At 53.4% G+C, this 64,643-nt stretch overlaps 1 protein-coding gene across 1 annotated transcript; it reads right to left on the bottom strand.

Moving 5' to 3' along the window:
- Positions 1–4,228: 4,228 nt before the first annotated feature.
- On the bottom strand, positions 4,229–38,259 carry LOC110259135 (diacylglycerol O-acyltransferase 2-like). The gene is given in 11 exon segments (XM_021082452.1): positions 4,229–4,557; positions 6,787–6,819; positions 6,822–6,988; positions 7,791–7,965; positions 8,538–8,558; positions 8,561–8,686; positions 8,689–8,740; positions 15,539–15,609; positions 15,983–16,090; positions 21,713–21,841; positions 38,007–38,259. Coding segments are annotated over 11 exon segments (1,077 nt in total). The 5' UTR covers positions 38,047–38,259; the 3' UTR covers positions 4,229–4,402.
- Between the last annotated feature and the right edge of the window lie 26,384 nt (positions 38,260–64,643).

The following is a 64,643-nucleotide window of genomic DNA, read 5'->3' as shown; positions in this document are numbered from 1 at the left end:
AGATGAAAATACACAAACCAAAACTCTCGAGCAGTTAAACGGTGAAAAATAGCTTGAAAAAGCATTTACAAGGAAGAGAAATAGGATTATACAAAAGAAGTATGGAAAATATATGGAGTAGAAGTTTCTTATAAAAATTGTGGTTGAAGCCAAGAGGTGGGGGAAATTCTTATTTTTCTCTTCCTAGCAATCACATTATAACCTGTTCAATGAGAATTTCTTCCACTCTCTCAGAAGTATTAGAAAGAAGAGTCAGATTTGCAGCCCACCCCATATAAAGAAAAGTGAAATGTTCTACTGATGAAAAGACCAGACTTGGGGAGTTCCCTTCGTGGCTCAGTGGTTAACGAACCCGACTAGTATCCATGAGGACACGGGTTCAGTCCAAGGCCTTGCTCAGTGGGTTGAGGATCCAGCATTGCCGTGAGCTCTGGTGTAGGTCACAGACGTGGCTTGGACCCTGCGTGGCTGTGGCTGTGGTGTAGGCCAGCAGCTAAAGTTCTGATTTGATCTCTAGCCTGAGAACTTCCATATGCTGCGGGTACAGCCCTAAAAAGATAAAAGACAAAAAAAAAAAAGGAGACCAAACTCTGCCATCCACTGGCACAAGTCCAAGTCCTCTAATACATCGAAGGCCACTGTTTGTATGAGTTTAAGCCATAAACTGGCTGGCTTAAAACAACAGAAATGCATCCTCTCACAGGCCTGGAGGCCGGAAGTCCAAAGTCAAGGTTTTGCAAAGGCAACACTCTCTCAGAGACTCTTTTTTTCTTTTTTTAGGCCCGAACCCCACAGCATATGGAGGTTCCCAGGCTAGGGTCCAGTCGGAGCTGCAGCTGCTGGCCTATACCACAGCCACAGCAATGCAGGATCCAAGCCATGTCTGCGACCTACACCACAGCTCCTTAACTCACTGAGTGAGGGCAGGGAGCAAACCCACAACCTCATGGATACTAGTTGGATTCGTTACTGCTGAGTCACGATGGGAACTCCTGGATGAATGCTTTTTATTTATATATCTTATACTTAGATGCCTATCACCCCAGGAATACGGTTAGTCCCATCTGCAGATGAGGATGCTGAGGCTCTGAGAGGTTAAGTGACATGATCAGGGCAGGGTCACAGGCTGGATCCCATACTCCTTAGCAGGTGTTATTAGGGGTGAAAGAGGGCATGGTTTGAGAGGCTACCATCTAAGCAGCAGCAGCAGCAGCAGCAGCAGCAGCTATTGGAGTGGGGCAGGGATCTGGGGAGAGAGAAGAGCCCACCAGGACTGGAGGCTGGTTCTGCTGATGGGTGTGGCAGGGACATCTAGAACCTAGGCAGGGAATATAAAGGAGGCAAAGGCTTTCTTTTTAAATCTTTTTAGGGCCATACCTGTGGCATATGGAGGTTCCCAGGCTAGGGTCTAATCCGAGCTGCAGCCGCCGGCCTATACCAACAGCCACAGCAACGCCACATCTGACCTGTGTCCACAACCTACACCACAGCTCATGGCAATGCCAGATCCCTAACCCACTGGCTGGGGATCGAACCCTCAACCTCATGGTTCCTAGTTGGATTCATTAACCACGTGAGCTAACTAGGGGAACCCTGCAAAGGCCTTTTAAAGGTGAGTGCTTTAGATTTCTACACCTAAGAAAGGGGACAATCAATTTGGAATTCCCTCATTCCCTGCCGAGAGGAGGAATTTAGTAAATGTTGATTTGCTGAGTGATTAGAAGCAAATCCATCCAGCCACTCTAAGCAAAATTCCCAGATTAGGAGGAATTGTTCATGATGAATATTGAATTTCTTTTCCTTTCTTTTTTTTGCTTTTTTTTTTTTTTTTTTTTTTTTTTGCTTTTTAGGGCTACGCCTGTGGCACATGGAAATTCCCAGGCTAGGGGTTGCATCGGAGCTGCAGCTGATGCGCAGCCACGGCAAACACAGGAGCTGAGCAACATTTTCGACCTATAGCACCGCTACACAACACCACAACACTAACAAAGCATGGATGAACCCCGTCTCATGGATACTAGTCAGGTCATCACCGTGAGCTCAGCGGGAACCCTAATACTGAATTCTGCCAGCCTGAGCTTTGGGAGTCTTGATTTTATTTATCTTAGGGCGAGTAGCTAGATTAGGTCAAATGTGAAAAGAAAGTTGGGAAGCTTGGGCTTTGCTTCAGAACTATCCTCAGTCCCTCGGGCCATCTTGGAACAACAAGCAGAATTGTGGAATTGACCTTCAGGCTGAGAAGGCAGCCCCATTTCCAGGGTCCAAGGCAGAGAGCCTTCTGGAAAAGGAGGTTCCAGTTCCCTCTCCCAAGGTAACGACTCTCAACCGAAGGCCATGTTCATAGCATTTCCTAGAGTTCTCCACACACGGCTTAGAGCGGGGGCTGGCCTCTGCTCTGCACAGGTGGCTGCTAGACAGAGACCTGAGGTGTCTGCAAAGGCTCGGTTTTAGGAGCCAAACCTCCCTCCTCACCACCCTCTTCCACCTGCCTCCCCTCCCCCCCCAGCCTCGGAGATAAGAAATCTGTGGCTAATCGAGGCCTTCCTATAAAATGGAATAGCAGAGTTGGTAGATGAACAATTGGTGGATATGCAGGGCTGACCATGTCCTGCCCTGGGTGAGGTGCCCCTCCAAGATTTAAGGCCTGGTCCCGGTGGCTGTTCTTAGGCAGAGAGGGTGGAGTTCCCTGGTGCACAGTAAGTGTTTAATCTTCACAAAATTCATGCAGAGGATAATGGCCTCTTGGTGGGTAGGGCGGCCCTAGGTTGGGGCCAGGATCAGCCTGGAGCGGAAAGCCTAGAGTCCCGCCTAGCCTTGGCCTGGGGCTGGGGTGGGGCTGAAACGCATCACAAACAGGCCTTGCCTCCAGCCTAAAGGAAACGTCTGTCCTCTGACCTGAGCTCTGCAGCCAGAGACCGGAGACCTGCCAGGAGCTACAGAATCCAGCCTCCGAGGGCCCCCCAGGGGCCCTCCTCTCTCTGCCCTGCCCTCCTCCCCACCTAAAAACTCCAGAGAAGCTGCCTCCCTCCCTTCCTAGGGAAGCCCCAGCACAGACCTCTCTACTGCCACCTCGTGGTGGTTCAAATCAGTCAGCACATGCTCTGCTCTGCTGCACCTTCCTGGCAACTTCCAGCCATCCCAGCTCAGGTTGGGACTCCGGCTCCGTGAGGCACCCCAGGCTGGATTAAGGGGCCTCTCTGTCACAGTCCTGACCATCCTGCATATCCTCCGTCTTTCCAACATTTATTTCTGCTCCCTAGTGTCAGTGGCAAGAGGCAGATGCAGCCCCAGTGACAACTCACAGAGGACTCTCGTTTTCATTTATTCATATTTAGGAATATACAAAATCTGACACAGTGAAGGATCTCATCAAGAGAACAAAGGACACACAGGGGACCAGGGTTCCCCACTCCGGCCCCATACCCTCAGAGAGGCACAAATACACGAGCCTGAGGCTTGGGTTCAGGAATCTTCTGTTCTGGAAGCGGTCTGCAGGTCAGAGGAGCAGGTCCCTCTCCAAAGAGGACATGGGACCCTTCTCCACATCCACACTTTGGGGGGTGTGGGTTAAGCCGAGGCCACTGGGAAGTACTTGATTTAGGCCAAGGCGGGGTCGGTGCCACGTCCAGGGTCATCAGCCCCCCGAGGAAAACCAGTCACTCCAAGCAGAGCGTGGTGGGGCTGCATCATCCAAGAGGTGGTTGCTCTGGACAGCCCTGTTCCCCAGCGCGGGCTCGCTGCCCCTCCATCCCGCTCTGGAGGCCAGTCCAGGCTCAGATTTGAAAGACTGGACGTGTGGGGGCTGGCAGAGAGGAGATCGAAGCTGGAATATTCCAGATGCTCCTCCCTGCGCTCCTCAGACACCTGTGCCCCCTGAGCCTTCCCCTTGGCAAGAGGGACTAGTCATGCCATCCGGTGTGGGCAGCTGGGAATAGAGGTGTGTGTATGACAAGTGGCTTCTGCCCCTCACCCCCCAGGGGGCAAAGGGCAAATGATCTCATTGGCCTGAGTCCCTTAAGCCTGTCCTTCCCCAGGACGTGGGCTGGGGGTAGGGGGTTGTGTGGGTTTTGTTTGTTTTTGAGGATGCAGTTTTCTCTGTACTCCTGGGAAGGGGAGGAGGGGGGTTGGCTGAGAAACCACAAAGGCCCAGCTGTGTCAGCCGCCACCCAGAAAAGGACCAATGTGAAGAAAGAGTGACTTTGTCCTTCTTAAAAAAGACCTAACATGGTAATGGTTTAACAAAATTATTATAATTTCTTTTAAATAACCCACAGACACCCAGGACGCTTCCAAATTTACAGCACAAAAAGCACTCGAGATCTTGGTAGAAAATGATTTGCAGCCGATTCCTCCCAGAAGCTGGCCCCTGCGGACGGACAGATGGGCGGACGGACGGACGGGCTCAGTTCACCTCCAGGACCTCGGTCTCCGGGAGGCCGAACTTGGTCTTGTGCTGGTTGAAGAGCTTCACCAGCGCCTCCGTGTACATGGCATGGTAGAGGTCAATGTCCTGCTGGGTCGGGTGCTCCAGCTTCGGGATGGTGATGGGTTCACCCACTGCAGAGACGGGGCAGAGGACTCGAGTCAGTGCCGTCGGCCCGCCCTGCCCGGGCATCCACTGTGTGGCTGATGGCAGCGACCCTGCGCTAGGTGCCAACCGCGTGCCAGGAACTGGGCTGGGTGTGCTCCATCTGGGCTTGTCCCTTTTACAGATGAGAAGCCCAGGTGGACGGGAAGGGACCCGCCCAAGGTCACATACCCACTTAAGCAGCAGCGGGGAGCAGGTCACGGCTCTGCTTTGGCCCTGCTCTGGGCGAGGGACCCCGCCTCTCTGAACCTCAGTGTCCTCAACCTACCACATGGAGACCCTCCTCCGAGGGCTTTGCTGAGGGGTCTGTGAAAGAACGGGACATGCCTGGAGCAGTGTGCTAAGGGCAGGAGAAAGAGGAGACGAGGGCGCATAAATCCGCGGGTAATTTCATTTTCCTGTCTTCTTCTTTTTTTTCATTTTCTTATCTTGCTTGCTCTCCACACCCAGCTCATCCCTAAGTCCCATCAATACTGCTTCTGAAATTTCTCCCAAGTTCACGCACGTCTCTTCCATCTCCACTGCCATTCCCTTGGCCCAAGCCACCGGCCACCGCAAAAGACTCTGGACTGATCTTGTGGCTTCCATTTGCCCCTTCTAACCCATTTTCTTTTCCTTTCCCCTGCGGCCTATGGCGCTCCCAGGCCAGGGATCAGATCCGAGCTGCAGTTGTGACCTACGCCACGGCTATAGCAATGCTGGATCCTTTAACCCACTGTGCCGGGCCGGGGATCAAACTGCGTCCTGGTGCCGCAATGGGAATTCCTTTTTTTTTTTTTTTTTTTTTTTTTGGCTGTGCTCTCGGCATGCAGAAGTTCCTGAGTCAGAGATCAAACCCACACCATAGCATGACAGTGCCAAATCCTTAACCCACCAGGCCACCAGGGAACTCCAAATCCATTTTCTATTCAGCAGCCCCAGGGATCACTCTAAAATGTAGCCTGGGAGTTCCCGTGTGGTGCAGCAGAAATGAATCTGACTAGGAACCACGAGATTGTGGGTTCGATCCCTGGCCTCGCTCAGTGGGTTAAGGATCCGGCATTGCCATGAGCTGTGGTGTAGGTCACAGACACGGCTCGGATCTGACATTGCTGTGGCTGTGGCGTAGGCCGGCAGCAACAGCTCCGATTGGACTCCCAGCCTGGGAACCTCCACACGCCGTAGGTGCGGCCCTAAGAAGCAAATAAAAATAAAATAAAAATAAATAAAAATAAAATAAATAAATAAATAAAATGTAAGCCTGAATCTCCCCTCCCGCAAGCCCTCAGATCGTTTTGCATCCTTAAGGCGAAGAACAAACTCCTTCACACTGTCCACCAAACCGTGTCCCTCTCCAGCCACCCTGCTGCCCCACTGATGTTAGACCTGGGGTGGATTTGTGTACAGCGAGAGTCAAAGGGGAGTCTGGGTCACGTGACCTCAAAGGCAGGATGTTGATCTCTCTGGAAAAACTACACAGCAAAACATCTGGCCCTGAAAATAACTCCAAGTATCTCTCTGAGCTTTGGCCCAGAGTCCACGGTGTGCGGCCTCCAGGCGCTTGTGTGATCTCTGGCTTGTGAACCATTAACAGACAGACAGACACAGGCACACACACACACACACACACACACACACACCCACCCCTACAACAGATCATTCCTTGGGATCCTCTAAATTGTCTCATATGGACCGAAAACAACACGGCAGAGGGCAAAAAGCAGAGTTTTTGGCTCCGCATCTCACAGGCTTCTGTTCTCGTCCTAGATTTGCTTCTGCTCCTTAAACATCTATGCAGTCCTGCTGGGGGAACTTCGTTCAGGCTATTGTTTCGGACGAAATCTCGCTTCCTCCCACTTGTGCTGGATAAGTCCTGTTTGGCTATCCGTGTAAGCGCGCCCTCCTCGCTGGGGTCCCCCACGGCCTTTCAGAGCCCCCACACGTCCTCCTCACACCCCCTGCGGCCCTGGGCTGTCACAGGGTCTTCCTGAGAGACTCTGCGAACACGGACCTGCCTCGTCCTGCTTCTCATCTGGCACAGCCCAGCTCCTGGTCTCGGGACCCCCCCCCCCCCACCAATCGGTCCCCCCCGGCGAACACGTCCTCGGGACTTAGAGCACGGACCTCAGAGCCAGGGGTGTGGATGTGAACTCTCGCTCTGCCGCTAAACTCGCTTGCACCCTAGTTCAGGGTCTGTGGCGGGTGGTGGGGGGACTCACCGACAGTGGTGATGGGCTTGGAGTAGGGCATGAGCCCCAGGTGTCAGAGGAGAAGAGGCCTCGGCCGTGGAAGATGCAGGGGGCGAAGCCAATGTACTTCTGGAACTTCTTCTGGACCCATCGGCCCCAGGAGCCCTCCTCAAAGATCACCTGCTGGTACACCTCGTTCTCCCCGAAGGAGTAGGTGGGAACCAGGTCGGCTCTGGAAGGGAGAGGCCGGGCTCTGTTGTGGCCCACTCCCCGGCTTCAGCTGCTCCTGGCAGCACGGAGGCCCCAGACACTGGCCAAACTCCCCGGGAGACCCCAAACCACATGTCCCTCACTGCCAGATGGGGACAGGCCTCTGCCCCCTGTCTGTGACCGGAGAGCATGTTGGAGCTTTACAATGTAGCCCTGAGGGGGCCCCTGGCCTCACTTGGTTATCTCGAGTGATGGGGGTGGGGGGGAATGGCATCCTTGCAGGATTTGCAGGAAAATTAAAAGGGGCCCTAGAAGTAACTGTGCTTTGTCCAATGAAATGTGCCAACCAGGAGGCTACACAGAATGTGCCTCTGGATTTCTAGAAAAAAGGTCACAGAAATCCAAGCTGCTCAGCTCCTGCCTGTCCTCAGGGTCACCCCCTCCAGGAAGCCTTCCCTGGTATCTCCAGCCATCCAGCCTCCTTCTTGGCCTTCTGCTCTCTCGGCAGCATGATACACTTTGGCCCTGGAGCCCAGGCCTGCATCCGGGCCTGGCTCTTAGCCCGCCCGCAAGGGCCCACAAGACACAGGCTGCATCTTTGCCGGCTCAGCTGCCCAGCCTACACTTGGGCAACTCGCGGGTACCTCTGGGCTCCAACTTCCCCTTTCCCACAGGATGTCGGAAATCTCTTCTCGGCCTGCCTGGGGCCGGGGGCCTGGGGTCTGGGGCCTGCCTCCAGGAGACAAGGAGCTGCCGCCCTGGCCTGCGCGGAGCTCAGGTTGGAGGGTCTGGGCGCCGCATGCGCGGGGCATGGGGGCACTCACCCGTGGCGCAGGGCCAGTTTCACGAAACCCTTGCGGTTGCGCAGGGTGACTGCGTTCTTGCCGGGCATGGAGCTCAGGGACTCGGCTGCACCACCCACCACGATGATGATGGCATTGCCACTCCCATTCTTTGAAAGCAGGTAGTCTATGGTGTCCCGGTTCACAGGGCAGATGCCTGGAGGGGAGAGAGAGGGCGATAGCCTCAGGGCTGCACGCACTAGCGCAGGCTGCTGTGCTCCCCCCACCCCCACACACTGTCAAGTCTACTCAGAGCCCTAGACTTGGGGCCCAGACCCAACCCAGCCACTTAGAGGTCTGGCCCGAGCAAGCCAGTCCTTTCCCGGAGCCTCAGTTTACTTCTCTGTGAAATGGGGACAATGACACATGGTTGCTGAGGGAACGCATGCATTCGGCAAACACCCCCTGAGGTCCTAACTCCGCCAGGCAGGGGAATCCCAGTGAGTCGGGCTGATGGGGACCACAGGGGGTTGGAAAGTGGGAAACCGGACCAAATGATCGGACTGTGGGCAGGGCAACACGGAGACTGGGGATGCCCAGAAGTGGGCTTGGAGAAGGCTTCCTAGGGAAGATGCCATCCTAGTTGAATCCCACAGAGCCCCCGATCCTGCTCAGCCATGACCCCCTGTGCCTGCGGCAGTCCGCATCTCCCAACACGGGACCAGCCACCGGGGCGCGGAGGGTTGGCTTCCCGGCGAATGGAGAGGCCCGGGTAGCGGGGGTTCTCACCTCCAGACATCAGGTACTCCGCAGCACGGGCATCCGGAAGTTGCCGGCCAGCGTAGCCAGGTAGGGCTTTATGCCAGGGAACTTCTTGCTCACTTCGGTGGCCTCCGTGCTGAAGTTGCAGAAGGCCCCCAGGCCCATGATGCCGTGGGGTGGTACCCAAAGATGTAGTTCCGGGTGGTGAGCAGGTTGTGTGTCTTCACCAGCTGCAGGGAGACCTTGGGTCAGAGGAAACCGGCCAGGAGAGGGGCACTGGGGCACACCCAGGGTAGGGAGGGACTGGGCTGCCCTCTCCCTGGGACCTTCTGCCCGAGCACTGCAGTGACTCTCCCACCCTGACCTGAGACGCTCATCAACGCGGCCACGGTGCCAGATCCTTGGCGGTCGCTACTTGGACTGCGAACCTCTGGGAAGCAGATGGGAAACTTTCTCCCTCGTTCCCCTTATTTCTTCAGCCCAAACACAACAGGTCTTTTTTTTTTTTTTTCCTAGCACGTGTAGGTTCCCAGGGGTTGAATTGGAGCTACAGCTGCTGGCCACAGCCACAGCCACAGCGACTTGGGATCTGAGCCGCGTCTGTGACCTACATCACAGCTCATAGCAATGCTGGACCCTTAACCCACCAAGCAAGGCCAGGGATCGAACCTGTGTCCCCAAGGATGCTAGTCAGATTTGTTACCCCCAAGCCACGACGGGAACTCCCCAGGACCTCAAATTGTACTCCCCCAGCCTCCTGCATTCCCTGCTCTAGGCTGGCCCCATACCCTCCCCACAGTCAGCATGATTGCTCTAAAACCCCAGTGCAAACGCTGTCACTCTCGGATAAAGAGGGATGTCTGGCTTCCATCGGGGGTAAAGTCCAGGTCCCTTATTTTGGCAAGAGAAGGGACAGTGGAGCCAGCCTGAATGGAAACTTCCTTCCAGGCAGCTCAGGCTCTGAGGCAGGAAGGACAAGGACAAGCCACAGCCCTGGTGCCAGCCACAGTGGGGGCAGGGGAGGTCAGCTGTGCAGCTGGGGCAGCTGACCAGTGGTGCTATCAACAAAGCTATCCCGGGATGCTCTAAAGGATGATTGGCTTTCTCGGGGCCCACCCCCTGCCCGGGGCGGGCGGCTTGGAGGGCGGAGGGGACGGTGCAAGGTTTCTGTAAGTCCTGAGCCATAAGGGGCACCTGCCCAGCGTCCTAGGGAACAGTCGGGGTGGAGGGGACTAAGAGGGTTGGAATTATAATAATAACTCATTATCATTATAACGAATAATCAGAGATGTTTTTAAATACAGGAAAGTCAGAAGAAAAGCAAAGGCACCTGTTGCTCCTCCAGCCAGAAAAACCTTTCTGACGTGTGGAGGTTTGTTCCCTACTCAAATAGACATGTTTTATTTTTTATTTTTTTTGGGGGGGGGTGTGCCCGTGGCATGCATAAGTTCTCGGGCCTGGGATTGAACCTGAGCCACAGTAGTGACGACGCTGAATCCTTAACCACTAGACCACCAGGGAGCTCCCAACACATGTTCTCTTGTAAAAACCACAGGCCTGAGGTCCTATGGTTGATATGATTTTTATATAATTACCTCCCGAGCATACCATAGCTGTTCTTCTGTATCAAAATCCCTCAGGAACGTGTCTGCTCACGCCTATGCCACATGGAACTGTAATCAAACCCTGACTGCTGGGCCTTCCAAAAGCTTCCAAAATTTCCCTCGGAAATAACACTTCCACAAATACCTTATTTTTGTCCTCCTGTCTACTTGTTTTCTTTCTTTTTTTAAAGTGTTTTGTTTTTTTTTTTTTTCCATGATAGCTGGTGCTTGTTTTCTTGAGACAAAGTTCCAGAAATACAATTCCAGGGTCAAAGGGTATGACCGTTTTGGTCTGGTGGGCCGCCCTGCCTCTGGAGAGGCGGCACTGATGACATCCCACCTGCAGGGCTTCTGTGTGCCCACCGCCCCACATTGGTGCCAGCTGCAAGCAGAGCCCCCAGCTGGCGGCGGCACAGTGTCAGGGAGCCTGGATTTTCTGTGACTCTAGATTTGAGAACCTTGCTCCCAGCTGAGGGAAGGGGCCGGGTGCTGGTAGCTGGCCTCGGGGAAGCTGAAATCTGAATCTTCAGGTGATGAAGTCCAGAAGGGAATGGAAGTGGGGGCGGCTGGCCCCGCTCCCAGCTCTGCACCTGCCAGCGTGGCGCAAGCAAGAGCCCTGAGTTATAGCCCAGGGCTCAGGATGTCAGTTTTCTTTCTCCCTCTTTGCCTTGGGCGAGTAGATTAAAGCTGCTCAAAACCCCCACCCATCTTTAGCTGCCCAATCCATCAGCAGGGAACAGCAGCAGCTGAATCCCTGGCTGGTGGGGTGGAGGGTGGGGGCAGCCAGGTTTGTTTTTTTGTTTGTTTGTTTGTTTTGTCTTTTGTGTTTTTTGGTTTTTGCCTTTTGTGTTTTTAGGGCTGCACCTGCAGCATATGGAGGTTCCCAGGCTAGGGGTCGAATTGGAGCTGTAGCTGCTGGCCTACACCACAGCTACAGCAACACAAGATCTGAGCCACGTCTATGACCTACACCACAGCTCAAGGCAATGCCGGATCCTTAACCCACTGAGCAAGGCCAGGGATTGAACCCGCATCCTCATGGATGCTAGTCAGGTTCATTAACCACTGAGCCACGATGGAAACTCCAGCCAGGGGGTCTTAAAGGGAGCCCAGCTTTTATATGAGCTATGCAGGGTGGTGGGTGGGAGGTCTTCTGCCCACCACATGAGTGCTTGGGGAAGCCAGGATTAGAAAGCCCCGGCACCAGGTTCCCTGGAGGAGGAAGGCGCTGGGGGAGGAGCTGAGGCAGCCAGCACCGTGCTGGAGACATGCTCTTCCGCTGATGGCTGGGCCAGAGAGCCCAGGGCACAGAATGGACTGGAAGAGCCCTGATCTGGGCCATTCCTTTGCTTGCAAGGTAGAGACTGGCCTAGAGAAAGGAGTTGTTGCTGCCACCCTGGAGGTCACAGTGAGTCAATGTCTACCTCTAGGTGAGGCCACCCAGCGGTGCTTCTTCCTGGGCCTGGGACATGGATGTGCCACCCGGCAGAACCCTAGCTGGCTCTTTAAAATCCTTTCTCCCCATCTTGCAAGCCTCTATCCGCTGAGACTTTTGGTTAAAGGAGGTGCCCTGGGGCACAGCGAGTTGAGGGCCCTGGTACAGCACCCAGAAAAGTGCAGGCATCTGACACAGCTTGGATCTGTCTGCATGTCTCCTCCTCCTGGGCGGACAGCGTGTCGACTCTGGAGGAGGGGGAAGAACACTGCTGATGGACACTCTGTGGACACCCCCGCTCTCATGTCCCCGACTGCTTCCCGTGGCAGAGCCTGAGTGCCAGGCTGATGTGAACTGGGACAAAGTCCTGGCAAGCCACCCTCACGCCCTGCCTCCCAGGGCAGGCCAGGTGCTCAGAGAACCTTGGCCCAGCCGGGCAGCCTGCAGAAAACTCAGAACCAGGGAGACGCAGAGATGCGCCGAAGCTTATACAGCGGGCAGCAGGTGTGGCAGCAGAGGGACGAAGGATGAGGATACGGCCCTGGAGCAGACAGCCTTGGCTCCTTTTCTTTTTTGCTTTTTCGGGTCCGCACCCGCAGCAGATGGAGGTTCCCAGGCTAGGGGTCCCATCGGAGCTGTAGCAGCCACAGCAATGCCAGATCTGAGCCGCGTCTGCAACTACACAGCAGCTCACAGCAATGCCAGATACTTAACCCACTGAGTGGGGCCAGGGATTGAACCTGCCTCCTCATGGATACTAGTCGGGTTCATCATTGCTGAGCCACAGCGGGAACTCCAAGCCTCGGTTTCTCTGCCAGCCCTGCTACTGACTTGCTTTGGGATCTTGGGATGGACCCTCCTCCCGGGCCATCTGTGAAATGAGGCAGATGGACAGACAGATGACTCGAAGCTCAGAGAGCCTTTTCTGGTCTCTTCTCCAAAGATGTTACCCATCCCTCGGGAGAGGTGACCTGGGCCCTGTCCACTCCTCGTCCAGGTAGCCGGTGGCCCCGCTGGCTGCTGTGAACGCATGAGCCCCAGCCCTGCTGGGAGATGGGGTGCCCTCCAGGCCAGCTGAGCTGCTCTGGTGCCAAAGAGCAAGGAGCCCCCAAAAAGGGAGTGGGGAGGCATGGGTGGTGGCTGCCGTTAGAGATCATTACGCAACCTCTGGCAAGAGGCCGGGAAAGGGGCTGGGACCTGAGGGTCACCCAGACTCCACAGAGCATCAGACCTAACGTCAGGTCACCCTCCCCGCACAAAAGAGGAGCCCAAAGCCCGAGGGGCAGGGGCCTGGCCAAGGGCACCCGTAGGTGAGAGCAGAGCCCAGGTTAAGGCTCGGTGCCGCAGCCCGCCTCAGGCTCGGCTTGGCTGTGGTCCGGGTGCCCGGGGACCAGCTCACCTGGGTCCCGTGGCTCCCCACAGACGTCTCGGAACAGAGGTGAGATAAGCGACATGGGGTTTTGTTTTGGTTCTTTGGAAAGGGCAGAGAGCAGTGGGGAAGGGCGCCTGTCTGTCTCAGCTCTGACCAGCGTCATCGAGTCATCCCAACCATGAAGGAGGGAGCCACTGGTCTCGAGGAGGCTCCTGAGGGGCAGGTGAGGAACCAGCAGGAAGACCAGAGCCCATGCGTCCTCGCATCCATCTGTAAGTTTCCCACTTTTGGTCACGTGAACAGCTCCATTTCCCGGAGGAGGGGGAATGAGGTTGGATGAGCCTGAGAAAGCAGGCTGGTGGCCCCACAGGCAGAGAGTGACAGCATCTAGCAGGATCCTTTAGATGGTGAGGCCACCTGACGGTGGGGACCAGGGCTGACGCTTGTGCGTCCCCAGCAGAGCCCAGCAGGGCAAGGGGAGCAACGGTGCGGGTCCGTGACCAGAGTGACAGGGCGGAACCTCAGCCCAGGCCTCCAACAGCGAAGCAGAGGCAGGGAGACCCACGAAGTGGGGCTCAAAGCGATGGGGAAACCTGGGGTTACATCCCTCCCAGGGGAACAGGCAACAGGAATCCAATGGGGAAGAATCCTGGGCCTGGAGTCTAGTACCGGCACTGGCTTGGAGTCGCTGTGCAACCCAGACCAGTCCCTGCCCCTCTCTGGCACTCGGTTTCCTCATCTCCAAAATGAGAGGGCCAGGTCCTGTGGTGCAACATCCTCCCAGCAACAGCCTTGGATCCTCTGCAGCCAGAGAGCCGGGGTCATGAAAAGGAAGGAGCAGGAACCCTGACCCCAGAGGTCCTGGGAAAACTGGACTCAGGCTGGGACGGCAGGGGGAGCTGGCCCTGGAGCCACCCCCACGATCCCGAGTGCAGCAGAGCAATGTAGGATAACTGGACCGCCTCCTCCAGGCAGCACGCCAGGATGTCTGAGTCGCTGACTCACAACAGCAAATGTACACCCCCCTGTGTCGTGTCCCCGTTCACACTTGCACACGCTGCCTGCACTCGTCGGCCCCACTGATCCCTGCTGGGTTACCTCAGCAGCTAGGGTGTGCCAGGGCTGGGATGCTGAGGGAGCCGGCCAGGCAGGTCTTTGCTTCAGGATTCTGCCAGGATTATCCACAAGCCACTAGCATCGTCCACACACCCCATGGCCCAGATGCCTCGGTCTTGCCAACCCAGCTTGCAGACCTCGGGCAGGGGGCCCGAAAGTCAGACCGAGCCACCTTTGATCTTGTCGGGACCTCGAGGTTGGCCCCACAGAAGACAGGTGCTCAGAAGACCTGTCGGGGGGACCCAGAGCAGCCAGTGGTGCAGGAGGAAGGCAACGCGGAGTTCAGCTTGGGCTAAACCAGCTTCATGTGGGAGACTGCACCCTGGCCCCACCCAGGATTGGCCAATCCTTTCCCCGCCTCCGTCCTCCAAGCCTGGGGAAGCCTGAGGATCCTTCCAAGCTCATTTCTCACTGTTCTGCCGTGTAGGGAGGCAGCGTGCGGTGGGGGGAAGAGCCCAGCTTTTGAGGCAAGACAGCAACTGGAATCTTGGCTCAACTTCCTATTAGCCTCATTCGGCTGTGCTACCCTCCAACCTTCAGTTTCCTTTTCTGTAAAAACGCGATAAAGTTAATACCCGTCTTAGAGGCTGCTGGCAGGGTTAAAGGAGACTCCTTGGGCAAAGGTGCTGACTCCCAACAAACAGAGAGCCTCCCTCTCTGCTCCACCTCCTCCTCATCTTCCACAGCCCAGCCTTCTTCTCCAACTCAGGTGTCTCTGCTCTCCCGTCCCCTTCTGTGCTCCTTAGCCTCAGGACAGTTCTAGGAGCAGAGCCTCCAGAGCCGTCCTCAAGCGCTTCAGCAGTTAGGGTCTCCCTCGTCATTCACTCCACCCCACATTTTCTGGGTCCTAATGCCCATGGCCACGACCCCCCAGCGACCCACTCATAACTGGCTAAGCGAAGTGGTATTTCTGTAAGAAAGAAGGAAAAAAAAGCCCCTCACACTTATCGCTGTCCTTGGTTCAGGCCAGATGAACTTGGACTACCTTATTGCTCTTGCTAAGTCACTTCCATTTTAAGTTACGCCTTTAATGTTCACCGAACGTTATACCGGCTCCTTACATCGCTCAGGATCTCAGGGTCCGAAACAGCGTTTAGATCCAAAGCCTAGAACTAGTTTCCCCAAGGAACTAACAGGTTTCTTTCCTTCCCAAAATGAGGACCAATAATGATCATATTTCCCTTTTTGCCTTGGCTGCCAGGAAGCTCAGAGGTGCCCTGAAATGCAACCACTGCAATTCTGTTGACCTTTATGGATGAAAGACTAGTACTGTTTTCCCCGAGTCGTGACTCTTCTTTTTTACCTGGTACGGCACTATCTGTACCCCAAATTGCCGCACATCCTGCATAAACTGGGGCAGAATGGCGACAGAGGCTCATAGTGGGAGATGTCACATGGTTTGACTCCACACATGTGGTCACTGCGGATGGGCAGATCAAGGCTTGACTTCAGGTTTCCCATCCATTCCCACCCTTTCAAGACAACCCCCGTGCGTCTTTACCTGGATGGGAAAGTAGTCTCGAAAGTAGCGCCAAACAGCCCAGTTTCGGACCCACTGTGACCTCCGGCCACCTTCCAGGGAACAGAATACAGTGTTGGGAAGGAGTAGGCATGGGGGAGGATGGCATCTAGGCGGAGCCAGCACGAACCCCTGAGCTGGGTGGCCAGCACCCTGTGCAGCATCCTGCCCCCTCCCCCCACCCTGGGTCCTTTCCCACGTTCACTTCTTCACCTTACGGGGCCCCTGGATTGAGCGTGAGCTCCCAAGAGGATCAGGATAGTGGCCTTTGAGGCACTTTTCGCCCCCATCCAAAACCACATCCCGGCTCATCCCAAAGCTTCTTCTCACATAGCAGGTGCCAAGCCACGAGGAACTTCAGGAACTTCAGCTCGCGGGAGCGGGGAGGGAGTGCCCCAAGGGCGCGGGGGTGGGGCACCCTCTTACCTTTCTTGGGCGTGTTCCAGTCAAACGCCAGCCAAGTGAAGTAGAGCGCGGTGATGAGCCAGCAGTCAGTGCAGATCAGGTACACCAGGATGACGCTGCAGGCCACTCCTGGGGGGAGGCGGGGGGCGGTCAGCCTCCCTGGCTGGGCTTCAGCCCCCTGCCCTGGGCAGAGGTTCACCGAAGGACTGAGTGAGTGTTTGCTGTCGCGCCAAGCTAGGCACAGCCGAGGCTCTGGGCAGAGGGGGCCTGCAGCCCAGTGCGGGGAGGCGCAGGCCCCCCCCGGGGACGCAGGCCTCATCTTCTAGACTCTGATGGGCTGTCCCGGGATTGAGGGGCACGTGGGCTCTGTGTTTTCTGGAACAGCTGTCCTTGGGGCTGTCCTATCTGTCCCCCTGGTATGGTCTCCCCACCCAAGTGCCCAGCAGAGTTACTGTGGACGAAGGGGGCAGGTACCTACCAAGTGCTTTTATGACTCAGGACTTGGCAGAGACACTCTCTCAAGTGCGAGGCAGGGTGACTTCTACCCCACTTTATTTTTATGCTTTGTGTTTTTTGTTTTTTATCTTTTTAGGGCTGCACCTGCAGCATATAGAGGTTCCCAGGCTAGGGGTCCAATCAGAGCTATAGCCGCCAGCCTACATCACAGCCACAGCAACGCCAGATCCGAGATGCATCTGCGACCCACACCACAGCTCAGGGCAATGCTGGGTCCTTAACCCACTGAGCGAGGCCAGGGATCAAACCTACATCCTTATGGATACTAGTCAGATTCGTTTCCACTGAGCCACAATGGGAACCCCTATACCCCACTTTAGAGGTGAGAACACTGAGGCTCTATGGGGAGGGAACTTGCCGAAGGTCACCCAGCAAGACAGAGGCAGAGCCAGGATTCAAACTCAGGATTCAAACTATTAAGTCCACACATTGCATCAGGCTTTAGAAATTCACCAAAAATGAGTAGCCCAGACTGCCCCTGGAGGGACCTGGGAGAGTGGATTCCTGCCCAGGAGGGGGGCTGGCCCCTTCTAGCAGGCAGTCCCAGGCCAAAGCCCAGAGCCCAGCAGCCCCTCTCTCAAAGCCCCAAGCAGGACCCTGGGAGGCTCTCCGGGGCCAGCTTCCCGTGGCCGCTCTGTTCCGGGCCTGCTGGCCGTAGGGGTGAATAACCTGGCTGAGAAAGGCCTCATCAGGGCTTCTCTCCTTCCGATTTCTCCCAAGCCTTCAAGGCCAAGCTCAGACCTCATCTCTTCAAGGACTTCACGTGCCCCAGCATCCTACTATCCTCCCAGCCCAACCTCTCACCTCTGCATCCTCCACACTAGGGGACCACATCGCCTTTGCCCTTGTCGCTTAGCACGGGACCCCAGGGCGCAGGGAATTGGGCTTGGTAGAAGCAGGGCCTCCCTCCACTGCCCAGGCAAGGAAGCCCACCCCGCTGCGGGCCACCCGCTGCTGGGCACTGTAGGGTCATGGGCGCTCTAGGGCTGCCTGGCTCTGGATTCCACGCCCTCTTCCCACGGTGCTCAGGCTCCTCTGGTTTCCAGCGGGAGACGGGAGGGCCACCCAGGAGGCTGAGGGCAGGAAAACGGTGGTCCCTCATCTTCCGCCATCCGGTCCTCTTCTAAGCTTCTGAGCTAGCCTCTCTCCAGGGCATCTAAAAGGGCTCCACCCATCCTGGCAGGGGCAGTGAACACAGGGTGGCCAGGCGGCCAGTTCTTCAGGCCCAGCTTAGGAGTGTGACGTCACAGACAGGGAACACATGTCTCTAGGGAAGCACCTGCAGCCCACAAAACCCTGTTACAGGCAGACTGTGAAGTCCTTGACGCAGCTTGGTGAATGGTTCTGTCTAAGTTCAGGCCGCTTCCAAAGTCACTCACACGCTTGAGCAGTTTGTCCCTGGTCCCTGTTCTTCACCTAGAAAGGGGTCCCTCTAGCCCCCTAGACTCCACAGGTATTCAAGCAGCTTCAGAGGCTAGGTGGGTATTCCAGGTGGGCCTGGGCAGGGCCCTGAGGTTCAGGCTAGGGCCTCAGCAGTCTAGAACCTCGCTGCCAACAAACCCCTAACTCTGCTCGGAGGGGAGGGGAGGGAGTGGGCCCAGGGGGACTCAACCCCAGGCCCCACTGCCTAGGCGTCTGTGCTCTCTGGGAAGGTGGGAGTCACTCTCCGCTCTAGGGCAGCCTGGAGGGAGCTACACAGGACAGATGGAGGGTCCGGAGACTAAGTTCTAGTTCTCGGCTGGGAGCCCGCTCCCCCGACCCCTGTGTGCCTACAGTTCTGACCATCTTTCTCATCGTGTCTGCCTCCCCATTAGACACTGCCCGGCAGCCCCTGAGCTCCCTGGGAGCTGGACCAGGTCAGATGAACTTTTCCAGCTCCAGCAACCAACGCAGGAAAGACTTATTGAGCAAAAATGAACGAAAGCCACCAAACCACGTGCGTTTCTCAGATCTAATCCCTGTCCTCTGAACAATGGGCTCCTCACTCTATGCCTTGTAGGTCGGGGGGCTGCAGCAGGAACCGGCCCGACCCCTCTGGGGACACGAGATGGAAACACTATCTGGCTCCACGTGTGGAAAGCTTAGGCCACCTTCATGACCACCCCTCCCCACACATCAAGGTCAGGTTCATGATTCAGAGCTCTGCTCCCCAAAGCCCGTGAGCAGGGCGGCCCGTGGCCGAGCAGTGGCAGGGAGGCGGCAGCGGGTTCCAGGAAGAGGATGGCGGGGCTCTTCCATGAAGCTGGGGCCCGGCCGCTCACTGGCCACAGCGCCCCCGCGAGCCTCGATTTCCAACAGGGTGATGGGAAGATGACATGAGATAATGTGTGAAGAGGACCTAACACACACATCGGTGTCCAATCTGGAGATCCATGGACTTGGACGGGGAAAACAAAGAAACAACATCCCGGGAGTTCCCCGGTAGTCTAGTGGTTAGGATGTGGCACTCTGACCACTGCGGCCCAGGTTCAATCCCTGGTCTGGGAACTGAGATCCCACATCAAGCTGCTACATGCTGCAGCCCCCCCCCCAAAAAAAAAGAAAGAAAAAAAAAAGAAATCTTAATTTTCACCCATCTCTAATGGAAATTTAACGTTTGCTCCATTTTCGAATGTACCACGGTAGTCTCAGCAGCCCTGTTGGCAGTGCTGCCAATAGAAAATAAAGGGGTTGCCACATCACATTCGTAGCAGTTGAGGATATCTTGAAAAATCACTTATTCTCGTCACTACTGGAGAGAATTATAGTAATGATTATGCCTGCGGCTAGATTTTTTTTTTTTTTTTTTTTTTTTTTTTTGCTTTTCTAGGGCTATACCCACGGCTGATGGAGGTTCCCAGGCTAGGGGTCTAATGGGAGCTATAGCCGCCGGCCTACGCCAGAGCCACAGCAACTTGGGATCCGAGCCGCGGCTGCGACCTATACCACAGCTCGCAGCAAAACCGGATCCTTAACCCACTGAGCGAGGCCAGGGATGGAACCTGCAACCTCATGGTTCCTAGCCGGATTCGTTTCTGCTGTGCCACAATGGGAACTCCCTAATTCGATTTCTTAATGTGTGCCTATTTATATTTTAATGTCACTGGTGTCCTTTGAGATCTAATGTACTTTGTATCACACGTTTAAAAACTCTGAGAAAGGACTACAGCTTTTGCCAGAAGGCCAGAGAGACCTGTGCAACAGACATGCTGGCGAGTCACTCTGTTTCGGTGGTAGGCTGAGGGGGCCACCGCAGCCTTTGCAACACCAGGCGAGCCACTACCAGTAGGTTTGGGTGGCAGCAGAAGGGAGTGGCTGGGGCTGCTCAGGGCAATCATTAGCAGCAGCCGAGCAGACCTGCCCGCCCAACCAAGCCTGGTTCCCACCTACACAAGGGTGTTGGGAAGATACCAGGCCGGTTTCTGGGTTGTGGCTGGGCTTGATTGATCATTAACCTACAGCTCAGGGCCAGTCCCTGCCTGGTGCTATGTGGGTTGGTGCTGCTCAGCTCCCCATCAGCCAAGCTCTGACCCACTAAGACAGCGAGATAGTGGTGGCTTCCAGGGACAAGCAGGGATGAGGGGGCAGGCCATTAGGCAGGGGCCTGGAGGCTGGAGTTCACAGGGTCTTGCTCTGGTCCCAGGCCTTCCTTTTCATGTGATTCTGGGCTCTGCCCCCACCGGGCCCCTGCTTCCTATCTGAAAATGGGGGGGCGGGGGTTGGTTATACTGCTCTCTCTACTCCGGGATTCTAAAACATTCAAATGCAGGCCAAAGTGGGGGTTGGAGCCCCGAGAGAGCCGGTTTAATTTGCTCTGTTCCCCAGACCCATGTTTATCGTGTCAAGACCAAACGCCTCCGTGGAAATCTTGGGACAGCACTTGCCCTTCACCTCCCGCCCCCCGAAAAATGTGCACATACTTTCATATAAAATTTTGCACCTAATTTTCAGGGTGCACGAAGCCCCTGCAGAAGCTCACTCTTGGGCCTCCAGGTGAACACGGGCTATTTCAGACCAGGCCCGCTAATTCCAGACTCCCAGCTGAGTGCGCTGGGCTCCTGCTTACTTCTTAACTGTGCCATTTAATGCGCTTTCGCGATCTCAGGGAGTCACTGAGCCTCCGCAGGTCTCCACTTCCTCACCTGTGAGGCGGGAAGTCAAGGGAAGACGCAGCGAGGGCCTGGTCACCGATGGGCCTTGATAAACAGCACGCCTGTCCCACCCTTCCGCCCGCCGAGGGAAGGTGGCGCGGCAGCAGCTGTCCTGGAAACACGGTCTCAGAGGCCCCCAGGCCCACGGGGGCACCCAGCTCGGCACTGACACCGAACTCCCAGGGATCCCCATCAGCTGGATGATCCAGAAGAGCAGGCAGCTGGAGGGACGGACGCACAGGCCCTGGAACGTACTCCTGATGCTCTGTAGCAGGTGCATCTGCCCTGACGGGTGCGGGGGAAGCCACTTACTATGCGGAGGGCCCTGGGGCCCAGACAGGAGCCCTTTCCTCCTCCCGGACAACCGGCGGTGTCCTGACTCTGGCCAGGATGGCAACCCAGGGGTTGGGGGCAGCCACCTGGACCGGCAGAAGCAGCAACCAATGCACTGGCGTGGGAGATGATGAGCGAGGAGGGAGGAGCCTGGGATGGGCCGTGGGGAGCAGCTGGGGACCGTTCCATGGAGGGTGGCTGGGGTTTGGGAGGGGGCTCAGATGGCACCTCCCAACAGCAGCTCCCATATATGGGGGTTCCCAGCACGCCCAGGCCCTGGGCTATGTGCCCTCCCTCCTTCTCTTCGATCCCCAGAACCACCTTAGGCAGCCTTTTCCTCGCATGCAAAATGAGGACACTGACTCTCAGGAGCTTGGGAAGCCGTGATGTGGCAGAGTCAGGACCCAGTCCCAGGATCACATCATCCTCAGGTGAAGCAACACACCTGCTGGCCAATTTGGATGGTAGGCAGGGTGGCACGTCGGAAAAGCAGAGGCTTTCGGCGGGGGCTGTGGACCTGGACTCCAATCTGCGTGACTCTGGATGCATTACTCACCTTCTCTGAGACCTGGGCTTTCTATCTGTAAAGTGGGGACCGTACCGCCACCTGCCAGGGACGCCCCCCAAGTTCTCATGCGTGCCTGGGGTAGGGCACTTGATCAGGGACCAAACAGTGAGAAGCGGGACGATGCTTTTACCCCTCGCCCCTCCGGCCTCTACTGGGTGGTGGCCCCTGCCTGCGGTCGCCCTGGCCCTCCGAGCCCCCGCTTACCCAGCACGAGGAAAGACAGGACCCACTGCAGCACGGAGATGACCTGTAGCTGCTTTTCTACCTTGGACCTATTGAGCCAGGTGATGGCGGAGAGGTCCTGCAGGGCCGAGAGGATGCTGGAGCCGGTGCCTGCGACAGAGGGGAGATGTCAGAGCCGTCGCCACCCCTCCCTCCAGCCTCAGAGTCCCCAGCAGCAACCCACCTCCCACAGGCGCCTTCCTCGGTGTGAGGGAGCAAGGGCCACAAAATCAGACTGCCTTGGGCTTGCCTTCCAGACCTGCCTGCCACGCAACAGCTAATTCCGGGCTGTTCACATGCTTCGCTGCCCTGTGGCCCAGTTTGTTTGTTTGTTTCTTTCTTTTTGCTTTTTAGGGCTGCACCCATGGCATATGGAAGTTCCCAGGTTTGGGATCAGATCAGAGCTACAGGTGCCGGCCTACAGCAACGCGGGACCCAAGCCACATCTGCAACCTACACCACAGTTCATGGCAACGTCAGATCACGGACCCACTGAGTGAGGCCAGGGATCGAACCTGGGTCCTCATGGTTCCTAGTCGGATTTGTTTCCGCTGTGCCACAACGGGAACTCCCTGGCCCAGTTTCTGCATATACCCAGCAGGAGGGATGTCCCCCTCAAACAGGGCCTCCGAGGAGGCTGGGGGAGGCTCGTCAGCTGCCATGCATCTTCCTTCCCCTCCACCCCAATCAAATGCCTCTCTTCATCCTTTATCTGGACCCAGGACAAATATTTAATCTTTGCTCTCTGTGACTGTGAGGCCAAGGACAGGGGTCAACATCCAGTTTGCACTGTTTTCTTCCTCCAGGTGTTCTTTGAGCACCCCCATCCCTGACCCGCCCCCACCCCTTTATCTTCCGGGCTGGTGCCCTTCCCCCAGGACCTGAGTCCCCAGACACCCCCCACACCCCCTTCAGAGGGATTCGCACTTTCGACTTCGTCTCAGTGCCCAGAGCTTGGGGCCCAGGGAGGAACCAGGCAGGAACCCTGACTCCCCCAAAGGACCCAGCGGCCAGGGAGCTGCGGGCAGCCCAGGACACGGAAGGCTCTCATTCGGTTCACTACCAGGCAAGCGCCAAGCCTGGAAGTTAGGACAAGATGGTGCACTTAGCTGGATCTAGGCTTGTGCCCCCAGGATGTCGCCCTGGACGCCAGCGGCCGATGGGCAGAGGGACCAGAAAGCCTGGTGATGGCAGGAGAGGCCGCCCTGGACAAGAGCAGGAGCAGGGAGGCTGGACCAAAGGAGGGCGTGCCTTCAAACCCCCCCCGTCTGCCCAGCCCCCTCCACAAGCCTTTGCTCAGCGTGTCTTCACCGAGTGCCTGTGATGTGCTGGCCAAACAGCCCTTCACACTGTCCACTCTGCAAGGCCCCCCGCTGCGTCACAAGCTGGTCCTTGAGGGTCTCGTGACCTTTTCCCCTGGCCCACTGCGGAAGTGGGAAGGAGAGGGGTTTAGGAGCTTATGCTCAAGCCCTTGTGTTCTCTCAAAATCAAAGGTCACTGCAAGTTTAGAAAGGGACCCCCCACATCTGCTGAACGTTAATGATTCCTTTGACTTTCAGGAGATATGTCAATCACGCCGGCATCAAGGCCGACACATCAGCCCTGACCCCCCACCTGGTCTAATGGAGCCGAGCGAGGGGGCTTGGGGTGGCTGAAGAGGGGAAGCCTGGGTTCCACTCATTATGTGACTGCAGGCAAGACCTTGAGGGCACACCGCCAGAGCCCCCGGGGCATGGCACATAGAGGGTGCCCAGTAGCAACTGACACTCCACACTGTCAGGGCACGGCAGGTACCAAGTACAAAGGGCTCTCCCCATGGAACACAGCAGGTGCAAGGGTGGCCTGTGCTCAGAAGTGGGGAGAGTGTACTGGGTGAGTACATGGGGGACGGAAGTGAGGCCAAGCACTCAACCCCCAATCCTGCCCAGCCATCCCTAGCTGCTGGCTTTGCCTCCTGCGCAGTGCAGGGGGGTGGCAGGGGCCATGGTAGCGGGCCTCTGCCACAGCTCCGGGGCAGGCTGGGTGCCCGGTTGGAGAGAGGATATAATATACCCTAGCACAGTCCTACAGTGAGTTGGGTCGAGGAGCTATTTAGAAATGCAGAGCCGCAGCCTGGATCTACCAAACCCAAATCTGCATTTTAATAAGTCACTGCAGCCAAAGTTCAGGGTGGTGGGGGGTGTGCAGGGAGGAGCTGGGGGCCTGTCCCTGCTCCTGAGCAGGGAGAAGGGGCACTGGAGGGAAGGGCATCTCACTCGACCGCTTCCTGCTGCAAAAAGGACCCTGAGGCCAGCTTACGGAAAGGGCTCGCTGTCCAGCCCCTGCCCTGGGTCCGCGCCAACCCACTGGTCACACTTGGTCCATGCAGCTCTTCTGCGCTGGGTGTGTGTGGGAGACACGCCCACATGGTAATTACACATTGGTGACAGATTCCCCATTGAAACAGCTGGAAAATTCTTCCTTGTTTCTTAAGCCAGATCCGACTGCCAAGCTGATTACGGGGCTATCACAATCAGATAAAACTTAGGGTGCGGGACAGGCAGATTGCCTTGCTCAACCCTCCCCCTCTTAACCAGACAGAAGAAGAAGTCTGAGGGTTGGCACAAGCCCCATGGCAGGTTGGCCAGAGCCAGGCTTTCCCCACACTCCCTCGTCTGTTCTCCCTGCCTGGTCCCAACTATGGTCACACCCCGCTCGGCAACAGGAGGAAAAAGCAAAGTCCACTGAGGGCTGCCAGGTGTGCCTGTGGGTGGCAGCGAGGGGATCTCTGGGGGAGAGGCTGGGAGGGTGCTGCCACTCTGCAGCCCCCGGGCCTGGGCCCCCTCAGCCGCCTCCTGGCAAGACCATCCCGACCTGGCTGACCACAGAGCCCGGCCCTGGGAGCTGGCCTGAACATGACACGGAACCCCAGCCCCATTGGAAGCCCCCTGTGGACCTAAGAAATATCCAGCCATTGCTCCCCTGCCTCGCCCACTTGATGACTCCCTGATAGTGAAAGGAGGCAGCGCATCCTTCAAAACCCAGGTCGGGTGAGTTTTTGGGGACAGGTGTCTTTGGAGAAGCTAAGGGACGTCTCTGGGATGCTAAGGCCCATGCAAGCATGGAACATCAGGGCCCTTCGTACCACCATCCCTCCACGGCCTTGGGGAGAACCTGTTGGTAGATGAAGTTGGGAGAGGCCAGCAGGACAGAGAAATAGAGAAGAATGCAGTCTTCCCGCTGGGCTCCCACAGCCCCGCACCTTGAATCAAGGCTGATTCCAAGTCCACTCTCCCACCACACTGACAGCTGCCCAAGGGCCTGAGTCTGACCCACGTCCAGGTTCCCAGTGGCCTGGCTCTCTCCCTGCAAAGCTGGGTGATAGGTAGGCACCCACGAGGCCCCATGCAGCTCTGGGGCCTCCATAGGCCCTAAGGTTCCTCCCCAGCCCTGTGAGTTTGGTGCCATTCATGCCATTTTTGTGGAGATCAAGACACAAGGAAGTGACATGGCCAAGGCTACTCGGCCAGAGTAGGGAGTTGGACTCAATTCAGGCCGAGCTTCTAGGCCTGCATTCTATCCTGCTGCAGGTCCCCCCAAGTTCCTTCTCTCTTCTCCCCAAAGGAAGGTGGGGACAGGCTGGGAGGGGACAGGAGAACAGGAATGACCTGTTTCCCCCAGTGGGGCAGGCCAGAAGCAGGCATCTTGTGCAATAAGTTAAGTGCCAGCAGGCCTTGGGGATCCAGTCCCCACTGCAGTATTGACTTCCGTGTCACCTTGGCCAAGTCCCTTCCCCTCTCTGGGCTTCAGTTTCCCCATGTCTAAAATGGTTGTGGGAGGATGAATTCTACAGCCTCTTTGGGGACTCTGGTGTCTATCCTTCTGAGGATACCACCTAGAGTCTCACCACCTGCAACGGCCCCGCAGGGGGAGGTGAGGGTTCCTCTGGGCATCCCCGGCCATTGTCAGCACTCACTGCTCGGCTGTCAGCGTGTCCTCTGCCCTGGCTGTGGCTGGGAGGGGCTCAGCAGAAACGGGTATGAATGCCAAGGGTGCAACCAGAAGCCACCACTGCCACCATCTCCTAACCAGCCTGACTGTCCCCAAGTCCTGGGTGTGAACGCCTGCACACCCTCTCAGCACCAGTCCCACCGCAGCCAGTGTCCATGTCCTTGGCCATCATCCTCGGCCAGTGTCTCCTGGGTGCCAGGACTGGTACCTGATTCATCCATGTGCCCAGAGCCCAGGCAGGCCGGAGAGAGAAGACACACACAGAGGTTTACTGCACGAATGGACAAACCCATAAGTCTCAGAGGCAGCTGAAGGCCCGGATGCCCTAGACGGAGCTGCCTGGCAGGAGGGCGCCAGCCCCATCACTGAGGATCTCGGAGACAGGGCGGGGGATCAGCCTCTCTCATGCTCCCTGAGCACAAGCTTCTCCCTCTGGGATGAGAACAAAACCCACTTCCTACAGATCAGAGAGTGGTTTTGTTTTTGGGGGGGTTGTTTTTTTGTTTTGTTTTGTTTTTGTTTTGATGAAGGGAGATGAGACAGGCCACAGAGTAACTTGACTCATTCTAGGAAGAAAAGTTCCCAACAGCCAGTTCAAAGAGCTATTCCTGAGCATCACTGATCGCATCGTCTGTCTGATGCAGCTCCTTTGTCCCTAGATTTGGGGCGAGGGGTGGAGGGAGCAGAGCTGCCAGAAAGGCCCAGAGCAGCCCTCCTACATGCAGAGAGGACGCCCTGCCCCCGCGCCCACACAGGCTCCACTGTCCCGCATCATTCCTGGAAGGGAGACAAGGCGGGGATGGGCAACCCCATTTCCCGGAGATGGAAACTGAGGCAAGGGGAGGCCAGAAGACGTTAAAACCACTTGCTTGAGGTCAGGGTGTAGGAGGCGTGGATTCAAGGCAGGCTCAGGCTCTGTGTCCCTCCCCCCTTCCGTGATGCCAGGCTTTTGAAGACTGGTCCCCACGACACAAGCCAGTCCAGACACACCCTGGCATCAGGAACGTACCCTGGGGAAGGAAGGGCTGACTGCTTTGCCCCAAACCATGGACCAAGTCTTGTGGGGGGACATGGCTTATAGACTGGCTATGTAGGAAGGTAGACCCTTCGCCCACCCCCCAACCTCGTACCGTCCCATCACTTGCTACCAAAGATTGAGAAGCTGCTACAGGAGCTAAGCTAAGGCCGCCTGCAGCCACGGAGCCCAACACCCCTCGGTCAGGGCCCAGGTCAGGGGTGGAGGCGGGCACGTAACGCCTCCTTGCCCGACATTTGATAGCCGAGTGACCAGTGAGGCTGCGCCCAGGCCTGATGAAAGCAAGGTTTCCTGGGTGTCCCCTCACACCTGCCTGAGAAGGCATCTCGGCCAGCCCTGGCCCGGCGTGGCTCTGTGACCTGGGCCAGTCCCTCAGCCTCGCTCAGCTTTAGTTTCTCAGCGTGAAGTGTGGATAATAACCCCTGCCTCCTGGGGTGGTTAGGAAGATTAAATGAAAAACATAAGGCTTGTAAGGTCCGTTTGGCACCTGTTCGGTGACTGACACCTGTTAGGTGATGGCCACTGGCCGGAGTGGGAAGGGAAATCAATGAGCAAATACATAGTTTTTCAGAGTTCCCGCTGTGGCTCAATGGGATTGGTGGTGACGTGGGAGCGCTGGGACGCAGGTTCAATCCCTGGCCCCGGCACAGTGGGTTAAGGATCTGGCTTCACCGCAGCTGCGGCTCAGGTCGCAACTGCGGCTCAGGTCGCAACTGCGGCTCAGATCTGATCCCTGGCCAGGGAGCTCCATAGGGGGCAGAGTGGCCAAAAGAAAAAAAAAAAAAAAAAAAAAGACAAAAATACAAAGTTTCTCTAGATGCATGTGGTCACGAGGTTGTGCATTATGAGGAGGGGGGTAGGGGGTGGAGGGGGCAGCGAGGCCTCAGCAGGGCCCGGAAGACAAGACCTGGGAGGCGAGGAGGAGGGATGTGGGCACGGGGTCGGGGGCACCTGCTGGAGCAGAGACGACTTAGCAGGGGTGAGGAAGAGGTCAGCCCCAACCCAGAATGCTCAACGACCCAGCACTGGGGGTTCGCATTTACCCGAAAGAGAAGCTGAGCACAGGGAGAATGGAAAGGGCTCGAGCAGCTGAACGTGGCCTCCTGGAGGGGGCGGGTGGACCCAGGGAGAGGACTTGAAGCCCAGAGCCCTCGTGAGGTGCCCAGCCCTGGGCACATAGCAGTGAACACAGCACGTCCAGTCTCACCCAGGAGGGGACTTAAATCCTGCCGAGATGGGGGAAAAACTGTAATTGTAATGTATACATGTAAGGATAACCTGACCCCCTTGCTGTACAGTGGGAAAATAAAATTAAAAAAAAAAAAAAAAAAAAAACATTTCTTCACAAAAAAAAAAAAAAAAAATATCCTGCCGAGAGAGGAAACGGCTCCATGGAAATGTAGGCTGAGGAGTTCCCATCGTGGCTCATCGGTTAATGAACCTGACTAGCATCCATGAGGACTTGGGTTCGATCCCTGGCCTTGCTCAGCGGGTTAAGGATCTGGTGTTGCTGTGAGCTGTGGTGTAGGTCACAGACGCAGCTCAGATCCGTTGTTGCTGTAGCTGTGCTGTAGGCTGGGGGCTACGGCTTTGATTGGACCCCTAGCCTGGGAACCTGCATATGCCATGGATGTGGCCCTAAAAGACAAAAAGACCAAAAAATAAAAAACTAAAAATCAACCAATCAATCAATGCAGGCTGGGACGTTAGGCAGTGATGAGAGCTAGGAAGAAAACTAAGGTGTGACTTGGGGCGACCTGAGCCAGAAGCACGGACAAGTGGCCCCTCTGATCCGGGGAGAGGAGTGCTGAGCAAGGCTGGCCTCGCTCCGCCGGGAGGCGGGAGCTCACACGATGCCCCGGGTCAGGCCTCTGGACGGCCTGCACTGCCTCCTCTACCCTCCGTCGCTACTGGCATCTGGGGACGGGGCACCAGCCTGGAGAAGGTGCCGAGGACAGGAGGCTGGGCGCCAGGAGAACCTGGCCTCCAAGTGGCAGGTGAGTCATTTCCTGTGCAAGCCTCAGTTTCCTCATCTGTACAGTGGGCTAATACCTACCTCGCCAGATTCTTGTGGGAAGTAAATGAAATAATGTATAGGCAAGAGCGTCATAAAAAGTAAAGACCTGCATGGATGCGGGATAATTACCAAGTGAGCCTCAGTTTCCCCTCCTGTCTGATGGGTCTAACCACCCCTGTCCTGCCTCGGAGTGGAGGCAGTGGCGTCAGCAGACTCAGGATTCAAACCTTGTTCTGACTCTTCTCTGCCGTAAGACCCTAAAAAGTCACTTCCCCTGTCTGAGACTCAGCATCCTCTTTAGTCATGATCCAGGATTGTTGACAGGAATCCAAACAACTTATGGAAAAGGGACAAACGGCGCCTGGCACATCTCTTAGAAAGATGGCAGTGAGGTGGCAGAGATGTGGACAGCCTCCAGGGGCTCCTTGAGTCGGGGAAGTCATCCTACTCACGTCCCCACGAATGCCACACTCGGACCCAGCTGGACCTACACTCTGCCCAAAGGGCTGGGTTCAAGTCTGCAGAGAAGAGTTCCATTGCGGTGCAGCAGAAATGAATCCGACTACTCTCCATGAGGATTCGGGTTCGATCCCTGGCCTCGCTCAGTGGGTTAAGGATCTGGGGTTGCTGTGATCTATGCTGTAGGTTGCAGACTTGGCTCAAAACCTGTGTTGCTGTGGCTGTGGCGTACGCCAGCAGCGGTAGCTCCAATTAGACCCCTAGCCTGGGAACTTCCAGATGTCTCAGGTATGGTCCTAAAAAGCAAACAAAACAAAACAGTTTGCAGAGAGGCAGGAGGATGAAAATGCTGACCCCTGGATGGCCCTCTGAGGTCCAGGAAGCTAGGCCAAGTGCCAAACGGATGCCACATCCTCAAGGCCAGAGGCCAGCTCTCTTCCAGGTCCCCTCCCCTCAAGCACCTTTCAGCAGGCGTCCACACGTGTGACAGTGTGTCAGTCAACAGCTCTGTTGATTTTAGAGTCCTGGTCCCGGGCCAGGCTCCAGCTAGCCTTGCACAAGAAGCTGTGCCTGCTCTCTGCACCGCCACATGCTCAGGCAGACCCTCTTTCCCTCCAGGAAGTCTCCCCACACTCTCAGCCCTGCCTCCTATCCCCCCAGTTTGAGTCCTGTCACCCCCAGGTCCAGAGGACTCAGCCATTCGGCTCATGTTTACTGGGCACCTGCCAGGAACCGAACACTGGCCCCTCAGAGATGTAACTCATCCTTCCTGGCTGAGTCTTTCTCGGGGAAGCCTTCTGCCCTCCCTCCTCACACCCTACCTCAGCCTGCACCCAGGCTCTTCTGGAAAAGAGCATGCATGTGTTCCTCTGGGTCCCTGTGCCCAGCACGGGGTCAGGGAGATGCTTGGCCAATGTTTGCTGAGGGACTTCGATGAATAAACAGGGCCCGGACAAGGACAGAGATAAGCCCAGGCCGTGGCTGGCTGACCTCTGCCATGGCAGAGGGTCAAATGGAACTTTCTGGGGAATCGGGAGAGAAAGGTATCCTCGAGCTGGAGGGGTCATGCTCAAAGGCTGGGGCAATGGTGGAAGATTCCAGAAGGAGGAGAGAAGGGGAGAGGCCAAACATTAACATTCATTCAACAAGTACTTTCTTTCTTTTTTTTTTCTTTTTTTCTTTTTAGGGCTGCACCCATGGCATATGGAGGTTCCCAGGCTAGGGGTCGAATCAGAGCTACACCTGCCAGCCTATGCCACGGCCACAGCCACGTTCAGATCTGAGCCGTGTCTGTGACCTACACCACAGCTCACAGCAATGCCAGATCCTTGACCCACTGAGCGAGACCAAGGATCGAACCCACAACCTCATGGTTCCTCGTCAGATTCGTTTCCCCTGTGCCAGGATGGGAACTCCAACAAGTACTTTCTGAGTATCGTTTACATGCCAGGCCAGGTGCTGCAATGGGGTGGGATGTGCCAGATCTGCCTCTCCTCTGCTTTCTGGGCTGTTGTGGGGGCTGAGCTGCCTGCCTCAGCTACAGCTGGGGAGACAGGGCTGTGAACAGCTGGGCACAGAGGCGAAGTCAGGGCCGGGGAATCCCTGAGGGGCCCCCAGTGGGCCTGCAGGATGTTCTGAGGGATGGGTCAGGTGAGAGAGGAAGGATGAGTAAGTCTGCCAGGCTGACAAGGGGGATGTGGTATGGCAAAGGCCTGGAAGGGAGAGAGGGCGCAAGTTTGAGGAATTAACTGCAAGTAGTTCAACCCGGCAGGAGCACAGCGACCGTGTGAGTGGGGAGTCCAGGAGAGAAAGGGCAGCGGGCGACGCGGAGGCCTGGCAATCGGGCCCAGGAGTCCTGGGCTCAGCCCCGGAGGCTGAGAAGACCGCTACCCACCCCTCCCAACCCTCCACCAGCTTCAGACAGTGCCTAAGGGCCCCGAGGCAACTAGCCAGCCATTCCCCTGGTCCCAACACACTGGTGAGTTCTCTCCCCTTTAAGGGTTAGGTGTCCGTGACGCAGGCCCACTTAAAGCACATGAGGGTCCTTAAAGCAGGGTCCACTGGGACATGTGACCCAAGAGGAGGCCAAACCCCTGGGAGGCCAGCACACAGCTGTGGTGGGTGTGCTGGGAAGCTCCACACCGCTGGCTTGGCTGTCGGGACCTTGCAGGGCTCAGTGGGTTCCTCGGGCGGTCCTCAGAGCCTCCCGCAGAGCATCCTGGCAGGAATCAGGTGTCCCGAGTGTCCACAGATATGCTGGGACCTTGGGCCTCCGCCTCCCCTCTCTAGGTCTCCGTTTCCCCACCAGCACGCAGTTCAGGGTGTGGGATGGAACAGCTGAAATCTGAGGTCCTGACAACTTGGGCCTTCTGCGCTCTGCTAGAATCTACTCATGAAAGGTTATCCATAGTGGATCCCCTAGAGAGACTAAGAGCCCCTCCTTGGGCAACGCCAGGGGCCTGGTCAAGCGTTTGGGTTCCATGAAGTAGGATAGAGTCCTGGGAGTGAGGTCAGGGAGGTGGGGCTCTTAAGATGCCGTGTTCCCGAGACTTTGCAACTGCAGCTGGGACCCTGGAGGTGACTGCCGAGGACCCCAATGGCCTGCTTTCTCCACCCCTAGCTTCTGATACATTAAAAAAAAAGAAAAAAAAAAAGCTACTGATGTGGGAGGGGTTGCCATGGCAACACCGTCAACTCACCAATTTCTCACCACCAAGGAGTCCTCAAAATAGGCTCTCATCACAAGACACGAGCAAGTATGGGGGAGCTGGGTCCCCTCATGGGGCACTTACCCGGGCCCCGAGCAGGACCTGAGCCCATTTTCACAAGGACAAGCTGAGGACAAGCGTGAGGAGGAGGTTTACTCCCAGGGCCCCACAGCTGGAATGAAGCCCCCCTCACTGTATAGGAAAGGAGGCAGAGAACCAGGAGGGCAGGGTCTTGCCCAAGGTCACATGCAAAGCAGATGCAGCGTGAGCCTCTGAATCCGTTTGACTGTCGATGTGCCCAAAGCGTATAGGCGTTCCGCTTCCTTGGTTCTGCCCCATAACCTGGGCAGACGCTCTTAGCACACTTTTGCCCACATAATACATGAGGAGGTTCAGACTCCTAGTCCCGGGCCCTCAAAACTGCCAGCAGCACGTCTACAGCCAGGAGGCTCCAGAAGTGGGCGAGGCCATGAAGCTCAGGGCACCAGGCTCCTTTCCCAGGAGCTCTCACATCAGCCCTCCCCCAGCCCCCCACAAAGGGCAGGGGCGAGCCACCCCCGGCCCAGATCCAGCACCTCTGTCTCTGTTGTCCCTCAGCACACAGGGGCCTCAGCTCAGATTGGTAGCCCAGAGGCCCTGCAGTTGGACTTTGCCTCCCATTCAAGTCTCATGCCGCTATGCATTTATGCTGGTCCTTGTACCTGAATCCTTTTGTCATTTTTTTTTTGGCCACACCTTTGGCATGTGGAAGCTCCTGGGCCAGAAGCTGAACCCATGCCACAGCAGTAACCAGAGCCACGGCAGTGACAAAGGCTGGATTCTTAAGCTGCTGAGCCACCAGGGAGCTCCTGTTTTTGTCTGTTTTGACAACATCTCTTCATCTTTCAATATCTGGATTGACTGTCACCTCTTCCAGGAAGCCTTCCCTGACCCCAGGATGACTTCGCTGCCCCACCCTCACCTCCAGGCCTCCACAGCGGCCCCAGCTTCCGTCCCCATCACCGCGTGGACCGCTGCGCTCTGTCATCCTGTGTACACGCCCCTTGCTTCACTTCCTCAAAGGTAGAGACCAGGACTGCAGAGGCTCAGGTTACTGCTGTGGCACAGGTTCGAGCCCTGGCCTGGGGATGCCCCCCTCCCCCAAAAGGTAGGGACCAGGGATCAACGGATGGCAGCGCAGAGTCTGACACACAGAGGAGCTTCAGGAGTAAACCGATGGGCCCACACCGGGGTCCCCACTGCGAGGAAGCCTTCTTCGACGCCCCAGAGCAGAGCCTGCCACTCTCCGCGGTACCGGGGGCCTGCGCATGTGTCACACAAAATGAATAACGCGTCGCAGGTTAGTTTGCAAAGCACTTTCCGTTCACATTAACCTAAAGCTTCACATCTTTTTTTTTTTTTTTTTTTTTTTTTTTTTTTTGTCTTTTTGCCATTTCTTGGGCCGCTCCCGCAGCATTTGGAGGTTCCCAGGCTAGGGGTCGAATTGGAGCTGTAGCCACCGGCCTACGCCAGAGCCGCAGCAACGCCAGATCCGAGCCGCGTCTGCAACCTACACCATAGCTCATGGCAACGCCGGATCCTTAACCCATTGAGCAAGGCCAGGGATCGAACCCACAACCTCATGGTTCCTAGTTGGATTCGTTAACCACTGCGCCACGACGGGAACCCCAAGCTTCACATCTTTGAGAACTTGAGGTTTTGAATCCTATTTTCTATCTGGGGGAAGTGAGAGTCCCGGAGGGGAAGTGAACCACTCAGCCGTGTCCTTGAGCGAAGCCTGGGCTGGAATCCTGGCTCTCGGGCTACTACACCCTGGAAATGATGAGGGGGCCACCAGGCACTCAGCCCTGGAGCCAGCTCCTGGGGAGACGGTGGTGTCTCCAGGACAGGAAGAGCTGCAGGCCCAGCAGCCCGCACAGGTGGGCCCCGAGGAGCCTGCGGGGTTGTACCCAAGCCAAAAGCTGGGCTTCCTGCCAAGAGGAAGGAGCAGCGCTCAGGAGGGCTGAGGTCCCATTGATGATTCATTCATTCCACAAATATTTACTGAGCGTCTACTACATGTCAGGCACTGTGCAAGATGCCGGGGACCAACCGTGAGAGAGATGGACAGGGGCTGACATGCTTCTGGCAATCCCCTAAACTGCTAAGGACACACGAGAATCTAGGTAATGAGAAGGGCTATAACGGATTAAATACGACGGGCAGCTCGGGGTGGCTCTCCAGGTGGCATGGTCAGAAAAGGCCTCTGAGAGGAGACAGTGGTTGGAAGCCAGTCATACGGAGACCTGGGCAGAGGGCAGCACATGCAAAGGCCCTGAGCTGGGACCCAGTGGGTGGGAATCCTAGGGCACCGGGAAAAGCCCTGGCAGCCTTGGAGCAGGACACGGTAGGAGAGGCTGTTAGGGGCTGCTCGTAGCCACAAGGAGGAGTTTGGAAGGTTTGAAGCATGATAAGGGGGAAGTGGCTGTTCCCTTGGCCTCAGAGCTCTGGGGCTCGTGGGGTCTCTACCCCTCAGGGCAAGTTGGGGGAGTTTCCTTATAAAGCTTGGGAAGGGGTGATCTGCCACACGCATCGGCGGCGGGGAACAACCTTCACTCACCTAAGAAACGAGCGCCTGCAGGGCCAGAGCCTTACGTGCAGCCCTTCAAGGCCGCACCACACTTCCTTGGTTTAAGGCGGCCAGTGACTGGGAGACAGCTCTGGGTTCTAACCCTGGTCCAGTCCCTTCTCTCTGGAGCCCTCAGTGTCCCATCTGCAAAGCGAGGGCTGCGCCAGATCCACGCTAACAGAGAGCCATGATGTTATGACTCAAATACTTGATGCTGAATTCAGGGGCGGGAGGATGGGGGTGGGGCAGGATTTCCACATTGGCCACTGAGTCACCCAGCTGGCTAATAAAATATTACTCTTATCCTTCCTTTCCCAGCCCAGAAGAGCCCTCGGTAGCACAGACAGTATTTGTGCAGGTGGGGAAGTGGTGTAGGGGAGGGGGATGCTATAAAGAATTGGGGGGGGGGGAGGCATGAGAGTGATAGTCACATGGTATGATTTAGGACTGGGTGAGGGGACTGTCAACTCTCTTTTCTAGAGTTAGCCCCCAGCAATCAATCTCCTAGTTTCACCTCCTACTATGCTCCTGCTCACCTACTCCCAGTGGTGGGGGGCTCTATCCCCACCCACACCAAGCCTGCTGCAGTCTTCAACTGCAGTCAGAAAGGATTCCTCCTTCACATCAAATCTGCCTCCCAACAATCCCACCCCGCTTCCTGGCCTTGCTCTTTGGAGCCACACAGAGTAAATCAGCTCAGAATTTTACTGGGGTGGCCACCATTTCCTGCTGGGTCCTGTGGTGAACCCCAGGGATACAGGCAGGCATCAGAAGGCTTTGACCTCAAGAGCACATATCTAAGGGCAAAGGTATGGATACGAATATGACTAATTCTGCATCCTCCACCTTCAGATACTAGAAGGTGACGCAGGGAAGTCCTTCAGCCATTCGGAAAACCAACAGACACTCCCGTCTCCCCCCAGCACACACCCAGCTGCACCTGCACCCACAGCTGGCCTTTCCTTTTGGCCAAGAAACCAGACAGCAAGGTATCTATTTCAATCTCACCCGTCGCAGGACTTCCCTTCGCAGAAGCCATGGTCTCTCCTTGAATACCACCACTGACAGGGTGTTCACCACCTCACAACAGTGGAGTTAAATCAGCAGAGGCAAACCAGGCCACAAGGGAGTGTCTTCCAAGATCAAGGATGTAGAAAGCAAGTCTGATGGAGATGCCAGATTACAGGAGGTTTGCTAAAGCTCCCTCCCTTCCCCACCCAGTCTTTCACCAAAGTGGAGCCCGGAGAGCTCACGTGATTGGTTTGCATTTCATACCAGTCCTTGCTACAGCCCATGATGGAATTATTTGCAACCAGTGTTTTTAAAAAAATGTTTTCAAGACCTAATAACAACATTGGGAATGCTCCTGATAGGATAGTAAGTGACTTGGTCAAAAGCATTCACTGGAAGTCCTCCTGGATAGCCAATTCTAGGTCAAAAACGAGAGAGTCAGGGTCATCTGCTCCTAGAAGATACAGCTCACAACCCGTGGACAGCAGAGGTGAGGCAAGCGGATCTCTGGGAGGGAGTGCCACACAGAGCAGCCCTGACCCATTTCCTGGAGGCAAAAGCACTTTTTCCGAAATTTTTTTTACTTGAAACAAACAATGGTTTATCTTTAATATCATGGTATCTCAACAAACGAAGGCCCTATCAGTTGCCATCATACATCTTAGCATCTTTTCTTTTCTCTCTATAAAATCTCCATGCCCACATTCCTAATGTTGGCTCTAGTTCTGGGACCATGTTGGCAAAGGAATTTTTAAAAGCAGGAATGGGGTGGGTTCCTTCCTTCCCCTGCTACGGGCATTAAATGGCAAAGAGAATGGACAAGCATTTAAAGCATGAGAAGGGGTTGTCGAAGGCTGTCTGGGTGGGTGCATGGGGCAGCTCAGACTGCCTGTCCCCAGGACGGGGACAGCAGCTCGGAACTCTCCAAGGGCAACAAGCAGCACCCAGATCAAGAGGGGCAGATGATCACACCAACTGTCACTCAGGGAACGAGGTCCATGCCCTGGGCACGGTTAAACTCTAATACGGCTCCTGGCTGGTTACCTAGCAGCCAGCAGGATATTAGAAGCGATCTGGAGTAACAGAAGGAAATATTCATGATTTAACATTAAGAGGGAGAAAACAGGATTCTGAACTATAATCTACATCATGCCTTCAACTTTAACGAAATCATGCATAGTTTTGTACAAACAAAACTATAAAGAAATACATGAAAATGCTATTAGGAAGCTGGCTTTGGAGAGTCAGTTAACCAGCCACTTTTAATTTTTTCTTATTTTTCTACATTTTCCAAAATTCCAATACTTCCTATGTTTTATTTTTATAATGAAGGTGGGTGGAGTAGGCAATTGGTAATTACTACAGGAAAATCCTAAGTAGGAGAGGTTCAGCCAGCACAATCGAGTCTTCGGTGGAGGGAGGGAGGATTCCAGCAAGACAGACACACGGACCTGGACAGCTGTGAGGATGTCCCAGGGTCTCCTGGATTTGTATTTAATCCCGGGCCAAGGCATGTGTTAAGGAAAGCTTGAGCAGGTCATGCTTCCTCCCACTTTAGTTTCTCTAAGTTTAGCTGTGAGATGGGGGCTCATGGAAGGGATGCCTTTGCTTGAGTAGGGAAAACTCTGGACTTTGATCTCAACTCTGCCCCCGATGCACACAGGGCCTCAGCTGCACGATGGTAGAACAGAGGCACTGGCCACACTGGAGGGGACCCAGGGTCCTCTGCCCCACCTTCTAAGTGTGCCAGGCTCACAGTTGCTGCTCAGTGGACTCCAGAGCCTGGCATGAGGGATGAGTGTGGGGCAAAGGATGGTGTGGGTAGGTACTTCTCCATCTGGAGCCTGCTTCAGGGGATTGCAAAACGCTTGCCACTCTGCCCCATCCAGCGCTTCACAGCTTGATCCACCAGGAGAGAGGGGCCAGAGCTGCCAGGGGCCAGGAGCAATGGCGACGAGTGGAGGGGCGCTCTCAGATATCAACCCATTTCAGGGACGTGGTGTCAGAGGTTCCCCCAGATTGATGAGGGCTGCTAGAGTGGAGAATGTGCCCACACTTGACAACCACGCAGGCAGCCATTATTCCAACCTCATCTCAGACCCAGATGAGGAGGGGGGAAGAATGGGGGCGGGGTAGGGGAGAGGGCGGCAAGTTGTCCCAAAAGAAAAGAAAGGGCTTGGGACCTCGGCCCACATTGCGGTCCGTGGTCCCGCAAGGTACCCCCACTATATCCACACACTCCTTCCTGCCTGTCTTAGAGCCCTTCATCACATCCTTTCCTGAAAGCCTTCTTGCAGCTGCATCGCGCCCAGAAAAAGCCCAAGAGGCCCTGCAGACCCTGGGCAGTGACAGCTCATCTACCGGACCCTTAGCCCAGCGCCCTCACGGGACAGCACCGCTCCTCCCTCAGAGCTCTCTCTTTCTGGGCAGCCGGGCCCGGTGCTCACCTCGCAGGACCCCGGAGTAGGCAGCTATGAGGGTCTTCATGGCGAAGCCGGTGCAGGTCGGGGCCCCACGGGAAGCCGCCTGACCCCGCGCCCCTGGCCCATGCCCCGGCCGCCAGGGCCAGGGCTTCGCGCCGAGCACCGGAGCGCGGGGGCGACTGCGGCCCGGGGAGCGGGGGGCGGGCGGCCCAACGGGCCCAGGCAGCGGCCAAAAGCAGTGCCTCCGCCACGGCCACCGCCACTGCGTCCGCGGTTCGGCGCGCGGCACTTTGTAACCTCACAAGGGGGCGGGGCCGACGCGGCAGGGGCGGGGCCGACGCGGCAGGGGCGGGGCCGACCGTCCCAGCCGCTGTCGCCCCGCCTCCGTGGGGGGCGAGGGAACGCGGGGGTCGGCGGGGCGCAGGCGGGCTGCGCCGGGGTCCCGGCTCTGCGCTGCTGTGCAGTGCGCGGAATTTTCTTTCCAAGCGGCCGCCTGGTTATGCCCGCGGCTCCCTCCGCCCACACTTCGCCGCTCCCGGCGCAGGTTGGTGTCGCCTGGCAGCAGGGACGTGGGCCGGGAGGTCGGGCACGTGCAGGCCAGGCCGGGGCGGGCGGGAGTTCGTTTTTTCCTTTTGGCAGGGCCTGGCTTTGGCTTCTAACGCCCAGGTCCCGCCGCTGGTTGGTGGTGGGACTGGGATTACTTAAGTAGGGATGGGCTCTTAACCGCCGCCGCCCCCGGCCCCCGTCCCTGACCCAAGCTGCCTCTACCTTTCTATCTGTGTCTCTAGAAACCTCACAGAATATTTATACACTGCTGAGGGCTGGGAACCCAGCGGAATCGGTCGAGGCCCTGCCCTGCGGATGCTCCTGTCGGTAAGAGACAGCCACACACAGATGCTGGCAGCCATGCAGAGACAAGAGAGAAACCTCTGGCTATAGACCCAGAGGAGAAGGTACCATGACTGGGGGAGGAGGGTGACTGGGGGCTGGGTGCCCTTCCTAGAGAGATTCGTGCACAGAAGTGTTGGAATCAGACCCAGAGCCACTTCTGGCCCTCCCTTTCTTGAACTTCACTTTCCATATCTGTACAATGGGAACAATAACATTTATTTCGTGAAGGACTTTGAGAACTAAGTGACATAAAGTATGAAGGAAAAAAAAAAAAAAAAAAAAAAAAGCCCAGCAGGAATTACCACTGAGGCTAAGTGGGTTAGGAATCTGACTAGTGAGAGTCCCTGTTGTGGCTGAGTGGGTTAAGAACTTGACTAGTATCCATGAGGATGCAGGTTTGAGCCGTGGCCTGGCTCAGTAGGTTAAGGCTCCTGCGTTGCTGCAAGCTGCGATGTAGGTCACAGACGTGGCAGGGATCCCGTGTGGCCGTGGCTGTGGCATAGGCTGGCAGCTGCAGCTCTAAGGCCCCACCCTAAAAAGAAAAAAAGAAGAAAACAAAGCCTAGCATGGTGCTAGGCACACAGAAAGTGTTCCAAAATTATTTTCCCTGCCCTTTAATGAGCAGCTTTGTAGATGGCAGGTGTGGGGGTAAAGCCATAAAAGCCTTTGAAAAGGCAGCATACTTGGGGCAATGTTAGGGCACCTGGGAGGGCTGGAGCCCAGGCAGCTGGGGGAAATGAGGCTGGGGCTAGATCTTATGAGGGTTCTTAACTGCCACTCTTGAGACACTGGGGTGAGCTTGAGGGACATCTCTGAGGAGGGAAGTGACTGGTCACATATGTCTTTAAGCATCTTCCACCTGTCATGTGGGGAGAGGCTGGAGGCCAGGAGGGCAGTGAGGGGGCAGTGGGGGGGGACCCAGGTGAGAGAGAATAACCCCTGAGCTAGGATGGGAGTGGAAGGATGACGGGAAGGCCCGGTCTAGAGAAAAGTGCCTGAGGAGGTGAGATCGACTGGAATGTGATCGAATGACTTACCAGATGTGGAGGGTGGGGGAGGTGGGGTAGGACCAAGCATGTCAGTGAAAAGGTTGGGGACCGCTTGAGCAAGCTGGGTGTGGGGTCTCTGCATAAGGGGAGCCGGAGTCTCTGCTGTTGAGGTCTTGCTTGTCTTTTCTTAGGGGAGGGGGGTGTCAGAAGTCACAGTGCCAGGGCAGCACGTGACAGATGCCACTGACAGGACCTAGAAACACTGCCATTTGTTCAGCCCACTCAAGGCCATGGGTGTAAACCTTGAGAAAAAATCGTGGAGTCCCGAGGCATGAGTTGGCCAAGAGTGGAAGGAAGAGCTTCCTAGGTGGAGGGACCAGCCTGTGGTGAGGCTCTGATGCTGGAAAGATCTTGGTGCCTTTTAGGAAACCGAGGGAAAGCTAGTGGCTTCCAGGTTGGGGGACATGGAGGTCCTGTATGTGCGAAGACTGGGAGGTTGGAATGAGCCGCGCAGCAAGGCGGATGCTGAAGGCGCTGTGAATTCTTTAATTCTCTCCCCAGAGGCGTTTCGGATCCCTTTGGAGGCAAGGCTCTCGCTGGCCTAGAAGGACCCCAGGTCAGAGTGTGGTTTGTGCCTGTTCCAGAGGTGTCTCCTATGGGGGAGGCCTGGGGGCAGAGCGCGTGGCCCAGCCACTGTCCCTAAGAGGCAGCACTTGGGCTGGGGAGTGAGAGGTCTGTGTCCTGGCCTTTCCTGTCCCACTGACTTGGAGCCCATCCTTGGGCAAGTCACCTTCCTGGCCTCTGATCATGGAGGTGACAGTTCCTGTCTTGCCAATTGCACTTGAATATTTGAGGATCCGGTGAAATCGCAACATGGTAAAGGGTGTCACCCCTAAACTATGAAAGTAAGATACTGTTCTCAGAAATGGCAAGACTTTGGATCGTGACCAAGGCCTCTTGAAACATTCAGATCCCAGGTGCATCTACTTCAGCACAGTTTTCCTGGGCACCTTCCTGGGCCCGGCTCTCACGGGAACACAGAGAATAATCGGACACAGTCCTTGGCCTAATCAAGAGATGGTATCCCAAAGCCAATGGTAACAGCAAGACAGCCCGGCGGTGGTGCAGGGAAATGTGGGCGGCTGTGCTGAGTTCAGCCCTTCCCTCTGTGCTGTCACCTTCGGCAGTGTCTGCCTCTCCCCTGGGCCAGGAGCTTTCCCAGGATGGGCAGGAGCCTCATCACTCTGTGCCCCCCTGCAGGCCCGGCTCAGATTTGCAGCTCAGTCAATGGAGGACTGACTGGGGAATGAGTTCAACAGAGTCATGGACAAAGTGCTGTGGGAGCACTAAGGAGAGAACGGTAATTGAGAAGGTTGAGAAATGATGGATGGCATTGCTGCTGGACCTCAGATGATGCGTGTGATTCTGCCAGGCAGAGAGGAAGGAGAAGGCCTCTGGGCAGAGGCTGTAGCCTGAGCCGAGTCCTAGAGGTGGGCACCATGAGCACCCTGCTGTGGCTGGAGGCAGGATGCTGGAAGAGGGATGCAGGCAGGGAAGAGTAGGAGACAAGGCTGGAGAGGTTGAATGGAACAGATCTGAGGGGGGCATTGTCATCTCATCGAGAAGCCTGGGCTTCAACCTGTGGGACAGGAGCCAAGGGGGGGTGTGAACAGAGCACCCCGATTAGATGGGAGGGTTGAAACAATCAGGGGGGTGGGTGGGTGGGTGCTGTGGGGGCTTGGGACGAGCCAAAAAAACCTGGTCCCAGTCTGGGCCCATCATACGCACTAGGGGAACATTCACCAAATGATGCTGAGAGGGGCAGTCCCTTGCTTTTGGGTCGTCTCACAGTCACCCTCCATACCTCTGTGCCACCTCAGACCCAAGCTTCTTTCTTTCCGGCTTCTGTGACTCTTAGTGTCTACACATCTGTCTTGCCCGAGAGAGGCTACTTGAAGGCAAAGGTGGAATCCGCATGTTCTCTGTGTCCCAGCCCCGGGCCTGGCCCACAGGAGGGACCTGGCTGTTGTTGGAAGGAAGAAAGGAAGGAGCGGGGAGGGCAAGAGAGAGCACGGGCCGAAGGGAGAGGTGGCGAGGATGCTGCTGGACTGAGTGGTGGTGGGCAAGAAAGAAGGGAGGGCTGGGGAGCTGCTGAGGCCGTAGAATCTCGAGGTGATGTGGGTGTAGGGCACACGCTCAGAGGTGATCGAAGACGACTTTAGGTTTCAGACCAGAACCCGGGAGCACGGGCCCCCATCTCTAACACCAGGCATTGCAGGAGAAGGGGGGCGCTCAGGAGCGGCCTTTGGCCCTGTCTTATGGGACACGTCTGGCTGACAAGAGAGGAGGAGGAGGGCTGAGACCCTTGGGAACCAACCCCATTTTAGCATCTTCTGTTGCAATATGTACAGAAAGTTCCCCTTGCATCATTGCGTCCGTAAGTGTCTTACTCAACCCTCCCAAGACCTTTCCTCTGCAGGGAAGGGGCGGGAGGAAACCTTTCGTTGCACGGAGAGCTCCCGGTGCATTCGGCTTTTTATCCATCTGGGCCCCCTTTCCCAAGACCCTCCTAGCTCTTTGCTGATCCCGACTCTCTGGGAGCCTGCATTCTGGGGGAACAAACAGACGCATTGACAGACAATTACTGTGTGTGGATGGCTGTTAACTAGACTTACTGCGGTGATTATTCCGCAGTCTATGCATATGTCGAGTCATGTCCTACACCTGAAGGAAATATGATGTTATATGTTGTCGTTTTAAAAAAGACAGTGCTGTGGCTGTGGCTGTGGCTGTGGTGTAGGCTGGCAGCTGTAGCTCCGATTTGACCCTGGGAACTTCCACATGTCGCGGGTGGTGCAGCGCTAAAAAAAAATAAATAAATAAAAACAGTTTTATTTTATTATTATTATTATTATTATTATTATTATTATTTTGCCATATGGAAAAAAACTCCCATGCTCCCAATTCTTGTTTTCCATCATAATCCTTCTACAGATAACATTTGTCAAGGACTCGCTATTAGGCCCTGCACGAGTCACTCTGTTCATTCCTTTAGTCCTTACAACAATCCCAGCAAGGAGGTGCTCTACTTATTCCCATCTGGATGGAGCACAGGGAAACTGAAACCTGACACAGCGAGTGACAGTCACACGTCATCTGTGTCACCTCACGGGTTCTGAACAAGGCTGCATCTGAAGAGAGAGTTTCACTGCTAAAGAGAGCTGGAAAAACTACTGCCGAAAAGTAACTGCCTTTTTCCTTTTTAAAATTGTTTTTAGGAGTTCTCATCGTGGCTCAGTGGTTAACGAATCTGACTAGGAACCACGAGGCTGCAGGTTCGATCCCTGGCCTTGCTCAGTGGGTTAAGGATCTGGCGTTGCTGTGAGCTGTGGTGTGGGTTGCAGACACGGCTCGGATCCCGCGTTGCTGTGGCTCTGGCATAAGCCGGCGGCTATAGCTCCAATTGGACCCCTAGCCTGGGAACCTCCATGTGCCGCAGGTGCAGCCCTAAAAGGACAAAAGACCAAAAAAAAAAAAAAAGAAAAAAAAGAAAAAAAAAAGGAAGATGGATCTGCCTGGAGATGGGGACTTTGAACACACACAACAAGGGGGGAGAGAAAAGGAAAATGTCCAGTGAAACCCATGAAACTGGAGGACACCAGGACTGGCAAAGAGAAAGGCATCCAGTACAGAGGCGAAAACCCCCTTCAAGGAAAACCGCAGTGCGAGCGAGGGCCCTGGGGGAGTGGGCCCCCGGTAGCAGTAGCCTTGGTCAGAGGACGCTGGAAATGTGGTGCCCTTGACTTAGCTGTATCTTTCTTTCTAAGCAAAGCCCAGTGCAGGCACAGAGATGCGTGAGACTCAACCCTGCTCCCGGGGAACTTGCAATTCAGGGAGGTACTTCTGGGCACAAATGACTGCAATCGAGGGAGGAAGTTGGAGATGTCAGGGCAAGGGGGTTTCTGGGCAAATCAGGAACCCTTCCTGGACGAGGGCACAGTGTCACTGGGCCGGATCTACCTAAGTACACGCTGTGCTACACTCTGCTGTGGTGGTTCTCAGACCTTCCCGGACAGCAGACTCACCCAGACGCCTTGGTAAAACACAGCTTGGTGGGTCCCACCTCTAGAGTTTCTTTTTTTTTTTTTTTTTCTTTTGTCTTTTTGCCTTTTCTAGGGCCACTCTCGCAGCATATGGAGGTTCCCAGGCTAGAGGTCTAATCGGAGCTGTAGCTGCCGGCCCATGCCAGAGCCACAGCAATGTAGGATCTGAGTTGTGTCTGCAACCTACACCACAGCTAACGGCAACGCCGGGTCCTTAACCCACTGTGCAAGGCCAGGGATCGAACCTGTAGCCTCATGGTTCCTAGTCGGATTTGTTAACCACTGTGCCAGAACGGGAACTCCTAGAGTTTCTGATTCAGTAGGTCTGGGGCGGGGCTGAGAATTGGCATTTCTGACAAGGTCCTGGATGATGCTAAAGCTGCGGGTTTGAAGCCTGCTCTTGGAGAATCACCAGTGAACAGCTTTGTGCCGAGGACCTGGCAGAACAGCTCAGAGAACCTGCAGGAGGAGCCTGTCATCTCTGAGGGTCATGGGGGTGCTGTTGAGCTGGAGAAGCATCGGGAGACTGGAGGTGAGGGTGGAACGGGCCTTGCTTTTCCAAAAGGAGAAGTGGCTGTTCTCATGAACACATGCAGGTGGGAACACGTGCTAAACTTCCGCACGTGTTTATTTCCTATCTGCCAGTTCCGTTCTAGGTACATTGCATGTGTGGATTTATTGAAGCTTCACAACAACCCTTTGGAGTAAGTACTAATCAGTCCCATTTTATTTATTTATTTATTTTTTGGTCTTTTTGCCTTTCCTAGGGCCGCTCCCGCGGCATATGGAGGTTCCCAGGCTAGGGGTCTAATCAGAGCTGTAGCCACCAGCCTATGCCAGAGCCACAGCAACGTGGGATCCGAGTCACGTCTGCGACCTAGACCACAGCTCACGGCAACGCCAGGTCCTTAATCCACTGAGCAAGGCCAGGGATCGAACCCACAACCTCGTGGTTCCTAGTCGGATTTGTTAACCACTGCGCCACCAAGGGAACTCCTAATCAGTCCCATTTTACAGTTGAAATGGAGGCACGAAGGTTTGAAAAGCTCGATTCCCTGCCTCTGCAGTCAGGCACACTCAGGGCACTTGAAAAATATATTGTGAGAGCCAGTAGTACATGTCATGTAACCCAGATAACTGTTGTCATTATTCATCCCTTCATTCATTTCTTCACTCATTCAATGCGTTTATCACATACGTGCTCTCTGCCAAGACTGGTGTAGTACTGGGGGTACATTGGTGAGGAGAAATCAGACCCGGTTCCTGCCATTCTGGAGCTTTTGTGGTTCAAGGTCAAATTAAGAAGAGGAAATACCATCCGTGAAGGAAGAGGCCAGAGGCCGATGTGAATTTAGCATTGACCTTGAGCTTTACACTGTATATGCATCTTGTTATTTAACTTTCATAACCCTAGAGGTATGAGGTCTCAACAACCTTGAAATATGGCTGAAGAAACAGAGGCTTAGAGAGAAAGAGCTGCGACTGGAATCTGAATTAGTCTGATGACAAAGGCCTTGCTGATTCTAATTCACCTGGGCCTGGATGGGAGGGAGGGGTGGGAGTGCCAAGAGGGAAGGAGAGAGAGAGAGTAAGAACCTGAACCAGACATTTTTTTCCTTTTTAGGGCCACACCTGTGGCACATGGAACTTCCCAGGCGAAGGGTTGACTCGGAGCCAGAGCTGCCGGCCTATGCCACCACCACAGCCATGCCAGATCTGAGCCGCATCTGCAACCTATCCTGCAGCTTGGGGCAACACCAGATCCTTAACCCACTAAGGGAGGCCAGAGAGCGAACCTCCGTCTTCATGGATATTGGTCAGATTCTTAACCCGCTAAGCCAAAATGGGAGCTCCTGAACCCAGATTTTTACCAACCCTTTTAGTCCTGTGTTGGGATGGTACAGTAGAGGACTGGGCAGGAAGGAAAGCCTGAATCTGAGTTTCCAACACTGCCGTTGGGCAATCACAGAATTCATCAAGGTTGTCACGTCTTGCCTACATGGTATTGGGAAAGAGGCTCAGACCTGAAATAAACTTGGAGGAATTTGAACCCAGGCAGTTATCCCAGGGTGACCTCTAGCAGGCCAACTCCCCTTGGGTCTGGAGGCTTGTTCTTTACGGTATTTTGCACACTCTGTATCCCACACTTTCCCTCTGGCCTGTCTAAGCCTCAGTATTATACTAGGCACCAATGACGAAGAAATAGCTTGGCCATTCTGAGAGCACTCCATTGGGACATTTCAACAAAGATATCACATTCATTGGCACATGGCCATACCACCCAAAGCAATCTACAGATTCAGTGCAATCTCTATCAAATTACCCATGACATTCTTCACAGAACTAGAACAAACAATCCAAAAATTTATATGGAACCATAAAAGACCCAGAATTGCCAAAGCAATCCTGAGGAGCAAAAACCAAGCAGGAGGCATTATTCTCCCAGACTTTAGACAATATTACAAAGCTACAGTAATCGCGACAGTGTGGTCCTGGTACCAAAACAGACATACAGGCCAATGGAACAGAATAGAGAACCAGAAATAAACCCAGACAGTGATGGTCCATTAATCTCTGACAAAGGAGGCAAGAATATAAAATGCGAAAAAGTCTTTTCAGCAAGTGGTCCTGGGAAAACTGGACAGCTGCATGCAAATCAATGAAACTAGAACACACCCTCACACCGTGCATAGAAATAAACTCAAAATGACTTAAAGACTTAAACATAAGACAAGACACCATCGAACTCCTAGAAGAGAACATAGGCAAGACATTCTCTGACATCACCCGTGCAAATGTTTTCTTAGGGCGGTCTCCAAGGCAACAGAAATAAAAGCAAAACTAAACCAATGGGACCTAATCAAACTGACAAGCTTTTGCACGACAAAGGAAAACACAGAAAAGAGACAACCTACGGAATGGGAGAAAATAGTTTCAAATGATGCAACTGACAAAGGCGTAATCTCTGAAATATACAAACAACTTACACAACTCAAGGGCAAAAAAAAAAAAAAAAAAAACAACCCAATTGAAAAATGGGCGGAAGGCCTGAATAGACATTTCTCCAAAGAAGGTGTACAGATGGCCAATGGGCACATGAAAAAATGCTCAACATCACTAATTATTAGAGAAATGCAAATCAAAACTATCATGAGGTTTACTACCGCTCACCTCTCAGAATGCCCATCATTAACAAGTCCACAAATAACAAATGCTGGAGAGGGTGTGGAGAAAATGGAACCCCCTACACTGTTGGTGGGAATGTAAATTGGTGCAACCATTATGGAAAACAGTATGGAGGTACCTCAGGAAACTAAATATAGAACTACCATATGACTCAGAAATCCCACTGCTGGACATATATGTGGACAAAACTTTCCTTGAAAAAAATACATGCACCCTTATGTTCATTGCAGCACTATTCCCAATAGCCAAGACATGGAAGCAACCTAAACGTCCATCAACAGATGAATGGATTAAGAAGATGTGGTATCTACACTCAATGGAATACTACTCAGCCATCAAAAAGAACAAAAATAATTCACTTGCAACAACATGGATGGAACTAGAGACTCTCAGTGTAAGTGAAGCAAAGTAAATAGGAAAGAGAAAGACAAATACCATATGATATCACTTATATCTGGAATCTAATATAAGGCACAAATGAACCTTTCTACAAAAAAGGAACAAACTCATGGACTTGCAGAACAGACTTGTGGTTGCCAAGAGGGAGGGGAAGGGAGTGGGATGGACTGGGAATCTGGGGTAAACAGATGCAAACTATTGCTTTTGGAATGGATAAGCAATGAGATCCTGCTGTACAGCACAGGGAACTGTATCTAGTCACTTGGGATGAAACATGATGGAGGATAATGTGAGGAAAAGACTATACATAGGAGTTCCTGTTGTGGCGCAGCAGAAACGAATCTGAGTAGGAACCTTGAGGTTTTGGGTTTGATCTCTGGCCTTGCTCAGTGGGTTAAGGATACGGCGTTGCCATGAGCTTTGGTGTAGGTCGCAGGCGCAGCTCAGATCCTGTGTTGCTGTGGCTGTGCTGTAGGACAGCAGCTACAGCTCGGATTGAACCCCTAGCCTGGGAAACTCCATATGCGGCTGGTGTGGCCCTAAAATGCAACAATAACAAAAAAGAATGTACATATATATATATGACTGTCACTTTGCTGTACAGCGGAAATTGGCAGAACAATGTAAATCAACTATAATAGAAAAGTAAAAACCAAATTTATTTGCACAAAGTTTTTCATAACTTCTTATCTTTTTAATATCTGTAGGAGCTGTCATGCTTTTTCACTCTTGATATTGATAATTTGTGTCTTCATTCTTTTTCTCTTGACCAGTTTGAGTAGGGGTTTATCAGTTTTGTTTTTCTAATAACAATTTTTGGTTTCAATGATTTTCTCTGTTTTCAATGTTATTTATTTCTGCTCTTTTTTTTTTTTTTTTTTTTTAACTTTGTATGGATGCACCCGCAGCATTTGGGGATTCCCAGGCTAGAGGTCAGATCAAAGCTGTGGCTATCTGCCTACACCTCAGCCGCAGCAACGCCAGATCTGAGCCATGCCTGCGACCTACACCACAGCTCACAGCAATGCCAGATCCTTAACCCACTGAGCAAGGCCAGGGATCAAACCTGCAACCTCATGGTTCCTAGTCGGATTCGTTAACCACTGAGCCACGACGGGAACTCCCCTCCATTTTGTTTAGAAAACAAATTTTATGTGGTTTCAATTCTTTTAAATTTGTTGAGGTTTATTTCAAGGACGGAATACAGTTAATATGATTTATCTTGGCAAATGTATGTATTATATATATTAAAATATATGTATTTATATATCTTTCAAATCTTAAATGTGCATTTGAAAAAAGTGTTTATTCTGCTGATGTTATGTACAGTATTCTGTAAATACTAGTTAGATCAGGTCTTTTGACATTGCTATTTGTGTCTTCTATATTCTTGTGACTTTTCTGGCTACTCGTGCTATCAATTATGAAATGGAGAGAGGAAATTTGAAATCTCCAACTATAGTTTTGCATTTATCTATTTTTCCTTTTCAATTCTATCAATTCAATTCTATCAGTTCTTTTTTTCTTTCTTTCTTTTTTTTTTTTTTTTGGTCTTTTTGTCTTCTTAGGGCCACAACCACGGCATATGGAGGTTCCCAGGCTAGGGGTCCAATCAGAGCTGTAGTCGCCGGTCCATGCCACAGCCACAGCCACAGCAACACCAGATCTGAGCCGCGTCTGCGATCTACACCACAGCTCATGGTACTGCCAGATGCTTAACCCACTGAGCAAGGCCAGGGATCGAACCCAAATCCTCATGGATGCTAGTTGGGTTCATTAACTGCTGAGCTATCAGGTTTTGCTGAACTATTACAGGCTTAGTGTTATTACGTTTCTTGATAAACTGGCTCCTTTATCATTATATAACATCTCTCCCATTTCCTAGTAAATTCCTGTTGTTAAATCTACTTTGTCTGATAAAACAACCCTGATCCACTTACCTTAACTTCCTTTTGATTAATGCTTGATTGGGGTTTGCATGGTGTAATTTTTTCCATCCCTTTTTTAACCTTCGTATGTTTTTATATTTAAAGTTCTCGTAGACAGCGTGTTGTTGAGTCTTCTTTTCTTTTTAAATTTAGATCCCCTTTTCCTCCTTTTATGCCTCATTTGGGATTAACTAAGTATTTCATTATGATTCCATTTTCTTATACGACTTGCTTATTGATGATACCTTTTGGAAAAAATTTTAGGGGTTGTTCCAGGACTTTAATAAATATCTCCTATTTTTTGGTGAAATGCCAATCCCTAGGTGTAGAAAAATAGAAGAAGTTATGGTCAACAGAATGTATGCCTGCAAGTTGGCATGCCTCCTTTTCTCTCGGACAGTTAGTCTATTGGGGTCAGTCTAGTCAGGAGTTGAGCTGGGTGTGGGTCTTGTTGCTTCTTTCATTGTCTTGGAGGCGCCGTAAGTTTCAGATATTTCCAGGGGTTGACTGATGTTTGCTTGTGCCTAGCGTGGAGTCTAGAATATCGGAGCGTTCTTCTTTGCCCCCTCATCCCTTCCTTCCTCCCTCCCTCTGACTGCTGTCTTTCCTTCCTTCTTTTCTTTCTTCTCTCTCTCTGTCTAGCTTTATTGATGTATAATTCACGTACCATGAGATTCACTATTTAAAGTGTACAACTCAGTGGATTTTAGTTTATTCACAGAGGTGGGCAACTGTCACCCCAGTCAGTTTTAGAACATTTTGCATTCCCTCAAAAAAGCAAAAACTGGAGTGCCCTTGTGGTGCAGTGGGGCTCTGATCTGGCATCGCCACTGCAGTGGCTCAGGTTGCTGCTATAGTGCAGGTTCAGACCCTGGCCTGGGAGCTTCCACATGCCATGGGTGTAGTGCAACCAAAAACCAAAACCAAAACCAAAAGCAAAAGCAAAACAAAGCCCCTGTAGTTGCTTGGGTAGCTTGAGGGAAGCTAGACCAGGTATAGGGTCTCTGTTCCTGTTTGTAGGATGATGAACTTCTGGAACTAGGAAGGGTGTTGGTTGTGCAACATTGTGCGTGTTCTTTTTTTTTTTTTTTTTTTTTTTTTTTGTCTTTTGTTGTTGTTGTTGCTGTTTCTTGGGCCGCTCCCGCGGCATATGGAGGTTCCCAGGCTAGGGGTTGAATCGGAGCTGTAGCCACCGGCCTACGCCAGAGCCACAGCAACGCGGGATCCGAGCCGCGTCTGCAACCTACACCACAGCTCACGGCAACGCCGGATCGTTAACCCACTGAGCAAGGGCAGGGACTGAACCCGCAACCTCATGGTTCCTAGTCGGATTCGTTAACCACTGCGCCACGACGGGAACTCCTGTGCGTGTTCTTAATGCCACTGAATTCTGCATCTTAAAATGGTCACAACGGTAAGTTCCATGTTACATGTATTTAACAATTAACGTTTTTTAAGGAACCCCATACCAGAGTTCCCATTGTGGCTCAATGGTAACAAACCTGACTGGTATCCATGAGGACATGGGTTCGATCACTGGCCTCACTCAGTGGATTAAGGATCCGGCATTGCCATGAGCTGTGGTGTAGGTCACAGGTGCAGCTTGGATCCGTCATTGCCGTGGCTGTGGCATAGATCGCAGCTGCAGCTCCGATTCCAGGGGAAGGGGTTTTCTGTCCTCTCAATGAGAACAGTGGGTCTTGGTCTGTGTCCTGGGGTGGTGAGACTGGGTAGAGCTGGGCTGGATCCCAGGGTCCAGATTTCCTGTGCAGTGCTCTTCCTCGGGCCAGGCCGTGGGGTGCCATCTCCCCTGCAGGTCTGTAGCAACCTGTGGCTCCCTCCATGGGAGGGGGGTGAGATCTGTGGAAGCAGAGGCCTGGGGAGCAGAAGGCTGCATGGCCGGTAGACGGGGCCCTCTTTCTCTGGACCAGCTGGGAGCCTCCAGTGCAGGGAGAGCATGGCCTCCATCACTGCTTCCTGGCCCCCTTGGCCCGACGGGTCAGGAGAGTTTTACTGAATCAAGAAATGAAAAAAATTCGCTTTGATTTTGTTCAAACTTATTGTATCCTGCCCCTTCAGAGCCAGAATCGAGCCTCGAGTGGCTCCTGTCTTAGCCCAAGCACAGTGCCAGGCACACGGGCAACCCACCAAGCTCAATTCTTGCACTGATTCTAAATTTTATTTTATTTTATCCTTTGTTTTTTAACTTTCCATTTGCCTGTGGCATATAGAAGTTCCCAGGCTAGGGGTCCAATCGGAGCCGTAGCTGCCAGCCTATGCCACAGTCACAGCAACATGAGATCTGAATGGCACCTGTGACCTACACCACAGCTCACCGCAGTGCCAGATCCCCAGCCTACTGAGAGAGGCCTCGGACTGAACCCACATCTTCATGGTTACTAGTCAGGTTCATTACCGCTGAGTGACAGTGGGAACTCCCTTGCCCACATTCTTAAAAAAAGACATGGGGTGGGGGTAATGAGGAATGTTTATTTAATGGGTACAAAGTTTCCGTTTTTCCAGATGAAAAGTGTCCTGTAACTGGATGGTGGTGACAGCGGCACCAGTGTGAAGGGAATGAACGCCGCTGAGCTGTACTTTAAAATAGATTAGATGGCAAATGTTGTTAGTTACATTTTACCGTATTTTTATAATTGAAAAGAAAACTGACAAAATAACTGCATTTTTTAACCTGAAGACACAAAACAGGTTAAGCCTGCATTATTTCTATTCACTTTAGCAAAAGGAAAGGAAATGCAATTTGCCTGTGCCCTACAGCAGCAGACCCCATTAGGGACACACACACACACACACACACACACACACACACAATCCCCACCTGACTAGCCCCCCATCCTGAGAACCCCCTGTGCCCCGGCCCAGCCTGCAGCTCCTGGGGAAACTGTTTCTTCTTTGTAAAGCCCAGGAGGCAATAGAGGTGGGGTTGTGGGACTGAAAGGTGGGAAACCCTTTAAACACTCCCTCCACCAGTGTGTCCTTTGCGGAAAGTTCTCTGGTTTTACAAAGCAAAGGACGTGTGGCAAGTCAGCAAGACCACGTGGCCAAGCCAGTTACACAGCCCTGTCATGGTCCAGCACACGAGCAAAAATAGCCCGCAGCCCCCAGAGCTGACTGTGCGCCGGGCGTGCCAAGCGCTGTGTGTGAGTTATCCCGGGCATCCTCACCAGCCCTGGGGCCGGTGCGCAGGCACCTCCAGGGACAGACAGGAAATGACGGTGCTGAGGGGTGAGCAGCTGGTTCCTTCAGTGGGACTCACGCACGTGGCTGGGCGGCTTGAGTCTTGCCTTCTGAATGTCCTGTTCGCTGCGCACCGTGGTTGGCCTTCAGAGACGGGGACCCTGAGGCCCTCAGAGAGCCAGGTTCTCCCTGGAGCTACTCAGCCAGGCGATGGCAGAGTTGCCACAGGGATCGGGAATCCTGTTTCCAGGACTCCGCCCCGTGGCTCAGCAGAAACAGACCCGAAGAGTGTCCATGGGGACACGGCTTTGCTCCCTGGCCTCAGGGGTCCGTGGGTTGAGGATGCAGCATTGCCAGGAGCTAGGTCACAGACCCAGCTCGGATGCCCCATTGCCGTGGCTGTGGTGTAGGCCGGCAGCTGCAGCTCCGATTCCACGTGTAGCCTGGGAATTCCCACATGCCCCAGGTGCGGCCTGAAAAACAGAAAAAAAGAAGGCCATTCTCCAGATTGGTGCCTTTTCTACCATAGGAGGCCGCCTCTGAGGAAGGGGAAGTCAAGATTTTGAAGCTGGACCCCCATCAGCCTCGCAGTTACACCCCCTTGAAGGCAGAGTGGGGAGGGGTGTGGGCAAAGCCCCTCTTGCCCGGGGACCCCACCTGGAAAGATGACTCTTTTCCTGCTTCCTGAGCCCGAGTGCGTCATCCTCCAAGGCGACAAGATGGGTTAAGGGGACACGCTCAGGAGTGGGAGCCCCCACGGGATCAGGAAGCTCCCTAACCCAGGGCTGGGGTGGGTGCTGCAGGGAGGCCTGGGGCCCACAGTAAAGACGCGGCTGTGGAGGTCCAGAAGGGGGGCTGCAGCAGGGCAGGGGGATGCAGGAGGCTGGGGGAGGCTCTGGAGGCACCAGTCCCCTTCTGGGCCCATCACGCTGTCTGTTCAGCGGGGTTGTGGGGAGATACTTGGGATCAGAGGTCCGTAAGCCCAGCTCCCTGTTTGAGGTCAGGCTCCCTAGGAGCAGACCCTGACGAAGGAGCCCCAGTGAGCCTTGTTTGTCAGGAAATGCCCACGGGAGAACCTGGAGAAGGATTTGGGGGAGAAGAAGAGGAGGAGGAGGCAGTCAGCAGGGTATGATCCGACCAGGAGCAGGCTCAGCCCTTCCTGCAATTCAGGACAGAAAAGAGATTCCCCGAATGTGCTACTGCCTAGAGCAAGGAGCTGGGCTTTCCCAGTCTGTCCTGTCTGAGGGCTCCTGGGTGCAGAGGGGCGTTAGGGGGGTATAGACTCAGGGTTCCTAGGAAAGTCGTCAGTAGCACCAGGAAGCCCAGGGCAGGGGCCGGGACAGGAGTGAGATGCAAAGGTTGGCAGAAGCACAGAGCCAGGTGCAGAGCCGTGGAGACAGCAATCTGGAGGCGCGCTGATGTGCCCCCTGCTCCACCCTCAGGCTTCATCCCAGTGTTTCAGGATTCAGGCCTTTCCCAGCAGCGCTGGACGGACAGGAGACGGGATGACGACGGTGCTGATGGTCTGGGACCTGAAGCCGGAGGGGAGTGAGCTTTGGAGAGAGATTGGAGGGCAGAGGGTCAGGGCAGATGTCACCGTGTGGCAGCCCTGGGGGGCGGGACTCCTCCAGCTTCTCGCCTCCTGCTCTGCACGTGCAGGGAGTCACGCATGCAGCCGTGCACACTCAGACCCACGAGCCAGCAACACACAGGCATGTGCGGGCTCTATACAAGCACATATAGACACGTGGACACGCGTGCAGACACATATGCGTGGACTGTCGCAATCGGTGGCACAGGCTTATTGCTGGCTCAGGACTGAGGCAGGGCCAGCCAAGTCCCTTTGAATCCTGGCCCTCAGGGGAGGGAGAGGTTGGGGGTTGGGCAGGGCCCAGGGCCAGGCTGATTGCAGCTCCCACCAAACAGCGACCTTTGACTTGAATGGCCCAGGTTGCAAGTCCCAGAGTCCAGGCTGGTCTCTCTGGTGTCGCCTGGGCGGCACTGATTTATCGTCTGGACATCAGCTGCCACCTGCCTGGTTCGTGTCCACACAGCTCCCGTGCCACATCTGACCCAGCCCTCGTCCATCGAGAGCCAGGATCCCAGGCCTCAACGTGCAGACAAGGATCTGCTCCGGGGACAGAAGGAAATTCGGCTCCTGACATGCAGCCCAGCCCCTGACGTGTGGCCTGCTTCCCCCCCAGATGGCAGGAGCACCGCCACTAAGAACACGGCCCACCAGGGCAGAATCAGACATTACAGCTCTCAGTGTCTCCTACACTCCTGTGCACTGAGGGAGGCCCAGGCATTTAAAAAGCTTGGTCTGAGTTCCCTGGAAGCTTAGCGGGCTAAGGACCTGATGTTGTCACTGCTACGGTTGTGACTGTGGCTGTGTTGCAGGTTCAAACCTTGGCCCCGAAATTTCCTCATGCCTTCCTTTGGCTAATCCATCCATCCACCCGTCAGTCAAAACAGAAGCTTGGTCGGTGCTGGGCTGGGCTGAAGCAGGGGACTGTTAAAGCCCAGAGGCAGACAGCCCAGCCGGGATGGGGTCAGGGGGAGGATGTGTGAAATGACAAGAGGCACTGCACTGGGGTGAAAGGACTTTCAGGCAGAGGGAACAGGTTGTGCAAAATCTGGGCTGAGGGGAGGTCGGAGGCCCGAGGGAACTGGAAGCAGCTCAGCAGGGCTGGGGGAGGGGAGGGAGTGGCTGCAGGCAGGCAGGGCCCACCCTGGGATTGGGGGGGGTAGGCTGGCCAAGGCATCTAGAGGGCAGCAAGAATCCACTGGGCACTTTGACCAGGGGCTGGGTGCCGTTAGGCTGCCCTGCAGGTCCTCCTGGCTCCAGGGAGCTGGGCCTCTGGGGATGGCTTCCAACTGATCTGGGTGGGACATAGGGCCACTGATGCGTGGTGGCTGGCAGAGGCTTTACAGGCCAGGAAGCAAACGAAGGACTTTATGTGGGTTCTTATAAAACAGGAGAGGAAGGAACTGTCCTCAAAGGTATAAATGTCAAAATTCAAAGTAAGGAGTGCCCTTCATGGAGCAGTGGAAACAAATCTGACTAGGAACCATGAGGTTGGGGCTTCGATCCCTGGCCTTGCTCCTTGGGTTAAGGATGCGGAAATCCTGGGAGCTGTGTTGTAGGTCACAGATTTAGGGCTCGGATCTTATGTTGCTCTGGCTGTGGTGTAGGCCGGTGGCTACAGCTCCGATTCGACCCCTAGTCTGGGAAACTCCATATTGCCGCGGGTATGGCCCTAAAAAGCAAAAAACAGACAAAGAAACAAACAAAACAAAGTGAATAATTGAGTTTAGTTTTTGGTACTACGGGTTCCCCAGTGAGAAGAAAGGAGGTTGGGGGGCTGACTTTTCACCCAGCTGGGGCTGAGTTGGTCATCCAATAATGGCCAGTGGTCATCTGTCCAAGTCGCTCTTAGCTCACAGGTGGTTCAGACCCAGACGATGGTTTGCTGCCCCTGGTCTGGACCAGTGGGATTGGGTGGAAGAACGTGCGGAGCAAGGAGGTGCTCCCCTCCCCTCTCAATAGACCTCCACCAGCCCGCCAGTCCCTTGAGAGCAGGTACCACCTCCAGTCTGGTGCTAGAGGATGCTCGTTACTGTAGGGGACCGAGATCCTTTAGCCAATAGGAAGACGCCATGGAAGGGAAGTCTCTAATCATACCATCTCATGGTTACACGGATCGGAACTGTTCCTCTCCACTCCTCTCCCAGGGCAGGACTAAGGTATCTGAGTTTCTTGGGGATGCAAAATATTCCAGGTCTGGAAAGTGCCTCAAAAGTTGCTGACAGCCTGGGATCTGAATGGAAGTCTCAGGACTCGCAGCTGGAGGATTTTCCCTACACCATCTTGCTTGTCGCCATGGACCCTGGCTAACGTGGAAGGTAGGAGTACATGGAGAAGGCGTAGGGTCAGGACTCCTCTGCCCAGGACAAGATGCTCCTGAGGCTCCTACCTTCCCCAGCTAGTGGTCCAGGGGCAGAACAGGTCTCCTCATTTACATGTATTTGCCTAACAGTCCCTGATGAGAAATCTGAGGTGCCAAGAGAATGAACAGCTTCCTTGGCATCTGTGGCCCAGTAAAAATGTGATTTCCCCCCAAGATATCCATGTCTGACATCTAGACCCATGAAGGTTACCTTATATGTGGGAACAATGGATCTTTGCACCTGTGACTAAACTGAGGCTCCCCTGGTGAGAAGATGATCCTGGAGCATCTGGATGGGCTCCAGTGAATCACATGTGGCCTGTAAGACTGACAGAGAGTGGCTGCACTAGATCCGGAAAGCAGGAGGTGACGTGACAGAGGAAGCAGAGAGAGAGATTGGCAGATGCTTCTCTCCTGACTGAAGTTGGGAAAGGGCCCATGATCCCCGGAATGAATATATGCAGCTCTAGCAGCCAGAAAAGGGAAGGAAACTTATTCTCCCCTAGAGCCTCAGGAGGGTGCCCGGCCCTGCCAGTCACTTGGAAACCGATGCCGTGAAACTGATCTCCGACGTGGCCTCCAAGAGTGAGTGAGCATAAGAACCTGTTGGTTGAGGTGGCCCAGTTGTGGTCGTTTGTTACAGCAGCCACAGACCCTAAGACAGTATCTGAGAGAATTCTTCTTTATCTAAGTCCACTTTGTTTTTTGTTTTTTGTTTTTGCTTTGTTTTTCTTTTTAGAGCCACACCCATGGCATATGGAAGTTCCCAGGCTAGGGGTCGAATCGGAGCTACAGCCGCCGGCCTATACCGTAGCCACAGCAACTCGGGACCCGAGCCGTGTCTGTGACCTACACCACAGCTCATTGCAACGCTGGAGCCTTAACTCACTGAGCAAGGCCAGGGATCGAACCTGCATCCTTATGGATCCTCGTCGGGTTTGTAAACCGCTGAGCCATGAAGGTAACTCCCTGAGACAATTTTTAATTTTAGAATCCTTGTAGATTTACAGATAAGCTGCAAGACAGGATAGAGAGCTCTCCCCACCCTTCACGCAGGTTCCTCTACTGTGGTCACATCACTTGGTGTCCGTACATTTGTCACAGATGAGAAACGAGATCGACACACACGGATGCTCCCTAAACTCTGCAATTGATTCCAAGTCCCTGGGTTTTCCTAATGACCTTCATCTGTTCTTGGAGCCCATCCAACAGACCACATTCCAGTTAGATCTTGGTGTCCCCTGCTCTGTTCAGTTTCTCAGTCCTTGTTTCTTTCAAGGACCTTTGTCTTGCGGGGTACAGGCCAGGTGTTTGGGGAAAGGCCATTCCATTTGGGTTTATCTGACGCTCTTCTCTTGGTTAGGCTGGGGTTATGGGTTTGGAGGAGGAAGACCATGGGCGTGAAGGGCCCTTCTCATCACATCACATCAAGGGTACATAGTATGCCCATGACTTATCACCGAGGCTGTCGACCTTGATCACCTGCCAGCCTTGAGGTCGTGGTTGCCAGGGTTTCTGCTGTGGGGTTAGTCCCCGGTCCTCCCCTGCCGCCATGTCTTTCCATAGTCGAGTCATGGAACAAGCTCCTCTAGACTGTCCCCAAGCGGAGCGGGAGAGGGTTTTGTGCCTCACCTTCCTGAGGGACCGTGTCTGGAGGAATTATTTGGGATTCTTCTTCAGTGAGGGAGGCTGTCATTTCTGCCGTATTTACTCCTCGTTCAGTCAGTATGGTTCAATCTAGTTTTGTCAGTATGTACTTGTGGACAGTTAGGTTGTGCTTTGGGTTATAATGCAGACAGTATGTTATGTGTTTTGTTGATCAAGTTGTTCCGGCCATGGCTGGTGGAAGCTTTTCCAGGTTGGCTCCTGGGTTCCCTTGAGATGCTGGCATCGTTTTGTGTTTGGGGCACGCCCTTACTTTCTGGCACCGCAAGATGCTTCAGACTCGTCCTGTACTTTCCCTGGCCTGGCCTGGCCCTACTCTAGCACCAGTGATTTCTCCAAATAGCCCAGGACGCCACTCCGTAGAGACATATGAGAAACAAGGATCTGGGCTCTGTGCTCCTTGCTCCTGGGGTGCCATTGCTCTGAGGCTCTCTCAGGAGGCAGGTAGGAAACACATCTGTAGACTGAACCATACTTATGATTTGGCAGTTTCCAGTCAATCTGCTGTTTTGCAAATTCCCTGAGGTCAGTCCTTTTTCCTCCCTTGGTTTGGTGACATTTTCTTGCACGTTTGTAACACAGACATGTTTCTTTTGCCACCGTCTGTGTTCCATCCTGGCATCCCTCGACTTCTTGGTTGCTTTTTTAAGAAGATTTTATTTTATTTTATTCTATTTATTGTCTTTTTGTCCTTTTTAGGGCCTCACTCATGGCATATGGATGTTCCCAGGCTAGGGGTCTAATCCAGCTCACAGCAACGCCAGGGATCGAAACTGTGACCTCCTGGTTCCGAGTCGGATTCTTTTCCACTGCACCATGACGGGAACTCCTTGGTTGCTTTGTTAAATTTAAATTTCTATACACATGTTTTACTCTTTGTGGGTTTGGACAAATGCGCAGACTTATGTTTATAGCCTACAATACCACACAGATTTGTTCTGCCCACCCCCTCCAGATTCTCCCTGCTTCCACATTGAAGGCTCTACTCCTCAGATCCCTGACTTCTGCAAACTTCCTTTCCATTCCCACACTTCTCCAGATAATCATATGAATGGAATAAAATACAGTATAGCCATTTTGTGGCTTTTTTTTTTTTTTTTTTTTTTTTTTTTTTTTTTTTTTTTTTTGTCTTCTTAGGACCTTCCCCAGGGCTAATGGAGGTTCCCAGGCTAGGGGTCTAATCAGAGCCACAGCTGCCGGCCTACACCACAGCCTCAGCAATGCCAGATCCAAGCCGTGCCTGCGACCTACACCACAGCTCACAGCAACGCCAGATCCTTAACCCACTGAGCGAGGCCAGGGATCGAACCCACAACCTCATGGTTCTTAGTCGGATTCGTTAACCACTGAGCCACGACAGGAACTCCAGTGGCTTCTTAATATGACTACATATAGTTTGTTGCTAAATCTAGAACCTAACTTAACAGGGAAATGCTTGTGTTCTTTCCACTAAGAACAGCAGTAAACCAAAGAAGTCCTCCGCTAGTCAGTGTTGTACTGATGCCTTAGCAAAGCAATGAAAGAAGAGAAATCATTAAAAGGCACGTACCATTACCCTTGCATGTGATGTGATTGTACTGCTGGAAAACTCTAAAAATATTTTTATTTGTCATCGTTGTTACTATTTCTGGAGTTGTGTAAATCCAGGTTTTTATCTGGTATATTCCTGAAGAACTTCCCTTAGTATTTCTTATAGTGCGAACCTCCTGGGAATTCATTCTCTTGCCTTTGTTGTTCTAAAACCACCTGAATTTTTGCCCTAAATTTTTAAAGAGATTTTCACTGAATAGAGATCTTGGGGGTTGACATATTTTTATCCTGTCATTGCTTAAAAGATGTAGTTCTTATCTTTGTTCCTCCATATATAATGTATCTTTTGATCTGACTTCCAGATTTTCACTTTACTTTTGGTTTTTACTAAATTTAATAGAATATGTCTAAATTAAAAAAAAAACCTATCCTTTGAGAATCTGTGTCTAGGATCTGTGGTTTCATATATTTCATTATGTTTGGACAATGTTCAGCCTGTGTCTTTAAAAGCTACTTCTGCTTAGTTATCTTTTTCTGTTATGGGGTCTCAATCACATTAATTTTATTTTATTTATTGTTATTTCCCCCAACACAATTTTTTTTCCACTGTACAGCTTGGGGTCACAGTTACACATACATGTGTACACTATTTTTTCTCACATTATCATGCTCCATCATAAGTGATTAGACGTAGTTCCCAGTGCTGCACAGCAGGATCTCATTGTTAATCCATTCCAAAAGCAATAGTTTGCATCCATTAACCCCATGATCCCAATCCATCCCAGTCCCTCCTTCTTCCCCTGGGGAACCACAAGCCTATGCTCCAAGTCCATGATTTTCTTTTCTGTGGAAAGGTTCATTTGTGCTGTATATTAGATACCAGATATGTGTGATATCATATGGTATTTGTCTTTCTCTTTCGGACTTACTTCCCTCAGTATGAGAGTCTCTGGTTCCATCCATGTTGCTGCAAATGACATGATTTCATTCTTTTTTATGGCTGAGTAGTATTCCATCATGTGTATATACCACATCCTCTTAATCCAATCATCTGTTGATGGACATTTAGGTTGTTTCCATGTGTTGGCTATTGGGAATAGAGCTGCAATGAACATACGAGCTTGTGTGTCTTTTTCAAGGAAAGTTTTGTCTGGATATATGCCCAAGAGTGGGACTGCTGGATCATGCAGTAGTTCTATGTATAGTTCCCTGAGGTACCTCCATACTGTGCTCCATAGTGGCTGTACCAGCTTACATTCCCACCAACAGTGCAGGAGGGTTCCCTTTTCTCCACACCCCCTCCAGCACTTGTTATTTGGGGACTTGTTAATGATGGCCGTGATGGTGGTAGCTCATGGTAGTTTTGATTTGCATTTCTCTAATAATCGGTGATGCTGAGCATTTTTTCATGTGCTTGTTGGCCATCTGTACATCTTCTTTGGAGAAATGTCTATTCAAGTCTTTTGCCCATTTTTCCATAGTGTTGTTGGCTTTTTTGCTGTTGAGTTGTATAAGTTGTTTGTATATTTTAGACATTAAGCCCTTGTCAGTTGCATTGTTTGAAACCATTTTCTCCCATTCTGTGAGTTGTCTTTTTGTTTTCTTTTGCTATGCAAAAGCTTGTCAGTTTGATTAGGTCCCATTGGTTTATTTTTGCTTGTATTTCTGTTGCTTTGGGAGACTGACCTGAGAAAACATGTGTAAGGTTGATGTCAGAGAATGTTGTGCCTATGTTCTCTTCTAGGAGTTGGATGGTGTCTTGTCTTCCATTTCAGTCTTTCGGCCATTTTGAGTTTATTTTTGTGCATGGTGTGAGGGTGTGTTCCAGTTTCATTGATTTGCATGCAGCTGTCCGGGTTTCCCAGCAATACGTGCTGAAAAGACTGTCTCTTTTCCATTTTATGTTCTTCCCTCCTTTGTCCAAGATTAATCGACCATAGGTGTCAGGGTTTATTTCTGGGTTCTCTATTCTGTTCCATTGGTCTGTATGTATGTTTAGGTACCAGTACTACGCTGTCTTGATGACTGTGGTTTTGTAATGTTGCTTGAAGTCTGGGAGAGTTATGCCTCCTGCCTGGTTTTTGTTTCTCAGGATTGCTTTGGCAATTCTGGGTCTTTTGTGGTTCCATATAAATTTTTGGATTGTTTGTTCTCGTTTCTGTGAAAAATGTCATGGGTATTTGATAGGGATTGCATCGAATTTGTCGATTGCTTTGGGTAGTATGGCCATTTTTTACAATATTAATTTTTCCAATCCAGGAGTATGGAATATCTTTCCATTTCTTTGAATCCTCTTTAATTTCCTTGATGAATGTTTATAGTTCTCAGCATGTAGGTCCTTTGTGTCCTTGGTCAGGTGTATTCCCAGGTATTTGCTTTTTTGAGGTGCAATTTTAAAAGGTATTGTGTTTTTGTATTCATTTTCTAAAGTTTCATTGTTAGTATACAGAAATGTGGCTGAGTTCTGAATGTTAATCTTATATCCTGCTACTTTGCTGAATTTGTTGATCAGTTCAAGTAGTTTTTGGGGTTGAGTCCTTAGGGTTTTCTATATATAGTATCATGTCTGCATTCAGTGACAGTTTTATCTCTTCTCTTCCTATTTGGATGCCTTTTATTTCCTTTGTGTGTCTGCTTGCTGTGGCTAGGACTTCCAATACTGTGTAGAATAGCAGTGGTGAGAGTGGACATCCCTGTCTTGTTCCAGATTTTATCGGGAAGGCTTTCAGTTTTTCTCCATTGAGTATTACATTTGCTGTGGGTTTGTCATAAATTGCTTTGTCGATCCATTAATTTTAGACTGTTCATTGTTGTACTAAAGCTCTTGAATGCTCTGGTCTTAGGATAAACAAGGCGGCATGGTACTAGTGAAAAAAGGGACAAATAGATCAATGGAACAGAACCGAGAGCCTGAAAATAGGCCGACACTAATATAGTCAACTTGTTTGGACAAAGGACAAAGGCAATGCAATGGAGAAAATATCGTCTTTCAACAAATACTGATTGAACTGCTGGACATCTACACACATAACAGCGAATATAGACTCAGAATGTATACCTTTCCCAAAATTAACTCAAAATGGATCATAGACCTAAATTTAAAGGGCAAAGATAAAACACCTCAATTACAAAATAGAAGAAAATCTAGGTGACTTTGAGATTGGCAATGACTTTTAGATACAGCATCAAAGGCACAATCTGTAAAAGAAAAACGGATAAGGTGGACTTCATAAACACTTCTGCTTTCAAAAGACATTGTCAGGAGAATGTGAAGCCACAAACTGGGAGAAAATATCTGCCAAAGGTATATTTGTTAAATTACTGTTGTCTGGACTCTACAAAGAACATTCAACACTCGACAATAAGAAAAGGAATAAGAGATTTTAAAAAGAGGCAGAAGACCTGAGCAGACACCTCCCCAGACAAGATGAATAGATGGCAAGTCAGCTTAGGGAAAGATGCTCCACGTCCTAAGTCATTAGGGAAATGCAAGTTGAGACAAGGAGCTGTCGCCGCGAGCCTCTGAGTGGCCGGAATCGAGAACGGGGACATCACTGGATGCTGGCGAGGGTGTGGAGCAGCAGGGACTCTCATTCGTTGCTCATGGGAATGCAAATTGGTACCCTCACTGTGGAGGAGAGTTGGCAGTTTCCTGCAAAGTCAGGCATACTCTTATGGTGTAGAGCATTAATTATTGCTCCTTCATACTTACGCAAATGAGTTGAAAAACTTATGTCCATTCAAAGATTTACACACGAATGTTTATAGCCTTTTATTTCTATTTGTCAAGGTGTGGAGGCAACCATGATAACCTTCAGTGGGTGAATGGATAAATGCAAGACGTTTCTGGTTTTACAAAGCAAAGGACGTGTGGCAAGTCAGCAAGACCACGTGGCCAAGCCAGTTACACAGCCCTGTCATGGTCCAGCACACGAGCAAAAATAGCCCGCAGCCCCAGAGCTGACTGTGCGCCGGGCGTGCCAAGCGCTGTGTGTGAGTTATCCCGGGCATCCTCACCAGCCCTGGGGCCGGTGCGCAGGCACCTCCAGGGACAGACAGGAAATGACGGTGCTGAGGGGTGAGCAGCTGGCTCCTTCAGTGGGACTCACGCACGTGGCTGGGCGGCTTGAGTCTTGCCTTCTGAATGTCCTGTTCGCTGCGCACCGTGGTTGGCCTTCAGAGACGGGGACCCTGAGGCCTCAGAGAGCCAGGTTCTCCTGGAGCTACTCAGCCAGGCGATGGCAGAGTTGCCACAGGGATCGGGAATCCTGTTCCAGGACTCCGCCCGAGGCTCAGCAGAAACAGACCCGAAGAGTGTCCATGGGGACACGGCTTTGCTCCCTGGCCTCAGGGGCGGGGTGAGGAGGAGCATGCAGGAGCTAGGTCACAGACCCGCCAGATGCCCAGCGTGGCTGTGGGGGCCGGCAGCTGCAGCCCGATCCACGTGTAGCGGGTTCCACATGCCCCGGGGCGGAAAAACAGCAAAAAGAAGGCCATTCTCCAGAGGGCCTCACATAGGAGGCCGCCTCTGAGGAGGGGAAGGAGAGAAGTGGACCCCAAGCTCGCAGTACACCCTTGAAGGCGGTGGGGAGGGGTGTGGGCAAAGCCCCTCTTGCCCGGGGACCCTGGAAAGATGATCTTTTCCTGCTTCCTGAGCCGAGTGCATCGTCCTCCAAGGCGAGAAGATGGTTTAAGGGACACGCTCAGGGAGTGGAGCCCCACGGGATCAGGAAGCTCCTACCAGGCTGGGTGGGTGCTGCAGGGAGGCCTGGGCCACAGTAAAGACGGGGCTTTGTGGTCGAGAAGGGGCTGCAGCAGGGCA

Source organism: Sus scrofa, unplaced genomic scaffold, assembly GCF_000003025.6.
Source record: "Sus scrofa isolate TJ Tabasco breed Duroc unplaced genomic scaffold, Sscrofa11.1 Contig903, whole genome shotgun sequence".
Lineage (NCBI taxonomy): Eukaryota > Metazoa > Chordata > Mammalia > Artiodactyla > Suidae > Sus > Sus scrofa.
This window is presented reverse-complemented; position numbering and strand designations above follow the sequence as displayed.